This window comes from Procambarus clarkii, chromosome 64 (genome assembly GCF_040958095.1).
Source record: "Procambarus clarkii isolate CNS0578487 chromosome 64, FALCON_Pclarkii_2.0, whole genome shotgun sequence".
NCBI classification, from domain to species: Eukaryota; Metazoa; Arthropoda; class Malacostraca; order Decapoda; family Cambaridae; genus Procambarus; species Procambarus clarkii.
Genome location: NC_091213.1, coordinates 29,058,971 through 29,131,059, shown reverse-complemented (window position 1 = coordinate 29,131,059; position 72,089 = coordinate 29,058,971). Strand labels below are relative to the sequence as shown.

Here is a 72,089-nt window from a genome sequence, read left to right as displayed (position 1 = left end):
GATAACGTCATATGGACATATAAATATATATATATATATATATATATATATATATATATATATATATATATATATTGTGACGATAATCTCCTTCAAGAGATTGAGCCTGCTCTTCCCTCCACAATTACGTTGTTAAAATTATATAAAACTACTATGGAAGAAATGTCCAACAACGACAACAACACCAGCAAGGTTTGCCAGAGAGCAAAAAGTATGCAGCCACGGACACCTGCTCAGACTCAAACCGCCAAACTACCTGTCTTACTACCGGCTCCGCTGATTGGTCGCCGGTCTGGCTGCAACTGCACTCGCCCCCCCCCCCACATTCTACTTGATGTCTGGGGTCGCCACGACCTCAGACCTCAGAATATTCGGTGCTCTCGTTGTCACCACTACTCCCGGCTAGACGCAAGCGTGTACTGAGAGAAGTGGTGGCTTAAAGCCAATATTCCAACACCTCCCATTTACTTTTGTATTGCACTTCTTGTTATTTTGTCTTAACGTAACTTTTCATTGTGTCATTTAATTATTCTTATTATTTTGATTGATTGATTTTATTATAAGAATTTGTTTGTCCCTTTTATTCATGTTTTGATTTATTTAACGTAATTAAAATTTCATTGTTAAAATTTACTTGTGTTTTGTGTGTCTTCTCCTTACCTTACCACAGACGAAGTTCCAGTTTTTCTATTTTTTTTTATAACTATGTGACGAGGCCATACCCCTAGCCTTAAACAGCCGAACACCAACGCGTTACCGTCACAAGTTATATGGGGGCCTGTCCTAGGAGCTTCATTCGGGTACTGGTGCCAAGTGGTAATTTATGGTAAGCGTATTTAACTTTGTTAACGTAGCTTTACTATTTTTCATATTCAATTTCATTTTTTATAAGGTGCGGTGTATTGTGCATTACGAGAGTAACATATAGTGAAGGTGAGACAACTTTTGATTACGTGGTGACTGTAGGCCGCAGTCATACTCTTAATTGGTCATCTCTCCCTCCGTGTTATTACTCGTGTTTACCATCTATGTCCCTTGAATATTTATCATTTTGACAGATCATCATATTGGTACCCTGGTACTGTGGTCTGCCCTGGGTCAAGAGTACCCAATCTTCTGCAATCTGACTGAAGGAGGACAAAGAGGGCCATAGTTCCTCTAGCTCGAACTTTAGTTGCTGAATTGGGACCTCAGCAGCAGTTCTCGTCACCAGTTGACACCTCGCACCCCTACACGTCAGTCAGAGATGATGATACATACAACGGTAGGGAATTAGCTTACTTTTCAGAGCACAAAAGTTCGCAAATTCTGTAAGTATCATATTAAATTCAGTAGGAAAAACTTGCTTTATGTCCTATAGAGACTTGGCAAGGTATGCCTACATCCTTGGACTACCAATTTTACTTTTGAAGCAATTTACTGTTTCATTTGTTTTCGAAACTCTGTTTCATTTGTTAGTAGGATTTTCTTGCCCTTATCCTCTTACATGAGTACCGGGTACAAGATTTCCTGCGCCTTTGATTTAATTTAATCATTTAACATCTTTTACTTAACTTTAATTGTTAAAGATCTCACAGGATAGGTACCAGTTGCCACGTTGTCCTGTTTCTGACATTCACTATTGAATATTCGTGTACCTTTATTTGCTAATTTCACAATGTTTCGTCTCCAAGCTTTCCGTGCAAATCCAGCAAGTGAAATAGGGACTTTAAGTCGTGCCAAGAGGACTGAATTACAAACTCTTGCACATGAGTATCAACTAGAAGTTCCCTACGTAGCCAACAAAAATGACCTATACAACCTGTTGCTGGATTACTATTTAGAGCAAGGTAAGATCGACTCTGAAACTCATGAAACTTACTATATTGCAGATAAACCTGACTTGGCAACGCTGAAACTCAAACTAGAGCTGGCCAAGAATTGAACGCGAACAGCAAAGGGAAGCCCTCGAACAACAAGAACGAGCTGCTGCCATACGAAGGGAAGAACAAGAACGTGAGATTGCCTTACTCCAAGAGCGGGAACGCGTACGGCTTGAAACCAAACAACGCGAGTTGGAGATTCAACGCGAACATGACAAGCAACAAGCGACTCTGGCTCTTGAATGTCGTCAACGAGAATATTCAGTGCTTCCACAGTTAACACTTCTCCCGGCTAGACGCAAGCGTGTACTGAGAGAGGTGGTAGCTTAAAGCCAATATTCCAGCACCTACATTTACTTTTGTATTGCACTTCTTGTTATTTTGTCTTAACGTAACTTTTCATTGTGTCATTTAATTATTCTTATTATTTTGATTGATTGATTTTATTATACGAATTTGTTTGTCCATTTTTTCATGTTTTGATTTATTTAACGTAATTAAAATTTCATTGTTAAAATTTACTTGTGTTTTGTGTGTCTTCTCCTTACCTTACCACAGACGAAGTTCCAGTTTTTTCTATTTTTTTTTATAACTATGTGACGAGGCCATACCCCTAGCCTTAAACAGCCGAACACCAACGCGTTACCGTCACAAGTTATATGGGGGCCTGTCCGGGAGACTTCATCCTTGCCTATTTCCCTATCCCAGGTTCACCATTACAAAACAGGTTTTCAGGACCCTACCGCGTCAAAGAGTGCAGGAATAATAACAACTACGTAATAGAGACTCCAGATAGGCGGCGGAAGACCCAGCTGTGCCACGTCAACCTCCTGAAGCAATATAATGGTACTCCTCCCACTGTCCTGACTAACTATTCCACCTTCACAGAACACTACATCCACAGTGAGACCATCCCAGCTTCTCCTCCCGAAAGCACTGACAAGGAGTCAGCGCTTTCTAATTCCAAAATCCTTAATGATCTTCCCAAATGCTTTCAGGATAATAATCGTGCTCCTTTGCCCTTTTCTAATTCCACTCTCACCTCGTCAGATAAGCCCTTCATCCTCCATGTCGACGCCAATGGTACCGACGTTGGTGGTGTCGTGATGCAGCAACGAGGCGAGAAGAATACACCTGTCAGCGACTACTGCTACAAGGAACTACGGAACAATTGGCAAGGAGCTACTCTTCCTCATCCTGAAGCTTCAGCACTTCACTCCACACCTGAAAAGTGCTCGGTCCACCATCAATATGGACCACACCACCCTACACCTCCTACAGCACGCCCACTTCTCATCTCAACGTCTTCTACTATGGGCTTGCTACCTGCAGAAATTCAACCTGGAGACACGCTATACCAAGAGTCTGACAACATCTTAGCCCATGATCTCTCCAGAGTTTATGAAGTAGAAGCAACTCCATCTAATACTCCACCACATAACGACGTACTTCTTCCAGAACCGCAGGCTTCGGGGGAGAGTTGTGACGATAATCTCCTTCAAGAGATTGAGCCTGCTCTTCCCTCCACAATTACGTCGTTAAAATTATATAAAACTACTATGGAAGAAATGTCCAACAACGACAACAACACCAGCAAGGTTTGCCAGAGAGCAAAACGTATGCAGCCACGGACACCTGCTCAGACTCAAACCGCCAAACTACCTGTCTTACTACCGGCTCCGCTGATTGGTCGCCGGTCTGGCTGCAACTGCACTCGCCCCCCCCATACTACTTGATGTCTGGGGTCGCCACGACCTCAGACCTCAGAATATTCAGTGCTTCCACAGTTAACACTTCTCCCGGCTAGACGTAAGCGTGTACTGAGAGAGGTGGTAGCTTAAAGCCAATATTCCAGCACCTCACATTTCTTTTGTATTGCACTTCTTGTTATTTTCTCTTAACGTAACTTTTCATTGTGTCATTTAATTATTCTTATTATTTTGATTGATTGATTTTATTATAAGAATTTGTTTGTCCCTTTTATTCATGTTTTGATTTATTTAACGTAATTAAAATTTCATTGTTAAAATTTACTTGTGTTTTGTGTGTCTTCTCCTTACCTTACCACAGACGAAGTTCCAGTTTTTCTATTTTTTTTTATAACTATGTGACGAGGCCATACCCCTAGCCTTAAACAGCCGAACACCAACGCGTTACCGTCACAATATATATATATATATATATATATATATATATATATATATATATATATATATATATATATATATATATATATATATATATATATATATATATGTCGTACCTAGTAGCCAGAACGCACTTCTCAGCCTACTATGCAAGGCCCGATTTGCCTAATAAGCCAAGTTTTCATGAAATAATGTTTTTTCGACTACCTAACCTACCTAACCTAACCTGACCTAACTTTTTCTGCTAACTAACCTAACCTAACCTATAGAGATAGGTTAGGTTAGGTTAGGTAAGGTTGGTTAGGTTCGGTCATATATCTACGTTAATTTTGACTCCAATAAAAAAAATTTACCTCATACATAATGAAATGGGTAGCTTTATCATTTCATAAGAAAAAAATTAGAGAAAATATATTAATTTAGTAAAACTTGGCTTATTAGGCAAATCGGGGCTTTCATAGTAGGCTGAGAAGTGCATTCTGGCTACTAGGTACGACATATATATATATATATATATATATATATATATATATATATATATAGGGGGGTACCACCACTGGTGTAATTATAGGGACCCACAGCCTCAGAGAAGGGAACACAGAGCACTCAGGGAAAAACTTGACATTTAACTCTGAATACGAAAGAGTGTTCACTTCTCCTACCACCCCCTTTTTTTTTTTATTACGATGTACACTTTATTATGCAAGGTTATACAGTTACATATCTGATTTTATACAAAAAATGAACATTAAGAGGACACAAGAAAAAGTTCGCTTCCTAGAGGCTGTAGATTTCCTCGAACTCCTCCGACGCCGGGCAGGAACCGAGGATGCAGCGGGCATTTCCCCTCTGGATCGCGACACTGAGGCGCTGAAAGAGAAAACTTGCTGCTCTAGGGTCTCTTGTGGTGTCAATGAGCTTGGAACCAAGATCCTTAAGAAACCTTCTTGCACTCTCACCCCATGGGCCTAGGGTCTCAGACCCTATTGGAACGAAATTGTACCTTTGATCTAATTGCCTGTACTTGACTGACTTTTGTTTTTCTCTGTGTGTCGCTGCGGCTCCTGCCGTGCCGGCAGAGAGGGTGATGTATGTCGTTGCCAGGGTGGATACGCAAGTATAGTCCCATGCTAACTGCCTGCCACCCTTCCACGGACGCAGTGTGATTCCGTCTGGTCGGCCGGCAAAGCTAACAGAGTCACGGTTCAGTAGGTTGCGGGGCTCTCTCTCCGCTGGACACTGAGCAGAGGCAAGGCTTCTTTTAATGATGTCGTTGACTTCGTCGTGTCTAGTGTGCCAACCACCCGATTTTCCACAGTGCAGGCCATGCAATCCATATTCGTCAGCATCTGCCTCGCCGCAAATACACCTGTGAACAGTGTGGATAGGGGCAGCAAGGCGGAGAGCGACTGCAATACGGAGCTCCTGCGGATCAAGACGTGTGCCTGTCGCAGACATAGGGACTGCCAGAAGGAAGTCCCCTGCATGGGGAGCCTGCACAGCTGTGAGGCGTGCACGATCACTGGGGGTTGTTGCTGCCTCCAGCAAAGCTGTGGCTTCTTTGTCTACAATGGGGCTGTCCCAACTGGATTGTTTCTTGGCTTTCGGCATGGCTGGTCTGAGTGCTGGGTCTGTCATGGCACCCCATTTCGTGTCACATTCCGTGTAGTGGGGGTCCTGTATCCCCGCTACATCACTCAGGGTGTCAGGTAGAATTTCCTTAACCAGGTCATCTGATGCTGAGGAGGAAGACAGGAAGGCTGGGACTGCAATTTGGGTGGCGGTGCGGACACCCAAGCCACCGAGCCTGACAGGAAGAGTGGCTTGTTTCCACTGGCATTCGTTGAGAGAGAGGTTAACAACTTTTTCCAGCATGGTCTTCAGTAGGAGGTCATACTCGTCAAGCTTTGGGTTGTTGTAAGATGGGGCGCACCTCAGAAAGTAGGTTAGCCTCGGAAGGGATAGGCATTTGGTGAGGAGATAAAAAGCATCGTGGGCATCGATGTCACCTATTCTGTCTTCCATCCTCCTAAGGTCTGCGATTTTCTTGTCGAGGATCTCCTCAATGGCGTTAGACCCGAGGGGAGCTCCAAGGAGGGTGCTGTTCTCGGCCCTAATGACATGGGCTCCAGGCAAGGCAGACCTTATTCTAGCTACGATGTCTGGGTTGGAGGAGACTACTTCACACTTGGAAGGGTTCAGGACGAGACCCAGGCTTACTTCTTGCTCCCTTATTTTCCTGATATCTGACAAGAGGTGGTCTACGGTGCCAGCTATAGTGCCATCATCCAAAAACCAGATGTTGAACTCGCTGGACAAGCTTTCGGTGATTTCTTTTAAGACTAAGCAGAAAAGAAGGGGAGCAAGAGGATCACCTTGCTGAACACCTTCACATGATCTGATTTCATGTTCACCAAAGAGCAGTTTTGACTCGCCACTGTAGCACGATAGTATGAACGGGTAGAGGGGCCGGAAATGGCGATGTACGGCACAAAGTACTGCATCTCTTCTTACCATGTTGAAGGCATTCTTAAAGTCCAGTTTGAGCAGGGCCTTTTCATCAGAAATGTTTGTGATGTATGCTCGTACTGCATGGGCAGCCGCTTCACAGCCTTGGGGGATTCCAAATCCTAGCTGGATTGGTTTCAGCAATTCAGCCGCTTGCTGGCTGACAACCCTCGTAGCAGCCTTGGCAATCAGGCGTCGGAGAGTGTTGCCAACAGCGATTGGCCTGATTCCTTCGTCCTTCTTTTTGAGAGCACAGAGGGAGGCACCAAAAAAGAGAGGCCTGATGACCTCAGGTATCTCACCAGCCAGACACATGTTGACGAACCTTGTGAGTTCCATAAGAAGATCTTGTGCAGCATCACCAACCGCAGGATTTAACATTTGCTTGATATGTTGAGGTTTATATATATATATATATATATATATATATATATATATATATATATATATATATATATATATATATATATATATATATATGCAATTGACGATCACAAAACACTGATCATTTTATGCGGAAAATCCACAGAGAAATATGAAATGAGGTATATATATATATATATATATATATATATATATATATATATATATATATATATATATATATATATATATATATATATATATATTAGGGGTACCACCTCTGGTGTAATTGCAGGGACCCACATCCTCGAAGAAGAAAACAAAGAGCATTCAGAAAAGATCTTGTGGTTTCTCACAGAATACCTTATTCTCTTCTCCTACCACCCCTATTATTTTTAGTATGTTTTGTTTTATTTCATTGCAATGCTACAGTTTACAGAGAACACACACACACACACACACACAAATATATAACAATTAAACAATCAGCGTTCGAAGACCTCGTCCAGCTCCTCGAAGGCTGGGTGCGTACCCAGGATACAACACGCATTTCCCCTCTGAACTGCGACACTGAGGCGCTGGAACAGGAAACTGGCTGCTCGTGGGTCTCTAGTTTTCCCAATGAGTTCCTCACCCAGCTCCTTCAGGAATTAAGTGCACATTTACCCCAGGCGCCCAGAGTCTCAGAGCCTATCGGCACGAACCTGTAACAACGTTCTAGGTCTCTGTATTTGTGGAATTTCTGGGTCTCTCTGAAGGTGGCCGCCCCGCCTCCCTCCGCTGAACTGTAACGTAAATAGGTATCAGCTAATGTGGATCCACAGGTGTAATCCCATACGACCTGTTTACCTTCCCTTCATGCCTGCAGGGTGACTCCATCTGGGCGTTTTTGGCTGTTGTCAGGTCTGCACAACTGGGGTTCCCATTGTGCTGGACACCCAGCTGTAGTCAAACTTCTCTTGATGATGTCATTGACTGCTTCGTGTATATATATATATATATATATATATATATATATATATATATATATATATATATATATATATATATATATATATATATATATATATATATATATATATATATATACACACACACACACGTGATGCAGTAGTGCAGCAATACTGGGCCAGGGTGGTGTGGCTCTCACTCACATAATATTAAAAAGTACTGCTTTGGCTCTTGCAGTGTACTCAACTAGGTGTGCTTGCGGGGGTACAGCTCTGGCTCTTTGGTACCGCCTTTCAACTGTCAATCAACTGGTGTATAGGTTCCTGAACCTATTGGGCTCTATCAAATCTGCATTTGAAACTGTGTATGAAGTCAGCCTGCACCACATCACTGCTGAATGAATTACATTTGTTAACTACTTGGACATTGAAAAAGCTCTTTCTCATTTATCTGTAGCTCATCTGGGTACTAAATTTCCACCTGTGTCCCCTTGTTCATGTTCCCCCCATGTTATAGAGTTTTTTTTGTCCACCCTGTCAATTCCTCTGAGAATTTTGTAGGTGGTTATCATGTCTCCCCCTTACTCTTCTGTTTTGCAGGGATGTGAGGTTCAGCTCCCTTAGCCTTTCTTCGTAGCTCATACCTCTCAGTTCCGGGACGAGCCTGGTGGCATACCGCTGAATCTTCTCTAACTTTGTCTTGAGTTTAACTAGGTATGGACTCCAGGCTGGAGCTGCATATTCCAGGATTGGTCTAATATAAGTGGTATACAGGGTCCTGAACGATTCCTTACACAAGTTTCTAAAGGCAGCTCATATGTTGGCAACTCTAGCATTTGCTGCTGATGATATCCTTTTGATGTGGGCCTTTGGGGACAGGTTTGGTGGGATATCAACCCCCAGATCTTTCTCTCTGTTTGACCTTTGCAGTATTTCACCTCCCAGATGGTACCTTGTGTTCAGCCTTCTGCTCACTTAGCCTAATTCCATTGCTGTTCACTTACCTGAGTTGAACTTAAGTAGCCATTTTCTAGACCATTCCACCAGTTTGTCCATGTCTCTGTCTTTGTTCATCCGTCTTTATTCTTCTCGTAATTTTTGCATCATCAGCAAACATTGAGAGGAAATAGTCTATACCCTCAGGAAGATCGTTTACATATATTAGAAACACGATGGCGCCAGGTATAGAACCCCGTGGGACATCTCCCACTCTGATGTCTCCCCCCTCACAGTTACTCGCTGTTTCATGTTGCTTAGATACTTCCTAATCCACTAGATCACCTTACCTTTTACCTCCTGCATGTTACTCCAACTTTTGTACCAGCCTTTAGTGACGTGCTGTGTCAAAGGCTTTCTGACAATCCAAGAAAATGCAGTCTGCCCACTTTCTCTTTCATGCCGAATTTGTGTAGCTTGGTCATAGCAACAATATTAAACCTGTGATGCATGACTTACCATCTCTGAGCCGATGCTGGTGGTGTGTTACAAAGCTATTTCACTCCAGATGCTCTAAGAGCCTTTTCCTCACGATCTTCTCCATCACCTTGCATGGTACACAAGATAGGGAAACTGGTCTGTAGTTCAGCGCCTCTTGCCTGTCACCCTTTTTGTATATTGGGACTACGTTAGCTGTCTCCCAGCTTTCTGCTATGTACATGTTATACACCATTGAGTGTGGCACACTTAGTGCCTCTGCACCTTTCTTTAGTATCCATGGTGAGATTATGTTAGGCTCAACAGCCTTTGTTACATTCAGCTCCAACAGATTCCTTTTGACCTCTTTACTGGTGAGGTCAAATTCCTCCAAGGTTGCTTGGTTTGCCTCCTCCTCATTTAGTGCAGGGACTTCTCCTTGTTCTATTGTGAAAACCTCCTGGAATCTCTTGTTGAGTTCTTCACACACCTCCTTGTCATTCTCTGTGTATCTGTTCTCCCCTTTATCTCAATTTCATCACTTGTTCCTTCACTGCTCTTTTCCTCTTGTTGTGACTGTTGAGCAGTTTTGGTTGGGTCTTGGCTTTACTCATGATGACATTTTCATTCTGTCTCTCTGCTTCCCTCCTCACTCTGATGTACTCATTTCTGGCCCTCTGGCATCTCTCCCTGCTCTCTGGTATTCTGTCATTTCTGTAGATTCCCAAGGTTCTTGTACTCATTTACTTGGCTACCTTACATTCCTGATTGAACCATGGATTCTTCTGTTGCTTTCCATTGTTCTCGTTTTGGGCCGGGATAAACCTGTCTGCAGCTTCCTGGCACTTCTGGGTGACAAAATCTATCATATCTTGTACAGTCTTTTCTCTGAGTTCTGTTTCCTATTGTATTCCAATTTGGAAGTTCATCATCTTATCATATTTTCCTCTTCTATAATTTAGTCTTTTTCCTTCCAATCCCATCCTTGGATAGGTTATTCCTACCACCTCCAGATACTCAAATGTCAATACACTGTGGTCACTCAAAATTCAAGCCCTCACTCATGAGGGCTTGAATTTTCAGTTCCATTATTTCTGACTCATTCAAGGTGAATATCAGGTCGAGTTTAGCAGGGAACCCTCTCATTCATGTGGGTTCCCTGATGTGCAGGCTCGGAAATTTCCTTTTTGCCACTTCCAAGCGTTTAGCTCTCCATGTATCTTCACCTCCATGTGGGTCCCCATTCTCCCAGTCTATCTTTCCATGGTTGAACTCGCACATGATTAAGAGTCTGGATCCATTCCTGCAGCCAACGGAAGCTGCTATCTCTGTTAGATTATTGGTTGCGATGTTGTTTCTGTTGAACTCCTGTCTGGGTCTTCTGTCACATAGTGGGGTGTTGTAAATGACTGTCATTGTTATTCGAGGTTCAGCCATTGTCATAGTTCCAATTATGTAGTCTCTTAATCCATCGCAGCCCAAAATTTCCATCTCTTCAAAGCTCCAGTCCTTCCTTATCAGCAGGGCAACTCCTCCTCCTCCTCTCCCTTCCCTATCTTTCCTTACTATATAGTAGTCCTTTGGAAACACAGCATCTGTTATAACTCCTGATAATTTTGTTTCTGTGAGTCCAATTACAACTGGGTTTTCTTGAGGTGCCCTTCCTGCCAGTCCACTTACTTTGTTGGTAATCCCATTGATGTCTGAGTACATTACCGTGGTAACTTTCCTATATCTATTTTCTCCCACTCTCCCCACTAGTGTTGGAAGCCGTTTAATGGGCTTTGCTACTTGGGTAGGCTCATCCTCCTGTGGGGTAGTTACCAGGGGATTCGGAGGGAGGTGGAGGTGGGGGGAAGGTGTGAGGGCTTAGAAATTGCCCAGGGCTGCTTGAGACAGGAAGAATTCCTAGAGTGGAGGGACAGGGAGATCTTGGAATTGGAGGCAGGGAGTGCTCGGGGTGAGGGCTTGGCCATCTGTGGTGTAGTTAATAGAGGTTTGGAGGGGTCTGAGGTGAGGTATGGAGGACTTCGGTCTTGCCTGGGTCTGCTTGAGGTGGAAGAAGACCAGGGGAATGGGAAGGCATGGGGTACTCGGGATAGGGAGGGAGGGAGGGTGGATTTGGGTGTTATGGAGGGCATTGTGTAAGGGCAAGGAAGAATTTGTGCTTGGGGTGGAGGGGGCTCCTATGGGGTGGTAGGGTAAGGTGATGTTGTCCTCAATGGGGTTCCCGAGTTGCTGTATTGGGTTCCCCCACTCCCCTCTGGGATTGCTGAGTTGGAGGTTGAGGTTCCCTGGCTCCCTTCCTTCAACCTGCGCCTTTTCCTTGCATCTGCTGACTGTATTATCTCTTCTCTGGTCATATCCGTCTGAAAGAATATGTTTCCCTTACATATTTCTCAAGGCACATAAGGAGTCAGCAGACTATTGAGTCGCTTAGCCAGTCTGAATGTGGGTGTGGGTATCTGGCTGATGATTGACAGAAGTGGGTTTCCAGGCTTGTGGGTCTTGACATTCCCGTAGGCATAACCAGGTTTGTATTCCCTGATAACCTTTGGCAGGTGGAGTTCGGATTTCTTGGCGTTCACAGTTTCAATCAATCTGTTTACTTTCGTTTTGAATTCGGCTGTTGTGTCCTTCGTTACCCTATAGAATTTAGTAAGGCAATACACATCAAAAAGTCAAAACCAGCAATCAACCGCCAATTAACACATAACTTCATTCTACCCATTTCAAGACCTCGAACCAGCACAGAAGCAAGAAGATAGAATGTATGCCCATGGTTATATGCCCATTGTATATACCCATTGTTTCGTGTTTTGTCTTTTGTTTCTTGTCACCTCACCCAAAAACATTTGTATCCCATCACCTCACTAAAACGAACATAAGCCCAATCTAAGTAAGTAAAAACAATTGTATTGTAAATGTAAGAAGTGTTCTTGTGAAACGCTTCTAGGCATCAGACCATAAATGAAAAGTGAAAATTATGTTTGGAGAGTTAATTTTTCAACTACCCCCGATAGTGAAGAAAAATTTTGGAAATATTGAGAAGACTCGTATTAAAATCATTAATCTTACTCTTTCGGTCATATTCAACAACATATGTTTACAAGAAACACTGCTATCAATATGGATACAAGAGCTGCCAGTTTTTTGTTTCAGCGCCTCAATGTGGCAATCCAGAGCTGAAACGCCACCTGCATCATCGGTTCCCGTCCTGAAGCGGAGAAGCTTCAAGAGATCCATAAGCATTAAGCACCCATTGTATCAACCAATGTATATCTTGTAACTTTAAAACATATAATAAACAAAAAAAATCAAAGGAATGGGGGTGGTAGGAGAAAAGCACACAGAATCTGTATTGGAGGGGACCTAAACATTCCCTCTGATACGTTATGTGTGGTTTCCTCCGAGGCTAAGGGTCCCCGAGGCTAAGGGTCCCCGAGGCTAAGGGTCCCCGAGGCTAAGGGTCCCCGAGGCTAAGGGTCCCCGAGGCAAAGGGTCCCCCTTCTTCCAGACAGAGTTGGTACTCCCTTCCATATATATATATGTATATATATATATATATATATATATATATATATATATATATATATATATATATATATATATATATATATATATATATATATATATATACTAGAAGTACCCAGCCACGCGTTGCTGTGGCTCAGCAACGCATGTGCGTAGCTGAGCCACAGCAACCTTCCCTCTCCCCCAGTCTTGTTGTTGTTGTTTAAGATTCGCTACCCGGAACAAAAAGTTCCAGGTAGCACAGGCTATTGCGAGCCCGTAGCTCTATATATTTTCCCAGTCCTCCCCACCATTCCCACATCATCCGTCTCCTCGGCCTCCCAACCATTCCACACTCCACCGTCCCCTCTTCCTCCCCACCATGCCCCACTCCCCTGTCCCTATGTCCTTCCCACCATTCTCCATTCACCCCTCCCTTCGTCCCCACCATCCCAAACTCTCCCGTCCCTTCGTCTATCCCCACCATTACCCCCTCCCTTGTCCCCTCGTCCGCCCCCACCATTTCTCATTTCCGTCCCCTCATCATCCCCTCATCATCCCCACTCCCTCGTCCGATGCCTTCCCAAATGGTCTGATATTCTAACCAGAAAATTGGGGACATCAAGTGAACCGATTTTCCCATCTCTGATATATAAGAAAAACAGTTAAAACATAAAATGAAAATATGAAACATTAAAAAAAATCTAGACTCACGAAATGAACGGTATGGTAAACAATACAGCTCAATTCAAACACAATTCACATAAAATAATTAAATCAAAATGAAAATAAATCAAAATCTATGAAAATTCAATTTATCAATGCAATCAGAAATGCTGAAATGGAATTGTAACATATTTAGTAAAGCATGTGTGTGTTGCTCTTACATGCAACAGATGGCGCTGTTTTTCAAGAAAAGCATAGTTTTACCTGTCACAGGTGTGGCATCTATACTTATACTTACGAAATGAATGGCATGGTAAACAACACAGCTCAATTCAAACACAATGTCACACATAATAATTAAATAAAAAATAAAATATATCGAAATCTATGAAAATAAAATATATCAATACAACTGGAAACATTGAAATGGAATTCGTGACATATTTAGTATACTGTGCATGTTGCTATTAAATGCAACAGATGGCGCTGTTTTTCAAACACACACATGTTTTTATCTGTCACAGGGGTGGCATCGATATAGTAGGTATATGAAAAGACGTGCCTATTCGAATGCAACGTTGTATCAAAATTTCAACGCAATCGGTGAAGAACTTTTTGAGATTTCAGCATGTGTTGTCCTTACGTCCAACAGATGGCGTTGGTTTAAAAAAAAGCATGTTTTTTCCTGTCACGGGTGAGGCTTGTATATAGTAGATATACAAAAAGATGCGCCTATTCGAATGCAACGTTGTGTCAAAATTTCAAAACAATCCATAAAGAGGTTTCAAAGATTTCATTCATATGGAAAAACACATGAAAAACACAGTTTTTCAGGAAAAAGCATGTTTTTTATCCGTCACAGACGTGACCTCTATATAGTATGTATATGAAAACCTGGCCGGATGCGAATGGAACGTTGTGTGAACATTTCAAAGCAATCGGTGAAGAACTTAATTAAGAAGAAAGAAGAACAAACGAACATTTACATTTTTATTGATATATATATATATATATATATATATATATATATATATATATATATATATATATATATATATATATATATATATATATATATATATATATATAAATATATATATATATATATATATATATATATATATATATATATATATATATATATATATATATATATATATATATATATTAATATATAGGGAAGGGAGTACCACCTCTGGCTGGAAGAAGGGGGACCCATAGCCTCGGAGGAAACCACACATAACGCTTTGGAGGGACTGTAGGTCCCCTCCAATACAGTTTCTGTGTGCTTTTCTCCTACCACCCCCTTCCCTTTTTTTTTTTCCTTTATTGTGTATTTAAAGGTTACAAAACATACAAGACAAATGCCTAAAGGTTATGGATCTCTTGAAGCTCCTCCGCTTCTGGACAGGAACCGAGGACGCAGCAAGCATTTCCCCTCTGGATCGCCACACTGAGGCGCTGAAACAAAAAACTGGAAGCCCTTGGGTCTCTGGTGACGTCAATGAGCTTGGAACCCAATTCCTTGAGAAATACCAAGGCACTCTTGCCCCAGGGGCCATGCGTCTCAGACGCTATGGGAACAAAGAGGTATTGATCTTCCAGTCGCCTGTACTTGAGTGATTTTGCTGTTTCCCTGTGGTTGGCTGCCCCACCTGCTTGATCAGCTCCGAAGTGTACATAGGTGTCAGCCAGGGTGGATACACATGTGTAGTCCCACACCAACTGTCTACCCTCCTTCCATGAGTATATGGTGATGCCATCAGGGCGAAGTGCGGGGAAATCCGGGTTTTGGACCCCTAGGATGCGAGGTTCTCTCTCCGCTGGGCACCTAGCTGAGACGAGGCTTCTCTTGATGATGTCATTGACCTCGTTGTGTCTTGCAAGCCAGCCCTTTGTGCTTCCGCAATGCAACCCATGCAGTCCGTATTGGTCTGCTTCCACCCTGTTGCAAATACACTTGTATTCAGTGTGAATTGGGGCACCAAGGCGGAGGGCCACTGCTACACGAAGGGATTCTGGATCTAGGCGCGTGCCCATTGCTGACATGGGTACTGCCAGGAGGACGTCTCCTGCATGGGGGGCATGCACTGCTCTGAGGCGGGCTTTCTCCTTGTCTGATGTTGCGGCGCTGAGCATGGCATCAGCTACTTTTTTCCACTAGAAGGTGGGCCCAGCCGGACTGTTTGTGTTGTTTTGTTGGCTCTATTTTGGTTGCTGGGGCTGCAAGAATATCCCACTGATTTGAACATTCAGTGAAAGCAGGATCGTGTATTCCTGCTGAATCTCTCAGGGTTGCAGGTAAGATATCTCTGACGAGGTCGTGCGATGCGTGGGAGGAGGAAAGGAAGGCTGGTAAAGCAATTTGGGAGGCTGTGCGGACACCAAGGCCACCGAGTCTTACAGGAAGGGTTGCTTGCTCCCACTGAGAGTCGTCCAATGGCAGGTTCAGGACTTTCACCAGCATGGACCTCAGAAGGGTGTCATACACATTTAACTTAGGGCTGTTGTAGGATGAAGAACATCTCAGAAAGTTGGTCAACTTAGGGAGAGACAGGCATCTTGTGAGGAGAAAGAGAGCATCATGGGCATCAATCTTGTCAATCCTGTCCAGCATTCTCTTTAGATCAGTGATTTTTGCAGCCAAGACCTCCTCGATTGCTCGTGGGCCAATGGGGGAACCCAGGAGAGTGCAGTCCGGTGGCTCGACAACGAGAATGTCTGGAAGAACATTTTGTATTTGCCCAGTGATGTCTGGGTTGCGGGAGATTATTTCACATTTGGATGCATTGAGAATGAAGCCTAAGGCTGCTCCCTACTCCTGCATTTTCCTTATATCCTCCAAAATGGTTTCCGGGGTTCCAGCGAGAGTGCCATCATCCAGGTATCAGATGTTTAGCTCGCTTGTCTGACTATCAGTGACATCTCTGATACCTAGGCAGAAAAGGAGGGGTGCTAAGGGGTCACCTTGTTGGACACCTTCACAAGAGTTTATTTCATGCTCCCCAAAAAGAAGATTAGAGTCCCCACTGTAACACGATCGGATGAACGGGTGTATATATATATATATATATATATATATATATATATATATATATATATATATATATATATATATATATATATATATATATATATATATATATATATATAAAGATATATATATATAGCCAGAACGCACTTCTCAGCCTAATATGCAAGGCCCGATTTGCCTAATAAGCCAAGTTTTCATGAATTAATTGTTTTTCGATTACCTAACCTACCTAACCTAACCTAACCTAACTTTTTCGGCTACCTAACCTAACCTAACCTATAAATATAGGTTAGGTTAGGTTAGGTAGGGTTGGTTGGGTTCGGTCATATATCTACGTTAATTTTAACCCCAATAAAAAAAAATTGACCTCATACATAATGAAATGGGTTGCTTTATTATTTCATAAGAAAATAATAAGAGAAAATATATTAATTCAGGAAAACTTGGCAAATCGGGCCTTGCATAGTAGGCTGAGAAGTGCGTTCTGGCTACAAGGTACGATATATATATATATATATATATATATATGTCGTACCTAGTAGCCAGAACTCACTTCTCAGCCTACTATTCAAGGCCCGATTTGCCTAATAAGCCAAGTTTTCCTGAATTAGTATATTTACTATAATTTTTTTCTTATGAAATGATAAAGCAACCCTTTTCTCTATGTATGAGGTCAATTTTTTTTTATTGGAGTTAAAATTAACGTAGATATATGACCGAACCTAACCAACCATACCTAACCTAACCTAACCTATATTTATAGGTAAGGTTAGGTTAGGTAGCCAAAAAAAGCTAGGTTAGGTTAGGTTAGGTAGGTTAGGTAGACGAAAAAACATTAATTCATGAAAACTTGGCTTATTAGGCAAATCGGGCCCTGAATAGTAGGCTGAGAAGTGCGTTCTGGCTATTAGGTACGACATATATATATATATATATATATATATATATATATATATATATATATATGCAGAATAACCACATATGAAAAATAGAAAATGCTTAACGCGTTTTCGGCTAATTCGCCTTCATCAGAGCAAAGTAGAATCCATTTTGATTCTACTTTGCTCTGATGAAGGCGAATTAGCCGAAAACGCGTTAAGCATTTTCTATTTTTCATATGTGGTTATTCTGCATACTTGGATCAGTGTTTTTGTGATCATTGTTGCATATATATATATATATATATATATATATATATATATATATATATATATATATATATATATATATATATATGTCGTACCAAGTAGCCAGAACGAACTTTTCGGCCTACTATGCAAGGCCCGATTTGCCTAATAAGCCAAGTTTTCCTGAATTTATATATTTTCTCAATTTTTTTCTTATATATATATATATATATATATATATATATATATATATATATATATATATATATATATATATATATATATATATATATATATATATATATGTGTGTGTGTGTGTGTGTCTGTGTGTGTGTGTGAACTCACCTAGTTGTGTTTGCCGGGGTTGAGCTCTGGCTCTTTGGTCCCGCCTCTCAACCGTCAATCAACAGGTGTACAGATTCCTGAGCCTATTGGGCTCTATCATATCTACACTTGAAACTGTGTATGGAGTCAGCCTCCACCACATCACTTCCTAATGCATTCCATTTGTCAACCACTCTGACACTAAAAAAGTTCTTTCTAATATCTCTGTGGCTCATTTAGGCACTCAGTTTCCACCTGTGTCCCCTTGTGCGTGTGCCCCTTGTGTTAAATAGCCTGTCTTTATCTACCCTATCAATTCCCTTGAGAATCTTGAATGTAGTGATCATGTCCCCCCTAACTCTTCTGTCTTCCAGCGAAGTGAGGTTCAATTCCCGCAGTCTCTCCTCGTAGCTCATACCTCTCAGCTCGGGTACTAGTCTGGTGGCAAATCTTTGAACCTTTTCCAGTTTAGTCGTATCCTTGACTAGATATTGACACCATGCTGGGGCTGCATACTCCAGAATTGGCCTGACATATGTGGTATACAAAGTTCTGAATGATTCTTTACACAAATTTCTGAATGCTGTTCGTATGTTGGCCAGCCTGGCATATGCCTCTGATGGTATCCTCTTGATATGTGCTGCAGGAGACAGGTCTGGCGTGATATCAACTCCCAAGTTTTTTTCTTTCTCTGACTCCTGAAGGATTTCCTCTCCCAGATGATACCTTGTATTTGGCCTCCTGCTCCCTACACCTATCTTCATTACATTACATTTGGTTGGGTTGAACTCTAACAACCACTTGTTCGACCATCCCTTCAGCTTGTCTAGGTCTTCTTGAAGCCTCAAACAGTTCTCTTCTGTCTTAATCATTCTCATAATTTTGGCATCATCCGCAAACATTGAGAGAAATGAATCTATACCCTCCGGGAGATCATTTACATATATCAGAAACAAGATAGGACCGAGTACAGAGCCCTGTGGGACTCCACTGGTGACTTCACGCCAATCAGAGGTCTCACCCATCGCCGTATCTCTCTGCTTCCTATTGCTTAGGTACTCTCTTATCCACTGGAGCACCTTACAAGCTACACTTGCCTGTCTCTCCAGCGTATGTACCAGCCTCCTATGCGGTACTGTGTCAAAGGCTTTCTGACAATTCAAGAAAATGCAGTCCGCCCACCCCTCTCTTTCTTGCTTAATCTGTGTCCCCTGGTCATAGAATTCTATTAAGCCAGTCAGGAAAGATTTACCCTCCCTGAACCCATGTTGTCGATTTGTCACAAAGTCCCTTCTCTCCAGATGTGCTACCAGGTTTTTTCTCGCGATCTTCTCCATCACCTTGCATAGTATACAAGTCAAGGATACTGGCCTGTAGTTCAATGCCTCTTGCCTGTCGCCCTTTTTGTATATTGGGACCACATTCGCCATCTTCCATATTTCTGGTAGGTCTCCCGTCTCCAGTGACCTACTATACACTGTGGAGAGTGGCAAGCAAAGTGCCTCTGCACACTCTTTCAGTACCCATGGTGAGATCCCGTCTGGACCAACAGCCTTTCTAACATCCAGATCCAGCAGGTGTCTCTTGACCTCGTCTCTCGTAATTTCAAACTCTTCCAAGGCCAACTGGTTTACGTCCCTTTCTCCTAGCACAGTGACCTCACCTTCTGTTGTGAAGACCTCTTGGAACCTCTTGTTGAGTTCATCACACACCTCTTTGTCATTCTCTGTATACCTGTCCTCGCCTGTTCTAAGTTTCACTACCTGTTCTTTCACTGTTGTTTTCCTTCTGATGTGACTGTGGAGTAGCTTTGGTTCGGTCTTGGCTTTGTTTGCTATATCATTTTCATAACTTTTCTCTGCTTCTCTTCTCACCCTGACATACTCATTCCGGGTTCTCTGGTATCTCTCTCTGCTTTCTGGTGTTCTGTTATTCCGGAAGTTCCTCCACGCCCTTTTGTTCAGTTTCTTTGCTTCCATACATGCCCTATTATACCATGGATTCTTCTTTTGTTTCTCGGATTTTTCCTTTTGGGCCGGGATGTATCTGCTTACTGCCTCCTGACACTTTTGGGGTGACATAGTCCATCATATCTTGTACAGACTTAGCTCTGAGGTCTGTGTCACAAGGTATTTCCCTTAGGAAGCTTCTAATCTCCTCATAATTTCCCTTTCAGTATGCCAGCCTTTTGTTTCCTAATCCTTTTTCGGGGGGGATAATTCCTAGCACTACCAGGTACTCAAAGTTCAATACACTGTGATCACTCATTCCCAAGGGTGCTTCCATCTTGAATTCCCTTATATCCCACTCATTTAGGGTAAATATCAGATCAATCATTGCTGGTTCATCCTCTCCTCTCATTCTTGTTGGATCCCTGATATGCTGGCTTAGAAAGTTTCTTTTTGCTACGTCCAGCAGCTTAGCTCTCCATGTTTCTGGTCCTCCATGCGGGTCTCTGTTCTCCCAATCTATCTTCCCATGGTTGAAGTCTCCCATGATTAGTAGTCCAGATCTATTCCTGCTAGCAACAGAAGCTGCTTTCTCTAGTATGTTAATGGTGGCCATATTGTTTCTATCATATTCTTGTCTGGGTCTTCTGTAATTTGGTGGTGGATTATATATGACTACGACTATAATTTTTTTTGCCCTCCAGTTTTTATTGTTCCTATTATGTAGTCACTGAAACCTTCACATCCCTGAACAACCAACTCCTCAAAATCCCAGCCTTTTCTTACCAGCAGAGCTACACCACCACCACCTCTTCCTTCTCTCTCTTTCCTCATAACATAATAGTCCTGTGGGAACACTGCATTTGTTATTGTTTTTGTCAGCTTTGTTTCTGTGAGAGCTATTATGTCTGGGTTTTCCTCTAGTACCCATTCTCCAAGTTCATTTGCCTTATTTGTAATACCATCTATGTTAGAGTACATTGCCTTGAGGCTCACTTTCTTCTGTCCCTTCTCAAATCTCATCCTTGGTGAATGTTCTGCTGGTGGAGGAAACAGTGCCATGGGTGTGAGGATTTGTGAGGTGGATGCCAGGGTTGCAGAGGATACTGGGATGAGGGGTGGGGGGGGTCAAGTGAAGGGGGAAGAACAGGAAGGGTATGGGGTGAACGGGGCGGGAGGACAGGAAGGAAAGGGGGGTTTTCTATGCAGAGGAGGGTGGTGGGGTTGCCCTCCCCGCTCGTGTTACTGGGTAGCTGGTTGTGGGTTCCCCCCTCGCCTCTGGGGGTGATGTGTTGGAATCTGTGGTTTCCTGTTTTTCCCCTCTCGCCCTGCGTTTCTTCCTTGCTTCTGCCGCCATGGCCCTCTCCTCCCTCGTCATGTCCCTCTGGAGGAATACTTTTTTGAATTCTCCCACATGTTGCAGGTGGCTTTTTTTTGTTAGAATCGTGTCCTTCTGTGTTCTCGTTTGAAAACACTATCTTTAACACACGGTCTCGGTCTTTTTTGTACCAGCCTAACCTGAAAACCTTCTCAATGCTATGCTCAGCCCCTTCCATGTCTAGTGCCTTCAGTATGTCATTCACTGCCACTTTGTCCTTATCATTCCACTCTTTCCTATTAGAGCCTTCCTGCTCTTTAATACGTACAGCTACCACTGCTCTTTTCCTTTCCAGCAGCTGGGTAGTGGAGCGTGCCGCTTCCTGTGAGGTGGCTGCTTTCATGGCTACCTCCATCACTGCAGACATTACTTCAGAGTTGTTGTTTTTTAGCATTTCTGTAAATGTTGCTTTTAGTGTGGCATTCTCTTCCAAAGTACTATTACCACCACATCCCTTGGTGGTTATCTGAGTCTCAGCATCGATACTGTTCTCTTTGAGGGCTCTAATCTCCTCCTTTGCTGCTGTCAGCTCTTTTTTTAGGTTGCTTATTTCATTCTTCATTTCCTGCATCATTTCCTGCATCTCATTCTTGATGTTCTCTAGAAACTGGGCGAACATTTCCTTCATTTCGTCGCCTGAACTTTTCCCTGTTCCCCTGTGGCTTCTGGCTGTCATGCTTGACCCTGTTCCTAGTTGTGCCGTGATAGAGAGGGAGAGAGAGAGAGAGACAGAGAGAGAGAGATAAAGAGAGAGATAGAGAGAGGGAGGGAGGGAGAGAGATAAAGAGAGAGAGGGAGGGAGAGAGATAAAGAGAGAGAGAGAGAGATAAAGAGAGATAGAGGGAGGGAGGGAGAGAGATAAAGAGAGAGGGAGGGAGATAGAGAGAGGGAGGGAGGGAGGGAGGGAGGGAGATAAGAGAGAGAGAGAGAGAGAGAGAGAGAGAGAGAGAGAGAGAGAGAGAGAGAGAGAGAGAGAGAGAGAGAGAGAGAGAGAGAGAGAGAGAGAGAGAGAGAGAGAGGGAGAGAGAGAGAGAGGGAGAGAGAGAGAGATAAAGAGAGAGGGAGAGAGAGAGAGATAAGGAGAGAGGGAGAGAGAGAGAGAGAGAGAGGGGGAGAGAGAGAGATAAAGAGAGAGGGAGAGAGAGAGAGATAAAGAGAGAGGGAGAGAGATAAAGAGAGAGAGAGAGAGAGAGAGAGAGAGAGGGAGAGAGAGAGAGAGGGAGAGAGAGAGAGATAAAGAGAGAGGGAGAGAGAGATAAGGAGAGAGGGAGAGAGAGAGAGAGATAAAGAGAGAGGGAGAGAGATAAAGAGAGAGAGAGAGAGAGAGAGAGAGAGAGAGAGAGAGAGAGAGAGAGAGAGAGAGAGAGAGAGAGAGAGAGAGAGAGAGAGAGAGAGAGAGAGAGAGAGAGAGAGAGAGAGAGAGAGAGGGAGAGAGAGGGAGAGAGAGAGAGAGATAAAGAGAGAGGGAGAGAGAGAGAGATAAGGAGAGAGGGAGAGAGAGAGAGAGAGATAAAGAGAGAGGGGGAGAGAGAGAGAGATAAAGAGAGAGGGAGAGAGAGAGAGATAAAGAGAGAGGGAGAGAGATAAAGAGAGAGAGAGAGAGATAAAGAGAGAGGGAGAGAGAGAGAGATAAAGAGATAGAGAGGAGAAAGTGGGAGAGAGAGAGTGAGAGAGTATATGTAAGGGGGATGCGGGGGACTGTGGGGTGGGGGGGTGGTGGTGGCGACCAGGTCAGGTCAGGTCAGATGGGGGGTAAGAGAGGAGGTAGGGTATAGTAGGGGCTTGGCTCTTTCCACAAAAGGTGTTAATCCTTTCTTCCCTGACTGGACGTTTGTGTGTGCCTATGTGTGTGCGTTTTTGCGTGTGCGTGCATGCATACGTACGTGTGTGTGTGTACTCACCTAATTGCACTCACCTAATTGTGCTTGCGGGGGTTGAGCTCTGGCTCTTTGGTCCCGCCTCCCAACCGTCAATCAACTGGTGTACAGATTCCTGAGCCTACTGGGCTCTATCATATCTACATTTGAAACTATGTATGGAGTCAGCCTCCACCACATCACTTCCTAGTGCATTCCATTTACTAACTACTCTGACACTGAAAAAGTTCTTTTTAACGTCTCTGTGGCTCATTTGGGTACTCAGCTTCCACCTGTGTCCCCTTGTTCGCGTCCCACCAGTGTTGAATAGTTCATCCTTGTTTACCCGGTCGATTCCCCTGAGGATTTTGTAGGTTGTGATCATGTCCCCCCTTACTCTTTTGTCTTCCAGTGCCGTAAGGTGCATTTCCCGCAGCCTTTCCTCATAACTCATGACTCTTAGTTCTGGGACTAGTCTAGTAGCATACCTTTGGACTTTTTCCAGCTTCGTCTTGTGCTTGACAAGGTACGCCGGGCTCCATGCTGGGGCCGCATACTCCAGGATTGGTCTTACATATGTGGTGTACAAGATTCTGAATGATTCCTTACACAGGTTCCTGAACGCCGTTCTGATGTTAGCTAGCCTCGCATATGCCGCAGACGTTATTCTCTTTATGTGGGCTTCAGGAGACAGGTTTGGTGTGATATCAACTCCTAGATCTTTCTCTCTGTCTGTTTCACTAAGTACTTCATCTCCTATTCTGTATCCTGTGCCTGGCCTCCTGTTTTCACTGCCTAGTTTCATTACTTTGCATTTACTCGGGTTGAACTTCAACAGCCATTTGTTGGACCATTCACTCAGTCTATCCAGGTCATCTTGTAGCCTCCTACTATCATCCTCTGTTTCAATCCTCCTCATAATTTTTGCATCGTCGGCAAACATTGAGAGGAACGAATCTATACCCTCTGGGAGATCATTTACATATACCAGAAACAGTATAGGTCCAAGGACTGACCCCTGTGGGACTCCACTTGTGACGTCTCGCCAATCTGAGACCTCACCCCTCACACAGACTCGTTGTCTCCTGTTGCTTAGGTACTCCTCTATCCACCGGAGTACCTTCCCTTTCACTCCAGCCTGCATCTCCAACTTTCGCACTAGCCTCTTGTGTGGCACTGTATCAAAGGCTTTCTGACAATCCAAAAATATGCAGTCTGCCCACCCTTCTCTTCTTGCCTTATTTTTGTTGCCTGGTCGTAGAATTCAAGTAACCCTGTGAGGCAGGACCTGCCATCCCTAAACCCATGTTGATGCTGTGTTACAAAGTTCTTTCGCTCCAGATGCTCCACTAGTTTTTTTCGCACAATCTTCTCCATCAGCTTGCATGGTATGCAGGTTAGGGACACTGGCCTGTAGTTCAGTGCCTCCTGTCTATCCCCTTTCTTGTATATCGGGACTACTTTAGCTGCTTTCCAAATATCTGGCAGTTCCCCTGTTGCCAGTGATTTGTTATACACTATGGAGAGTGGTAGGCACAGTTCTCTTGCTCCTTCCTTTAGAACCCAAGGGGAGATTCCATCTGGGCCTATAGCCTTCGTCACTTCCAACTCTAGTAAACACTTCCTTACTTCACCACTGGTAATCTCAAACTCTTCCAGTGGTTCCTGGTTAGCTATTCCCTCACTTACCTCTGGAATTTCTCCTTGCTCTAAGGTGAAGACCTCCTGGAATTTCTTATTCAATTCCTCACACACTTCCTTGTCATTTGTAGTGAATCCTTCCGCCCCTATCCTTAATCTTATAACCTGTTCCTTTACTGTTGTTTTTCTCCTAATGTGACTATGCAACAATTTAGGCTGAGTCTTTGCCTTGCTTGCGATGTCATTTTCGTATTGTCTTTCTGCCTCTCTTCTCATCCTAACATATTCATTCCTGGCATTCTGGTATCTTTCTCTGCTCTCCAGTGTCCTGTTATTCCTGTAGTTTCTCCATGCCCATTTACTTTGCTGCTTAGCTAGCCTACATCTCTGATTAAACCATGGATTTCTCATTTTCATTTCTCTGTTTTCCTTTTGGACTGGGACAAACTTGTTTGCTGCGTCCTTGCACTTCTGCGTGATGTAATCCATCATATTTTGGGCCGTCTTTCCCCTGAGCTCTGTTTCCCATGCTATATCTGTTAGGAATTTTCTTATCCCCTCATAGTTTCCCTTTCGATATGCTAACCTTTTGGTTTCGGTATCCCTACTCGAGTTCAATAACCCTTCTTCAATCAAGTACTCAAACACCAGTACACTGTGGTCGCTCATTCCTACTGGGTCCTCAAAACCGGTTTCTCTTATGTCGGAGTCGTTCAGAGTAAAGACTAGGTCGAGTCTCGCTGGTTCGTCATTGCCTCTCATCCTTGTGGGTTCTCCGACATGCTGGGTTAAAAAGTTGCTTGTCACCACCTCCAATAGTTTGGCTCTCCACGCGTGTGTGTGTGTGTGTGTGTGTGTGTGTGTGTGTGTGTGTGTGTGTGTGTGTGTAAATACATACATACATACATACATACATACATACATACATACATACATACATACACACATACATACATACATACATACATACATACATACATACATACATACATACATACATACATACCTACATACATACATACATATGCATGTATATTTATACTTAGAGCTGGACCAAATATCCCGGTATAAATACATTGAGAGTTTGCTATTGTCCTGTACTATTTTGGAACACAATTATTCTTGGTGGTTGGTCAGTAAGGTATTGTGGTGGGCTTAAACCTGCGGGTAATACAACTTAAGCCTTGCCCAAACCATTCCCATTATCATTGCAGATATATAATATATGCCCCGAGAGTTGCACCGCATGTGTCGGCGTGAACATACTGAGAGCTGACTTCCCCCCTGACAATGTTCAGTGAACAACGTGGTTGGTCAGCGAGCAATTGTTGTGGGCTTAATGACCCTCACTTGTATGATGGGTTCTGAGCCCAGTGTCCTAACATCCCAGCGGTCTGCCTCGATCCTGATAGATGGACGGTCGTTGTGTGGTTCGTCGTTGTGTAGTTGGTCGTTGTGTAGTTGGTCGTTGTGTAGTTGGTCGTTGTGTGGTTGGTCGTTGTGTGGTTAGTCGCTGTGTGGTTGGTCAGTGTTTGGTTGGTCGTTGTGAAGTTGGTCGTTGTGTGACTGGTCGTTGTATGGTTCATCGTTGTGGGGTTGGTGGTTGGTCGTTGTGTGACTGGTCGTTGTGGGGTTGGTGGTTGTGTGGTTGGTCATTGTGTGACTGGTCGTTGTGTGGTTGGTCGTTGTGGGGTTGGTGGTTGTGTGGTTGGTCGTTGTGTGGTTGGTCGTTGTGTAGTTGGTCGTCGTGTGGTTGGTCGTTGTGGGGCTATTCGTTGTGTGGTTGGTGGTTGAGTGGTTGGTCGTTGTGTGGTTGGTGGTTGTGTGGTTTGTGGTTGTGTGGTTGGTCGTTGTGTGGTTGATCGATGTGTGGTTGGTCGTTGTGTGGTTGATCGTTGTGTGGTTGGTCGTTGTGTGGTTGATCGTTGTGGGGTTGGTGGTTGTGTGGTTGGTCGTTGTGGGGTTGGTCGTTGTGGGGTTCGTCGTTGTGTGGTTGATCGTTGTGTGGTTGATCGTTATGTGGTTGGTCGTTGTGTGGTTGATCGTTGTGTGGTTGGTCATTGTGGGGTTGATCGTTGTGTGGTTGATCGTTGTGTGGTTGGTCGTTGTGGGGTTGGTCGTTGTGTGGTTGGTCGTTGTGGGGTTGGTCGTTGTGGGGTTGGTCGTTGTGTGGTTGATCGTTGTGTGGTTGATCGTTGTGTGGTTGGTCGTTGTGGGGTTGGTCGTTGTGTGGTTGGTCGTTGTGTGGTTGGTCGTTGTGGGGTTGGTCGTTGTGGGGTTGGTCGTTGGTTCGCTGGTCGTAGCTTAATTGGTTGGTCGTTGTGGGGTTGGTCGTTGTGGGGCTGGTCATTGTGGGGCTGGTCGTTGTGTGGTTGGTCGTTGTGTGACTGGTCATTGTGTGGTTGGTCGTCGTGTGGTTGGTTGTAGTGTGTTTGGTCGTTGTGGGGTTGGTAGTCGTGTTGTTGGTCGGTGTGTGGTTGGTCGTTGTGTGATTGGTCGTTGTGTGGTTGGTCGTTGTGTGGTTAGTCGTTGTGTGGATGGTCGTTGTGGGGTTGGTGCTTGTGTGGTTGGTGGTTGTGTGGTTGGTCGTTGTGTAGTTGGTCGTCGTGTGGTTGGTCGTTGTGTGGTTGGTGGTTGTGTGGTTGGTCGTTGTGTGGTTGGTGGTTGTGTGGTTGGTCGTTGTGTGGTTGGTCGTTGTGTGGTTGGTCGCTGTGTGGTTGGTCGTTGTGTGGTTGGTCGTTGTGTAGTTGGTGGTTGTGTGGTTGGTCGTTGTGTGGTTGGTCGTTGTGTGGTTGATCGTTGTGTGGTTGATCGTTGTGTGGTTGGTCGTTGTGTGGATGGTCGTTGTGTAGTTGGTCGTCGTGTGGTTGGTGGTTGTGTGGTTGGTGGTTGTGTGGTTGGTCGTTGTGTGGTTGGTGGTTGTGTGGTTGGTCATTGTGTGGTTGGTCGTTGTGGGGTTGGTCGTTGTGTGGTTGGTCGTTGTGTGGTTGGTCGTTGTGTGGTTGGTCGTTGTGTGGTTGATCGTTGTGTGGTTGATCGTTGTGTGGTTGGTCGTTGTGTGGTTGGTCGTTGTGTGGTTGGTCGTTGTGTGGTTGGTCGTTGTGTGGTTGGTCGTTGTGTGGTTGGTCGTTGTGTGGTAGGTGGCTGTGTGGGTGGTCGTTGTGTGGTTGGTCGCTGTGTGGTTGGTCGTTGTGTGGTTGGTCGTTGTGTGGTTGGTGGTTGTGTGGTTGGTCGTTGTGGGGTTGGTGGTTGTGTGGTTGGTCTTTGTGTGGTTGGTCGTTGTGGGGTTGGTCGTTGTGTGGTTGGTCGTTGTGTGGTTGGTCGTTGTGTGGTTGGTCGTTGTGTGGTTGGTGGTTGTGTGGTTGGTCTTTGTGTAGTTGGTTGTTGTGTGGTTGGTCGTTGTGTGGTTGGTCGTTGTGTGAATGGTCGTCGTGTGGTTGATCGTTGTGTGGTTGGTCGTTGTGTGGTTGGTCGTTGTGTGGTTGGTCGTTGTGTGGTTGGTCGCTTTGTGGTTGGTCATTGTGTGGTTGGTCGTTGTGTGGTTGGTCGCTGTGTGGTAGGTCGTTGTGTGCTTGGTCGCTGTGTGGTTGGTCGTAGTGTGGTTGGTCGTTGTGTGGTTGGTCGCTGTGTGGTTGGTCGTAGTGTGGTTGGTCGTTGTGGGGTTGGTCGTTGTGGGGTTGGTCGTTGCGTGGTAGTGGTTGTGTGGTTGGTCGTTGTGGGGTTAGTCGTAGTGTGGTTGGTCGTTGTGGGGTTGGTGGTTGTGGGGTTGGTTGTTGTGGGGTTGGTCGTTGTGTGGTTAGTCGTAGTGTGGTTGGTCGTTGTGGGGTTGGTCGTTGTGTGGTTGGTCGTTGTGTGGTTGGTCGTTGTGGGGTTGGTCGTTGTGGGGTTGGTGGTTGTCGGGTTGGTGGTTGTGTAACTGGTCGTTGTGAGGTTGGTCGTTGTGGGGTTGGTCGTTGTGAGGTTGGTGGTTGTGTGGTTGGTCGTTGTGTGGTTGGTCGTTGTGTGGTTGGTCGTTGTGGGGTTGGTCATTGTGTGGTTGGTGGTTGTGTGGTTGGTCATTGTGTGGTTGGTCGTTGTGGGGTTGGTCGTTGTGTGGTTGGTCGTTGTGTGGTTGGTCGTTGTGTGGTTGGTCGTTGTGTGGTTGGTCGTCGTATGGTTGGTCGTTGTGTGGTTGGTCGTTGTGTGGTTGGTCGTTGTGTGGTTGGTCGGTGTGTGGTTGGTCGTTGTGGGGCTATTCGATGTGTGGTTGGTTGTTGTTTGGTTGGTCGTTGTGTGGTTGGTCGCTGTGTGGTTAGTGGTTGTGTGGTTGGTCAGTGTGTGGTTGGTCGTTTTGGGGCTATTCGCTGTGTGGTTGGTCGTTGTGGGGCTGGTCGTTGTGTGGTTGGTCGTTGTGTGGTTGGTCGTTGTGTGGTTGGTCGTTGTGTGGTTGGTCATTGTGTGGTTGGTCGTTGTGGGGTTGGTTGTTGTGTGGTTGGTGGTTGTGTGGTTGGTCGTTGTGTGGTTGGTGGTTGTGTGGTTGGTCGTTGTGGGGCTATTCGCTGTGTGGTTGGTTGTTGTGTGGTTGGTCGTTGTGTGGTTGGTCGTTGTGTGGTTGGTCGTTGTGTGGTTGGTCGTTGTGGGGTTGGTGGTTGTGTGGTTGGTCGTTGTGGGGTTGGTTGTTGTGGGGTTGGTGGTTGTGTGGTTGGTCGTTGTGGGGTTGGTGGTTGTGTGGTTGGTCGTTGTATGGTTGGTGGTTGTGGGGCTGGTCGTTGTGGGGCTATTCGCTGTGTGGTTGGTTGTTGTGTGGTTGGTCGTTGTGTGGTTGGTCGTTGTGTGGTTGGTCGTTGTGTGGTTGGTGGTTGTGGGGTTGGTGGTTGTGTGGTTGGTCGTTGTGGGGTTGGTTGTTGTGTGGTTGCTCGTTGTGTGGTTGGTGGTTGTGTGGTTGGTCGTTGTGGGGCTGGTCGTTGTGTGGTTGGTGGTTGTGTGGTTGGTCGTTATGGGGTTGGTCGTTGTGAGGATGGTCGTTGTGGGGTTGGTCATTGTGTGGTTGGTCGTTGTGGGGTTGGTCGTTGTGTGGTTGGTCGTTGTGAGGTTGGTCGTTGTGGGGTTGGTGGTTGTGTGGTTGGTCGTTGTGGGGCTGGTCGTTGTGTGGTTGGTGGTTGTGTGGTTGGTCGTTGTGGGGTTGGTAATTGTGTGGTTGGTCGTTGTAGGGTTGGTCGTTGTGTGGTTGATCGTTGTGTGGTTGATCGTTGTGTGGTTGGTCGTTGTGTGGTTGGTCGTTGTGTAGTTGGTCGTCGTATGGTTGGTCGTTGTGTGGTTGGTGGTTGTGTGGTTGGTGGTTGTGTGGTTGGTGGTTGTGTGGTTGGTCGTTGTGTGGTTGGTCGTTGTGGGGTTGGTCGTTGTGTGGATGGTCGTTGTGTGGTTGGTAGTTGTGTGGTTGGTCGTTGTGTGGTTGATCGTTGTGTGGTTGATCGTTGTGTGGTTGGTCGTTGTGTGGTTGGTCGTTGTGTGGTTGGTCGTTGTGTGGTTGGTCGTTGTGTGGTTGGTGGCTGTGTGGGTGGTCGTTGTGTGGTTGGTGGTTGTGTGGTTGGTCGTTGTGTGGTTGGTCGTTGTGTGGTTGGTCGCTGTGTGGTTGGTCGTTGTGTGGTTGGTCGTTGTGTGGTTGGTGGTTGTGTGGATGGTCGTTGTGGGGTTGGTGGTTGTGTGGTTGGTCTTTGTGTGGTTGGTCGTTGTGGGGTTGGTCGTTGTGTGGTTGGTCGTTGTGTGGTTGGTCGTTATGTGGTTGGTCGTTGTGTGGTTGGTGGTTGTGTGGTTGGTCTTTGTGTGGTTGGTCGTTGTGTGGTTGGTCTTTGTGTGGTTGGTCGTCGTGTGGTTGATCGTTGTGTGGTTGGTCGTTGTGTGGTTGGTCGCTTTGTGGTTGATCGTTGTGTGGTTGGTCGTTGTGTGGTTGGTCGCTTTGTGGTTGGTCATTGTGTGGTTGGTCGTTGTGTGGTTGGTCGCTGGGTGGTTGGTCGTTGTGTGGTTGGTCGCTGTGTGGTTGGTCGTAGTGTGGTTGGTCGTTGTGTGGTTGGTCGCTGTGTAGTTGGTCGTAGTGTGGTTGGTCGTTGTGTGGTTGGTGGTTGTGGGGTTGGTCGTTGTGTGGTTATTGGTTGTGTGGTTGGTCGTTGTGGGGTTAGTCGTAGTGTGGTTGGTCGTTGTGGGGTTGGTGGTTGTGGGGTTGGTTGTTGTGGGGTTGGTCGTTGTGTGGTTAGTCGTAGTGTGGTTGGTCGTTGTGGGGTTGGTCGTTGTGTGGTTGGTCGTTGTGTGGTTGGTCGTTGTGGGGTTGGTCGTTGTGGGGTTGGTGGTTGTCGGGTTGGTGGTTGTGTGGCTGGTCGTTGTGAGGTTGGTCGTTGTGGGGGTTGGTCGTTGTGAGGTTGGTGGTTGTGTGGTTGGTCGTTGTGTGGTTGGTCGTTGTGTGGTTGGTCGTTGTGGGGTTGGTCATTGTGTGGTTGGTGGTTGTGTGGTTGGTCATTGTGTGGTTGGTCGTTGTGGGGTTGGTCGTTGTGTGGTTGGTCGTTGTGTGGTTGGTCGTTGTGTGGTTGGTCGTTGTGTGGTTGATCGTCGTGTGGTTGGTCGTCGTGTGGTTGGTCGTTGTGTGGTTGGTCGTTGTGTGGTTGGTCGTTGTGTGGTTGGTCGGTGTGTGGTTGGTCGTTGTGGGGCTATTCGCTGTGTAGTTGGTTGTTGTGTGGTTGGTCGTTGTGTGGTTGGTCGTTGTGTGGTTAGTGGCTGTGTGGTTGGTCGGTGTGTGGTTGGTCGTTTTGGGGCTATTCGCTGTGTGGTTGGTCGTTGTGGGGCTGGTCGTTGTGTGGTTGGTCGTTGTGTGGTTGGTCGTTGTGTGGTTGGTCGTTGTGTGGATGGTCGTTGTGTGGTTGGTCGTTGTGGGGTTGGTGGTTGTGTGGTTGGTCGTTGTGGGGTTGGTTGTTGTGGGGTTGGTGGTTGTGTGGATGGTCGTTGTGTGGTTGGTGGTTGTGTGGTTGGTCGTTGTGGGGCTATTCGCTGTGTGGTTGGTTGTTGTGTGGTTGGTCGTTGTGTGGTTGGTCGTTGTGTGGTTGGTCGTTGTGTGGTTGGTCGTTGTGTGGTTGGTCGTTGTGGGGTTGGTGGTTGTGTGGTTGGTCGTTGTGGGGTTGGTTGTTGTGGGGTTGGTGGTTGTGTGGATGGTCGTTGTGGGGTTGGTGGTTGTGTGGTTGGTCGTTGTGTGGTTGGTCGTTGTGTGGTTGGTCGGTGTGTGGTTTGTCGTTGTGTGGTTGGTCGTTGTGTGGTTGGTCGTTGTGTGGTTGGTCGTTGTGGGGTTGGTGGTTGTGTGGTTGGTCGTTGTGGGGTTGGTTGTTGTGGGGTTGGTGGTTGTGTGGTTGGTCGTTGTGGGGTTGGTGGTTGTGTGGTTGGTCGTTGTGTGGTTGGTCGGTGTGTGGTTGGTCGTTGTGGGGCTATTCGATGTGTGGTTGGTTGTTGTTTGGTTGGTCGTTGTGTGGTTGGTCGCTGTGTGGTTAGTGGTTGTGTGGTTGGTCGGTGTGTGGTTGGTCGTTTTGGGGCTATTCGCTGTGTGGTTGGTCGTTGTGGGGCTGGTCGTTGTGTGGTTGGTCGTTGTGTGGTTGGTCTTTGTGTAGTTGGTCGTTGTGTGGTTGGTCATTGTGTGGTTGGTCGTTGTGGGGTTGGTTGTTGTGTGGTTGGTGGTTGTGTGGTTGGTCGTTGTGTGGTTGGTCGGTGTGTGGTTGGTCGTTATGGGGCTATTCGATGTGTGGTTGGTTGTTGTTTGGTTGGTCGTTGTGTGGTTGGTCGCTGTGTGGTTAGTGGTTGTGTGGTTGGTCGGTGTGTGGTTGGTCGTTTTGGGGCTATTCGCTGTGTGGTTGGTCGTTGTGGGGCTGGTCGTTGTGTGGTTGGTCGTTGTGTGGTTGGTCTTTGTGTGGTTGGTCGTTGTGTGGTTGGTCATTGTGTGGTTGGTCGTTGTGGGGTTGGTTGTTGTGTGGTTGGTGGTTGTGTGGTTGGTCGTTGTGTGGTTGGTGGTTGTGTGGTTGGTCGTTGTGGGGCTATTCGCTGTGTGGTTGGTTGTTGTGTGGTTGGTCGTTGTGTGGTTGGTCGTTGTGTGGTTGGTCGTTGTGTGGTTGGTCGTTGTGGGGTTGGTGGTTGTGTGGTTGGTCGTTGTGGGGTTGGTTGTTGTGGGGTTGGTGGTTGTGTGGTTGGTCGTTGTGGGGTTGGTGGTTGTGTGGTTGGTCGTTGTATGGTTGGTGGTTGTGGGGCTGGTCGTTGTGGGGCTATTCGCTGTGTGGTTGGTTGTTGTGTGGTTGGTCGTTGTGTGGTTGGTCGTTGTGTGGTTGGTCGTTGTGTGGTTGGTGGTTGTGGGGTTGGTGGTTGTGTGGTTGGTCGTTGTGGGGTTGGTTGTTGTGTGGTTGCTCGTTGTGTGGTTGGTGGTTGTGTGGTTGGTCGTTGTGGGGCTGGTCGTTGTGTGGTTGGTGGTTGTGTGGTTGGTCGTTATGGGGTTGGTCGTTGTGAGGATGGTCGTTGTGGGGTTGGTCATTGTGTGGTTGGTCGTTGTGGGGTTGGTCGTTGTGTGGTTGGTCGTTGTGGGGTTGGTCGTTGTGAGGTTGGTCGTTGTGGGGTTGGTGGTTGTGTGGTTGGTCGTTGTGGGGCTGGTCGTTGTGTGGTTGGTGGTTGTGTGGTTGGTCGTTGTGGGGTTGGTAATTGTGTGGTTAGTCGTTGTAGGGTTGGTCGTTGTGTGGTTGATCGTTGTGTGGTTGATCGTTGTGTGGTTGGTCGTTGTGTGGTTGGTCGTTGTGTAGTTGGTCGTCGTGTGGTTGGTCGTTGTGTGGTTGGTGGTTGTGTGGTTGGTCGTTGTGTGGTTGGTGGTTGTGTGGTTGGTCGTTGTGTGGTTGGTCGTTGTGGGGTTGGTCGTTGTGTGGTTGGTCGTTGTGTGGTTGGTAGTTGTGTGGTTGGTCGTTGTGTGGTTGATCGTTGTGTGGTTGATCGTTGTGTGGTTGGTCGTTGTGTGGTTGGTCGTTGTGTGGTTGGTCGTTGTGTGGTTGGTCGTTGTGTGGTTGGTGGCTGTGTGGGTGGTCGTTGTGTGGTTGGTGGTTGTGTGGTTGGTCGTTGTGTGGTTGGTCGTTGTGTGGTTGGTCGCTGTGTGGTTGGTCGTTGTGTAGTTGGTCGTTGTGTGGTTGGTGGTTGTGTGGTTGGTCGTTGTGGGGTTGGTGGTTGTGTGGTTGGTCTTTGTGTGGTTGGTCGTTGTGGGGTTGGTCGTTGTGTGGTTGGTCGTTGTGTGGTTGGTCGTTATGTGGTTGGTCGTTGTGTGGTTGGTGGTTGTGTGGTTGGTCTTTGTGTGGTTGGTCGTTGTGTGGTTGGTCGTTGTGTGGTTGGTCGTCGTGTGGTTGATCGTTGTGTGGTTGGTCGTTGTGTGGTTGGTCGCTTTGTGGTTGATCGTTGTGTGGTTGGTCGTTGTGTGGTTGGTCGCTTTGTGGTTGGTCATTGTGTGGTTGGTCGTTGTGTGGTTGGTCGCTGTGTGGTTGGTAGTTGTGTGGTTGGTCGCTGTGTGGTTGGTCGTAGTGTGGTTGGTCGTTGTGTGGTTGGTCGCTGTGTAGTTGGTCGTAGTGTGGTTGGTCGTTGTGGGGTTGGTGGTTGTGGGGTTGGTCGTTGTGTGGTTATTGGTTGTGAGGTTGGTCGTTGTGGGGTTAGTCGTAGTGTGGTTGGTCGTTGTGGGGTTGGTGGTTGTGGGGTTGGTTGTTGTGGGGTTGGTCGTTGTGTGGTTAGTCGTAGTGTGGTTGGTCGTTGTGGGGTTGGTCGTTGTGTGGTTGGTCGTTGTGTGGTTGGTCGTTGTGGGGTTGGTCGTTGTGGGGTTGGTGGTTGTCGGGTTGGTGGTTGTGTGGCTGGTCGTTGTGAGGTTGGTCGTTGTGGGGTTGGTCGTTGTGAGGTTGGTGGTTGTGTGGTTGGTCGTTGTGTGGTTGGTCGTTGTGTGGTTGGTCGTTGTGGGGTTGGTCATTGTGTGGTTGGTGGTTGTGTGGTTGGTCATTGTGTGGTTGGTCGTTGTGGGGTTGGTCGTTGTGTGGTTGGTCGTTGTGTGGTTGGTCGTTGTGTGGTTGGTCGTTGTGTGGTTGATCGTCGTGTGGTTGGTCGTCGTGTGGTTGGTCGTTGTGTGATTGGTCGTTGTGTGGTTGGTCGTTGTGTGGTTGGTCGGTGTGTGGTTGGTCGTTGTGGGGCTATTCGCTGTGTAGTTGGTTGTTGTGTGGTTGGTCGTTGTGTGGTTGGTCGTTGTGTGGTTAGTGGCTGTGTGGTTGGTCGGTGTGTGGTTGGTCGTTTTGGGGCTATTCGCTGTGTGGTTGGTCGTTGTGGGGCTGGTCGTTGTGTGGTTGGTCGTTGTGTGGTTGGTCGTTGTGTGGTTGGTCGTTGTGTGGTTGGTCATTGTGTGGTTGGTCGTTGTGGGGTTGGTTGTTGTGTGGTTGGTGGTTGTGTGGTTGGTCGTTGTGTGGTTGGTGGTTGTGTGGTTGGTCGTTGTGGGGCTATTCGCTGTGTGGTTGGTTGTTGTGTGGTTGGTCGTTGTGTGGTTGGTCGTTGTGTGGTTGGTCGTTGTGTGGTTGGTCGTTGTGGGGTTGGTGGTTGTGTTGTTGGTCGTTGTGGGGTTGGTTGTTGTGGGGTTGGTGGTTGTGTGGATGGTCGTTGTGGGGTTGGTGGTTGTGTGGTTGGTCGTTGTATGGTTGGTGGTTGTGGGGCTGGTCGTTGTGGGGCTATTCGCTGTGTGGTTGGTTGTTGTGTGGTTGGTCGTTGTGTGGTTGGTCGTTGTGTGGTTGGTCGTTGTGTGGTTCGTCGTTCTGGGGTTGGTAGTTGTGTGGTTGGTCGTTGTGGGGTTGGTTGTTGTGTGGTTGCTCGTTGTGTGGTTGGTGGTTGTGTGGTTGGTCGTTGTGGGGCTGGTCGTTGTGTGGTTGGTGGTTGTGTGGTTGGTCGTTGTGGGGTTGGTCGTTGTGGGGTTGGTCGTTGTGAGGTTGGTCGTTGTGGGGTTGGTCATTGTGTGGTTGGTCGTTGTGGGGTTGGTCGTTGTGTGGTTGGTCGTTGTGGGGTTGGTCGTTGTGAGGTTGGTCGTTGTGGGGTTGGTGGTTGTGTCGTTGGTCGTTGTGGGGCTTGTCGTTGTGTGGTTGGTCGTTGTGGGGTTGGTAATTGTGTGGTTGGTCGTTGTGGGGTTGGTCGTTGTGAGGTTGGTCGTTGTGTGGTTGGTGGTTGTGTGGTTGGTGTTTGTGGGGTTGGTCGTTGTGTGGTTGGTGGTTGTGTGGTTGGTGGTTGTGTGGTTGGTGGTTGTGTGGTTGGTCGTTGTGGGGTTGGTCGTTGTGAGGTAGGTCGTTGTGGGGTTGGTCATTGTGTGGTTGGTGTTTGTGGGGTTGGTCGTTGTGTGGTTGGTGGTTGTTCGGTTGGTGTTTGTGGGGTTGGTCGTTGTGTGGTTGGTGGTTGTGTGGTTGGTGGTTGTGTGGTTGGTCGTTGTGGGGTTGGTGGTTGTGTGGTTGGTCGTTGTGGGGTTGGTCGTTGTGAGGTTGGTCGTTGTGGGGTTGGTCATTGTGTGGTTGGTCGTTGTGGGGTTGGTCGTTGTGTGGTTGGTCGTTGTGGGGTTGGTCATTGTGTGGTTGGTCGTTGTGTGGTTGGTGGTTGTGTGGTTGGTGCTTGTGTGGTTGGTGGTTGTGGGATTGGTCGTTGTGGGGTTGGTGGTTGGTGGTTGTGTGGTTAGTGGTTGTGTGGTTGGTCGTTGTGGGGTTGGTCGTTGTGGGGTTGGTCATTGTGTGGTTGGTCGTTGTGGGGTTGGTCGTTGTGTCTTTGGTGGTTGTGTGGTTGGTCATTGTGTGGTTAGTCGTTGTGGGGTTGGTCATTGTGGGGTTGGTCGTTGTGTGGTTGGTGGTTGTGTGGTTGGTCGTTGTGTGGTTGGTCGTTGTGTGTTTGGTCGTTGTGTGGTTGGTGGTTGTGTGGTTGGTGGTTGTGTGGTTGGTCGTTGTGTGGTTGGTCGTTGTAGGGTTGGTCGTTGTGTGGTTGGTGGTTGTGTGGTTGGTCGTTGTGTGGTTGGTCGTTGTGTGTTTGGTCGTTGTGTGGTTCGTGGTTGTGTGGTTGGTGGTTGTGTGATTGGTCGTTGTGTGGTTGGTGGTTGTGGGGTTGGTCGTTGTGTGGTTGGTGGTTGTGTGGTTGGTCGTTGTGTGGTTAGTCGTTGTGTGGTTGGTCGTTGTGTGGTTGGTCGTTGTGGGGTTGGTCGTTTTGGGGCTGGTCGTTGTGTGGTTGGTTGTTGTTGGTGCCTAATGGTCGTGCGGGAGGCATTTGTTATTTTTCTAGTAGTGAGGTAATATCTAACTACAACCTTTGGATAAGAGAAGTTAGAGGGTTGGCCTCTTATGTTGCCTTGGATAAAGAGCTTGTAGTTATCTCCTGGGTCAACAAAGTTTGTGGTTATCTTCCGGCTTAACAAAGCTTGTTGTTATCTTCCGGCTCAACAAAGCTTGTTGTTATCTTCCGGCTCAACAAAGCTTGTGGTTATCTTCCGGCTCAACAAAGCTTGTGGTTATCTCCCGGCTCAACAAAGCTTGTGGTTATCTTCCGGCTCAACAAAGCTTGTGGTTATCTTCCGGCTCAACAAAGCTTGTGGTAATCTTCCGGCTCAACAAAGCTTGTGGTAATCTTCCGGCTCAACAGAGCGAATGTTGCATCATTTTGAGCCAGCGGAATACCGGAAAGCGGTCCAGTACTGTAGATGTGGAGAGGTGACCCGTGAGGACACCTAAAGTAAATCAAGCAAGGTGATGTAATCTGTGGTGGCCTGTAACTGACTTATTCTTTAGTTGTAGAGTTAGCTGAATGTTGGGTGAGGGAGAGTGTACACACGGACACCCAAGTGACTGTACTGGCTGTAGTGTTCTCCTCAGCTTCGTGACGATCTTGTGAAGAATATCTTACCGGAATATCTAGGCAACTTGGTAGGGTACACGACCCCCAAAAATTACACTGCACTACTAAGCGAGTTTCTTTCGCAGTCCCAGCACTCTAGGACAATGAAAACGAACTTCTGATCTGTGAGTTGTTGGGTCATTGGATAAATAGCTTCGGCTTCCAGTGACTCTTAATAGTCTAGAAGCCACTAGATCAGAGTACTGGACCTGTCAAAGAGTTTTATTGCTCCTGCCAGTGTAGATTTGAACCTTTCACGGGAGGAGTCATTTCTGATATAATTGGCTTGCGTGTTTGTGCAAGGTAATGTGTTACAAATGTGGCTTGTGTTCTCTCATACAAGTGAATTGTGTCAGTGAAATGTGAAATTTTACCCAGTCTCATCTAAAGCTCGGAAGCAATCCAGCAGGGACAGACCAGCTGCAGTGTCACCCGGTGAGCGGGTCGATCCGGCACCCAGGTCAAGGTGCCTTGGACGATCTGGTATAATTTCACCAACAAAAAATCCAAGAAAAATTATGAGACTTAGAGATATTAAATGGGAACGTATTAAGCATCCAAACATATGTCAACATCTCCCTTCTCTATTTCTGTCTATCTCTGTGTGTGTACAGACGATATTCTCTCCTATAGGCATAAGACGAGTGTGTTTATCTGTCTGTCCAATGTTGCCAGACGCTTGGGGCTAGCCTCACCCAAATTAACAGAGGGAATGGTCTAGGGTCCGGGATGCGGGATGAACACAGACTGGTCGGTGCCGCCAGAATTCAAAAGGAAACAGCGTGTCAGAGTCGCATTTAAACCCCTAATGACGATTTGAGGCACAACTCGCTGGCAACACAGTTAAAAAACAAATTCTTCTATCCATAATTTGCATGTAGTCGCATGAAGGAGACGATCCTCCCACAGCTTGAAAGGTTTCTAAAGCCACACCATTATCTCAGAGTAAATGGGAACTCTATTATTAAGCACTTAACACCGCTAAGCTTCTCTTACTGACGACCACAAACATCAATAATGGACAATTATTATTTGAATAAGAGAGCGAGAGAGAGAGAGAGAGAGAGAGAGAGAGAGAGAGAGAGAGAGAGAGAGAGAGAGAGAGAGAGAGAGAGAGAGAGAGAGAGAGAGAGAGAGAGAGAGAGAGAGAGAGAGAGACAGACAGACAGACAGAGACAGAGAGAGAGACAGCAAGAGAGACAGAGAGAGAGGCAGACAGACAGAGGTACACAGAGACAGGCTGACAGAGAGAAACAGAGATCGAGACACAGATGGAGGCAGAGGTGGAGAAATAGACCAGCTCATCCTCCTTATTTGGTAGTACTTAAAGTACCCATAAGAACTATAGACTATTGCTATGACCTGAGAGGGTTGGGGCTCTTGGGACTTAAACCTCGAAAAGAGAATTCTGGTTATTGCATCTGACTGTTACTTGCGCATAGGCGGACAACGTCCCCAACCACTCCCTGATGGAACAAATAACCAACCTCGGCTGCCACACTCACGCTACCGTCGTTCGACCACCAGTGGACACTGGAGTGCTTGTACTTTACATAGGAGATCACCCTGTACGCCTCTTGATCTTAGAGAGGGGTTCAGCATCACATATTTAGGGGTGCGGCTCCAACACCGGCATCGTTGTCTTGTGTACACATCCTACTCGAGCCGCCATGACTCCCCACACTCTCCTTGTTTGGAATGATCTCCTAAATCCCCCTTTTGTGAATTAGTATCTTCTGCCATCCTGTCCACAGCCATGACCCTCTCTCTCCCTGGCTCTCTGAGAAACCTCACCAGGACAAGAGCAAAAGCCAGCTAACATATACATTTAATATACAGAGAAAACATGCACAATACATGACATATATGGGGCTGAAATCCTGCCACAACAATACTGTATCCTCAGCCCTATATGTATATGAAACTCAGCTCGGGGCTGAAACACCAGAAATCTCTACATAAGTATTCCCCAACAAAAGAAGAAATCAATCTCTCACCTTACACTGTTTCTTACATGCCAATATGCATTCAAGCACTCCCCTTATACATTCCTATGCGTCCATCATAAACCTCAGTTCTGCTCCTAGAGGCTCATTACCAATATATATATATATATATCTAGGTCCTCCAAAATATTAGGGAAAGCACTTCTGCAGTTCTCCCAAACTGCTGTACAACGAAGTCCTAATCCAACATCAGTGATGCTGCACCACTGATTACACAGAGTTACATGTGTAACTCCTCTACACTGCTTGAAGTCAACTCCTCGCTATGGAGTTCTGCTTTACCACAGAGTTCAGCACACACACCTTCTCTCCAGCCTCGAAGTTCCTCCATTAACTTCATCTCTTACCTTTAAGTTTCTCCACGAACTCCTTCCCAAACAAACCTGCAATTCCATTAACATGCCAATAAAAATATTTCCCAAACAGTACACAAAGAATAAACTATGTCCCCGCATTAAATTTCGCCCTCTGACGCGGCACGGCGTCGTCTGACTGTGGTTGGATATTCTCTCAAACTGGACGGGTCCAAGCGCGGGACATGTTTTAACGCGCCGCCGGGAACTTCCTCCCAGGCCACGCTGCTGGGGCCTTTGCCCCCTCAGTTGCCTCTTGATCACCATCGAAAGAAGATGTACCACTCCACTCTCCAGCATGTCCTATGAACTCCAACTCCTTATTTTAGCTCACTATTTTAATGAAATACGTATTCTACATACACATATGTCCATAATGATCGCTGAGCACATGATCAAGCACTAATAGCTACTCTAATAATGGATTAATGAGCTCATTGCAGGTTTAGAAGCTCGGAGTGCTCAGCTCTGGCGCTCCCCAAAACAGCGTCCTCTCTAAGATGTCCAACAAAGTTTTTTAATGTCTGCCTCACAGCTCTTCTGCTCCTGACTTGAGTACATTATGTCGTCCAACAGGCTTCACACATAAACACCTGCTTGATTCCCTCCTCTTGATGAGGCACACAGTTAGGGTTCCTCCTAATGCCAAATGCTCAATAAAACACTCTTCTCTCACAACTCCTGTGACTCAAGTAAGGTCAATGACTTCCTGCTAGCCTCACGTCATGTCACCAAAGTATTGACATCTCATGTCATTTATTACCAACGCCCATCGTCTGCTCATATCCTGAGATTACTCACTGACATTTACTTTATCAATTTAATATATATATATATATATATATATATATATATATATATATATATATATATATATATATATATATATATATATATAATGCACAGACTACCCTATTCCAGTAGCTGAAGTTTATAACTTTTTAGACACTCAACCCACCAGGAGACTCGAACACTGGCCAACAAGGTGGCAGTTGCATGCTGTATCCACTACGCTATACTTCAAAGCCATAAGAGAGGTAGGAATTCTGGGGTATTTAACCAACCAGAATTCCAATCCTCTCCCAGGCGATGAGATAGTGTGGGACCTCGGATGCTCTTTCATCGGTTCCTGTTATATGGGAAAACTCAGTGCCAAATGCTTAATGTTAAGCATTTGCATTTGGCACTGAGTTTTCCCATATAACAGGAACCGATGAAAGAGCATCCGAGGTCCCACACTATCTCATCGCCTGGGAGAGGATTGGAATTCTGGTTGGTTAAATACCCCAGAATTCCTACCTCTCTTATGGCTTTGAAGTATAGCGTAGTGGATACAGCATGCAACTGCCACCTTGTTGGCCAGTGTTCGAGTCTCCTGGTGGGTTGAGTGTCTAAAAAGTTATATATATATATATATATATATATATATATATATATATATATATATATATATATATATATATATATAGATATATATATATATATATATATATATATATATATATATATATATATATATATATATATATATATATATATGTCGTACCTAGTAGCCAGAACACACTTCTCAGCCTACTATGCAAGGCCCGATTTGCCTAATAAGCCAAGTTTTCATGAATTAATTGTTTTTCGACTACCTAACCTACCTAACCTAACCTAACCTAACTTTTTCGGCTACCTAACCCAACCTAACCTATAAAGATAGGATAGGTTAGGTTAGGTAGGGTTGGTTAGGTTCGGTCATATATCTACGTTAATTTTAACTCCAATAAAAAGAAATTAACGTCATACATAATGAAATGGATAGCTCTATCATTTCATAAGAAAAAAAAAAGAGAAAATATATTAATTCAGGAAAACTTGGCTTATTAGGCAAATCGGGCCTTTCATAGTAGGCCGAGAAGTGCATTCTGGCTACTAGGTACGACATATATATATATATATATATATATATATATATATATATATATATATATATATATATAACTGAAAACTCACACCCCAGAAGTGACTCGAACCCATACTCCCAGAAGCAACGCATCTGGTATGTACAAGACGCCTTAATCCACTTGACCATCACGACCGGACATAATGAGGTGATAGCCGAGGCTATATGAACCACCCCACCGCCGGCACTCGGATAGTTATCTTGGGCATAGCATTTTACCAAATCACCTCATTCTTTGGGGCACACGTGAGGAACACAAATTTGAACAAGCCTGAATGGTCCCCAGGACATATGCAACTGAAAACTCACACCCCAGAAGTGACTCGAACCCATACTCCCAGAAGCAACGCATCTGGTATGTACAAGACGCCTTAATCCACTTGACCATCACGACCGGACATAATGAGGTGATAGCCGAGGCTATATGAACCACCCCACCGCCGGCACTCGGATAGTTATCTTGGGCATAGCATTTTACCAAATCACCTCATTCTTTGGGGCACACGTGAGGAACACAAATGCGAACAAGCCTGAATGGTCCCCAGGACATATGCAACTGAAAACTCACACCCCAGAAGTGACTCGAACCCATACTCCCAGAAGCAACGCATCTGGTATGTACAAGACGCCTTAATCCACTTGACCATCACGACCGGACATAATGAGGTGATAGCCGAGGCTATATGAACCACCCCACCGCCGGCACTCGGATAGTTATCTTGGGCATAGCATTTTACCAAATCACCTCATTCTTTGGGGCACACGTGAGGAACACAAATGCGAACAAGCCTGAATGGTCCCCAGGACATATGCAACTGAAAACTCACACCCCAGAAGTGACTCGAACCCATACTCCCAGAAGCAACGCATCTGGTATGTACAAGACGCCAGGTGGGGTGGTTCATATAGCCTCGGCTATCACCTCATTATGTCCGGTCGTGATGGTCAAGTGGATTAAGGCGTCTTGTACATACCAGATGCGTTGCTTCTGGGAGTATGGGTTCGAGTCACTTCTGGGGTGTGAGTTTTCAGTTGCATATGTCCTGGGGACCATTCAGGCTTGTTCGCATTTGTGTTCCTCACGTGTGCCCCAAAGAATGAGGTGATTTGGTAAAATGCTATGCCCAAGATAACTATCCGAGTGCCGGCGGTGGGGTGGTTCATATAGCCTCGGCTATCACCTCATTATGTCCGGTCGTGATGGTCAAGTGGATTAAGGCGTCTTGTACATACCAGATGCGTTGCTTCTGGGAGTATGGGTTCGAGTCACTTTTGGGGTGTGAGTTTTCAGTTGCATATGTCCTGGGGACCATTCAGGCTTGTTCGCATTTGTGTTCCTCACGTGTGCCCCAAAGAATGAGGTGATTTGGTAAAATGCTATGCCCAAGATAACTATCCGAGTGCCGGCGGTGGGGTGGTTCATATAGCCTCGGCTATCACCTCATTATGTCCGGTCGTGATGGTCAAGTGGATTAAGGCGTCTTGTACATACCAGATGCGTTGCTTCTGGGAGTATGGGTTCGAGTCACTTCTGGGGTGTGAGTTTTCAGTTGCATATGTCCTGGGGACCATTCAGGCTTGTTCGCATTTGTGTTCCTCACGTGTGCCCCAAAGAATGAGGTGATTTGGTAAAATGCTATGCCCAAGATAACTATCCGAGTGCCGGCGGTGGGGTGGTTCATATAGCCTCGGCTATCACCTCATTATGTCCGGTCGTGATGGTCAAGTGGATTAAGGCGTCTTGTACATACCAGATGCGTTGCTTCTGGGAGTATGGGTTCGAGTCACTTCTGGGGTGTGAGTTTTCAGTTGCATATGTCCTGGGGACCATTCAGGCTTGTTCGCATTTGTGTTCCTCACGTGTGCCCCAAAGAATGAGGTGATTTGGTAAAATGCTATGCCCAAGATAACTATCCGAGTGCCGGCGGTGGGGTGGTTCATATAGCCTCGGCTATCACCTCATTATGTCCGGTCGTGATGGTCAAGTGGATTAAGGCGTCTTGTACATACCAGATGCGTTGCTTCTGGGAGTATGGGTTCGAGTCACTTCTGGGGTGTGAGTTTTCAGTTGCATATGTCCTGGGGACCATTCAGGCTTGTTCGCATATATATATATATATATATATATATATATTATTAAATATGACCGAAAAAGTAAGATTAATAATTCTAACACGAATTTTCTCAATCTTTCGTACATTACGCTTCACTGTTGGAGGTAAATCAAAAATCACTTCTCCAAAATTCATTTTTATTTCTAGTCTGACGCGACACGGGCGCGTTTCGTAAAACTTATTACATTTTCAAAGACTTCACAAATACACAACTGATTAGAACTTGCGTTTCCCTGATTTTATATCTACATTTGAGTGAGGTGGGAAGGGTGATGTGGCATTACATTTGAGTGAGGTGGGAAGGATGATGTGGCATTAACACAAGACAGAACACTAGGGGATATTAATAGGGTATTAAAAGTATCAACACAAGACAGAACAGAAACAATGGGTATTGAATAGAAGTGTTTGTAGAAAGCCTATTGGTCCATATTTCTTGATGCTTCTATATTGGAGCGGAGTCTTGAGGTGGGTAGAATATAGTTGTGCAATAATTGGCTGTTGATTGCTGGTGTTGACTTCTTGATGTGTAGTGCCTCGCAAACGTCAAGCCGCCTGCTATCGCTGTATCTATCGATGATTTCTGTGTTGTTTACTAGGATTTCTCTGGCGATGGTTTGGTTATGGGAAGAGATTATATGTTCCTTAATGGAGCCCTGTTGCTTATGCATCGTTAAACGCCTAGAAAGAGATGTTGTTGTCTTGCCTATATACTGGGTTTTTTGGAGCTTACAGTCCCCAAGTGGGCATTTGAAGGCATAGACGACATTAGTCTCTTTTAAAGCGTTCTGTTTTGTGTCTGGAAAGTTTCTCATGAGTAGGCTGGCCGTTTTTCTGGTTTTATAGTAAATCGTCAGTTGTATCCTCTGATTTTTGTCTGTAGGGATAACGTTTCTATTAACAATATCTTTCAGGACCCTTTCCTCCGTTTTATGAGCTGTGGAAAAAATGTTCCTGTAAAATAGTCTAATAGGGGGTATAGGTGTTGTGTTAGTTGTCTCTTCAGAGGTTGCATGGCTTTTCACTTTCCTTCTTATGATGTCTTCGATGAAACCATTGGAGAAGCCGTTATTGACTAGGACCTGCCTTACCCTACAGAGTTCTTCGTCGACTTGCTTCCATTCAGAGCTGTGGCTGAGAGCACGGTCGACGTATGCGTTAACAACACTCCTCTTGTACCTGTCAGGGCAGTCGCTGTTGGCATTTAGGCACATTCCTATGTTTGTTTCCTTTGTGTAGACTGCAGTGTGGAAACCTCCGCCCTTTTCCATGACTGTTACATCTAGAAAAGGTAGCTTCCCATCCTTTTCCGTCTCGTAAGTGAAACGCAGCACGGAACTCTGCTCAAATGCCTCCTTCAGCTCCTGCAGATGTCTGACATCAGGTACCTGTGTAAAAATGTCGTCAACATACCTGCAGTATATGGCCGGTTTCAAGTTCATGTCGACTAAGACTTTCTGCTCGATGGTACCCATGTAGAAGTTTGCAAACAGGACACCTAGGGGAGAACCCATGGCGACCCCATCTACTTGCTTATACATGTGCCCATCCGGGCTCAAGAAGGGTGCCTCTTTAGTACAAGCTTGGAGTAGTTTCCTCAGAATACTTTCTGGCATGTCAAGAGGAGTACAGGCTGGATCACGATACACTCTGTCGGCTATCATTCCGATTGTCTCGTCCACAGGTACGTTGGTAAACAGCGATTCTACGTCCAACGAGGCTCTTATCCCTGTGGCCCGTGCGCTCCGCAGTAAGTCCACAAATTCCTTTGGAGACTTCAGGCTGAAGGCGCAAGGAACATAAGGAGTCAGCAGGCCGTTGAGTCGCTTCGCCAGTCTGTACGTGGGTGTGGGTATCTGGCTAATGATTGGCCGAAGTGGGTTTCCAGGCTTGTGCGTCTTGACATTTCCATACGCATATCCAGGTTTATATTCCCCAATGATCTTTGGCAGGTGGAGTCCGGATTTCTTGGCGTTCACAGTTTCGATCAGTTTGTTGACCTTTGCTTTTAATTCGGCTGTAGTGTCCTTCGTTACCCTTTGGAACTTAGTTTGGTCAGAGAGTATGATGTTCATTTTCGCCAGATATTCGTCTTTTTTAAGAATGACATATATTGGCGACTTGTCACCTCTCCTGACAACTATCTCCTTGTTCTCACGAAGGCTTTTAGCTGCCGCTTTAAGCTCGGGGGACAGTATGGTGCTTCTGTAGTTGCCTCGATTCTTTCCTCCTTCTGCAATAAGTTCTGCTTGTAAGGTATCTTTGGTAGTGACCTTCTTTTGTGTCTCGAGGTCGAATATGTCGTCCAACAGAATTTCCAACTCTACTTTCCGGGCCATTCGTGTTAGAATTATTAATCTTACTTTTTCGGTCATATTTAATAATATATGTCTACAGGAAAGACTGCTACCAAAATATACTAATGTTAAAGTGCACGACCCAGCAGCAAGGAATCAAGCCTTCACGATAAAATATCGCCAGGATCTGATTCGTGATCAGATATACAAGGCAGAGAATGAAATCAAAGACAACAAAACGCAACTACTTCATGCTACAAACGAGTGGAGAAATAGCAACATCGACCATAGTATCCGTACCCGCATTGAACAACACCTCGACATCCTCACAGACCAACATCACCTCAGCACTGAAACAAGGATTATCAAGAAACTAACAACATTATATGGAGGACCTATGGCAATTCCACGACCAAGAGATGGCTTCCTGAACCTTGCAGGAATTAACCTCACTGAGGACCAAGTCACTCTCCTAAATCTGGGCATAAACTGTCATGTTATGTCCAGACCGAGTGAAATGGCCCGGAAAGTAGAGTTGGAAATTCTGTTGGACGACATATTCGACCTCGAGACACAAAAGAAGGTCACTACCAAAGATACCTTACAAGCAGAACTTATTGCAGAAGGAGGAAAGAATCGAGGCAACTACAGAAGCACCATACTGTCCCCCGAGCTTAAAGCGGCAGCTAAAAGCCTTCGTGAGAACAAGGAGATAGTTGTCAGGAGAGGTGACAAGTCGCCAATATATGTCATTCTTAAAAAAGACGAATATCTGGCGAAAATGAACATCATACTCTCTGACCAAACTAAGTTCCAAAGGGTAACGAAGGACACTACAGCCGAATTAAAAGCAAAGGTCAACAAACTGATCGAAACTGTGAACGCCAAGAAATCCGGACTCCACCTGCCAAAGATCATTGGGGAATATAAACCTGGATATGCGTATGGAAATGTCAAGACGCACAAGCCTGGAAACCCACTTCGGCCAATCATTAGCCAGATACCCACACCCACGTACAGACTGGCGAAGCGACTCAACGGCCTGCTGACTCCTTATGTTCCTTGCGCCTTCAGCCTGAAGTCTCCAAAGGAATTTGTGGACTTACTGCGGAGCGCACGGGCCACAGGGATAAGAGCCTCGTTGGACGTAGAATCGCTGTTTACCAACGTACCTGTGGACGAGACAATCGGAATGATAGCCGACAGAGTGTATCGTGATCCAGCCTGTACTCCTCTTGACATGCCAGAAAGTATTCTGAGGAAACTACTCCAAGCTTGTACTAAAGAGGCACCCTTCTTGAGCCCGGATGGGCACATGTATAAGCAAGTAGATGGGGTCGCCATGGGTTCTCCCCTAGGTGTCCTGTTTGCAAACTTCTACATGGGTACCATCGAGCAGAAAGTCTTAGTCGACATGAACTTGAAACCGGCCATATACTGCAGGTATGTTGACGACATTTTTGCACAGGTACCTGATGTCAGACATCTGCAGGAGCTGAAGGAGGCATTTGAGCAGAGTTCCGTGCTGCGTTTCACTTACGAGACGGAAAAGGATGGGAAGCTACCTTTTCTAGATGTAACAGTCATGGAAAAGGGCGGAGGTTTCCACACTGCAGTCTACACAAAGGAAACAAACATAGGAATGTGCCTAAATGCCAACAGCGACTGCCCTGACAGGTACAAGAGGAGTGTTGTTAACGCATACGTCGACCGTGCTCTCAGCCACAGCTCAGAATGGAAGCAAGTCGACGAAGAACTCTGTAGGGTAAGGCAGGTCCTAGTCAATAACGGCTTCTCCAATGGTTTCATCGAAGACATCATATGAAGGAAAGTGAAAAGCCATGCAACCTCCGAAGAGACAACTAACACAACACCTATACCCCCTATTAGACTATTTTACAGGAACTTCTTTTCCACAGCTCATAAAACAGAGGAAAGGGTCCTGAAAGATATTGTTAATAGAAACGTTATCCCTACAGACAAAAATCAGAGGATACAACTGACGATTTACTATAAAACCAGAAAAACGGCCAGCCTACTCATGAGAAACTCTCCAGACACGAAACAGAACGCTTTAAAAGAGACTAACGTCGTCTATGCCTTCAAATGCCCACTTGGGGACTGTAAGCTCCAAAAAACCCAGTATATAGGCAAGACAACAACATCTCTTTCTAGGCGTTTAACGATGCATAAACAACAGGGCTCCATTAAGGAACATATAATCTCTTCCCATAACCAAACCATCGCCAGAGAAATCCTAGTAAACAACACAGAAATCATCGATAGATACAGCGATAGCAGGCGGCTTGACGTTTGCGAGGCACTACACATCAAGAAGTCAACACCAGCAATCAACAGCCAATTATTGCACAACTATATTCTACCCACCTCAAGACTCCGCTCCAATATAGAAGCATCAAGAAATATGGACCAATAGGCTTTCTACAAACACTTCTATTCAATACCCATTGTTTCTGTTCTGTCTTGTGTTGATACTTTTAATACCCTATTAATATCCCCTAGTGTTCTGTCTTGTGTTAATGCCACATCATCCTTCCCACCTCACTCAAATGTAATGCCACATCACCCTTCCCACCTCACTCAAATGTAGATATAAAATCAGGGAAACGCAAGTTCTAATCAGTTGTGTATTTGTGAAGTCTTTGAAAATGTAATAAGTTTTACGAAACGCGCCCGTGTCGCGTCAGACTAGAAATAAAAATGAATTTTGGAGAAGTGATTTTTGATTTACCTCCAACAGTGAAGCGTAATGTACGAAAGATTGAGAAAATTCGTGTTAGAATTATTAATCTTACTTTTTCGGTCATATTTAATAATATATGTCTACAGGAAAGACTGCTACCAAAATATACTAATATATATATATATATATATATTATATATATATTATATATATATATATGTCGTACCTAGTAGCCAGAACTCACTTTTCAGCCTACAATGCAAGGCCCGATTTGCCTAATAAGCCAAATTTTCATGAATTAATATATTTTCTCTAACTTTTTTCTTATGAAATGATAAAGCAACCCATTTCATTATGTAAGAGGTCAATTTTTTTTTATTGGAGTTAAAATTAACGTAGATATATGACCGAACCTAACCAACCCTACCTAACCTAACCTAACCTATCTCTATAGGTTAGGTTAGGTTAGGTAGCCAAAAAAGTTAGGTTAGGTTAGGTTAGGTAGGTTAGGTAGTCGAAAAGCAGTTAATTCATGAAAACTTGGCTTATTAGGCAAATCGGGCCTTGCATAGTAGGCTCAGAAGTGAGTTCTGGCTACTAGGTACGACATATATATATATATATATATATATATATATATATATATATATATATATATATATATATATATATATATATGTCGTACCTAATAGCCAGAACACACTTCTCAGCCTACTATTCAAGGCCCGATTTGCCTAATAAGCCAAGTTTTCATGAATTAATGTTTTTTCGTCTACCTAACCTACCTAACCTAACCTAACCTAGCTTTTTTTGGCTACCTAACCTAACCTTACCTATAAATATAGGTTAGGTTAGGTTAGGTAGGGTTGGTTAGGTTCGGTCATATATCTACGTTAATTTTAACTCCAATAAAAAAAAATTGACCTCATACATAGAGAAAAGGGTTGCTTTATCATTTCATAAGAAAAAAATTATAGTAAATATATTAATTCAGGAAAACTTGGCTTATTAGGCAAATCGGGCCTTGAATAGTAGGCTGAGAAGTGAGTTCTGGCTACTAGGTACGACATATATATATATATATATATATATATATATATATATATATATATATATGTATATATATATATATATATATATATGTCGTACCTAGTAGCCAGAACGCACTTCTCAGCCTACTATGCAGGGCCCGATTTGCCTAATAAGCCAAGTTTTCCTGAATTAATATATTTTCACAATTTTTTTTCTTATGAAATGATAAAGCTACCCATTTCATTATGTTTGAGGTCAATTTTGTTTTATTGTAGTTAAAATTAACGTAGATATATGACCGAACCTAACCAACCCTACCTAACCTAACCTATCTTTATAGGTTAGGTTGGGTTAGGTAGCTGAAAAAGGTAGGTTAGGTTAGGTTAGGTAGGTTTGGTAGTGGATAAAACATTATTTCATGAAAACTTGGCTTATTAGGCAAATCAGGCCTTGCATAATAGGCTGAAAAGTGCGTTCTGGCTACTAGGTACGACGGTATATACATATATATATATATATATATATATATATATATATATATATATATATATATATATATATATATATATATATATAAATATATATATATATATATATATATATATATATATACATATATATATATATATACGGTATATACATATATATATATATATATATATATATATATATATATATATATATATATATATATTATTTTATTTTTTTTATAAACCTAGAAGGGGTACCACCTCTGGTGCAAGTGTAGGGACCCATAGCCTCGGAGAAGAAAATAAAGAGTACTCAGAGAAGACCTTGTGGATCCTCACTGAACACTTTGATATTTTCTTCTCCTACCACCCCTATTCTTTTGGTATGTGTGTATATTTATCTAACTTTATTTGAAAATGTCATTACACAAAAAAAGTTACAATATTGATTACATGCAGGGTACAAGGCTGCTTGTCACAAGTTGAACAGCTCCTCCAGCTCCTCAGATGGCGGGCAGGAACCATGGATGCAGTGAGCATTTCCTCTTTGGATTGCCACACTAAGGCGCTGAAAAAGAAAACTGGCAGCTCTAGGGTCTCTAGTTGTTTCGATTAGCTTATACCCCAACTCCTTCAAAAAGCTAGCAGCACTTTTACCCCAGGCACCAAGTGTCTCTGAGGCAATGGGGACAAAATTGTAGTGGTGCTCAAGGTCTCTGTATTTACGTGACTTGGCCGCTTCCCGGTGATTGGCAGCTCCTCCTGCTTGTGTAGCACTGAAGTCAACATAGGTATTCGCTAAAGTTGAAACGCAAGTGTAGTCCCACACCAACTGTCTACCATACTTCCAGGGGTTCACCGTGATTCCGTCTGGGCGACCGACAGGCTCATCAGAGTTGCGGGACATTAGGTAACGGGGCTCTCTCTCTGCTGGACAACCGGCTGTGGTAAGGCTTCTCTTAATAATGTCATTGACCTCGCCGTGTCTTGCATGCCATCCTCCTGTCCTTTGGCAGACTATTGCTGACTATTGACGACTGTCACAATAGGTACTGTCTAAACAGGAGGATGGGTTGAAGAGACAGACAATAGATAGTTGGATGGGTAGATTGATGGACAGGTTGATGGATAGATAGGCTGAAAATATGAGTAGATGGATGAGAACACGAGTAGATAGATGGATAGAAGAAAAAAATAGATCGATATTCAGATGAGTAAATGGATGATTGGATGGATAAATGGAAGGATAGATGAATGTATAGAATTATAGATAGATGGAAGAATAAAGAGAAATACCAATGGGCGGAAATTCTGACTGATGGATAGATTGATGGATGGACGGAAAGATATAGAGGGATAGATGTATGAATAGATAGATTGATTGTTATCCTGCATATAATAGAACCCGAATCCTCGAGAGGGAGATCGTTGTCGAGAACCAGCGAGGAAGAACCGTGCCTCCAGATGAAGATGAGACACACATCACGCTGAGAACTCCAGAGAGCCTTGACGGAGGTGGTGGGGAGCGCGGGGCCGAGGTCCTGACCAGCGACCATGTACCAATACATATTTCTTGACATAAACACGTCCCCTGTTGATTAAATCTGGCTACAACTACGCAGAGTTACAACCACCAATCTGTGAACTGTGGCCTTGGGCCCTGACAGCGTCTATAAACCAGTTGAGAGTAATGTTGCAGTGAGAGTGACTTGTGGCTGGTGCAATAACTGGTCCCCTTGTCTCTCTGTCCTCCTCCTCTTCTACTCACCCACTCTCCCTCTGTCTCTGTCTCACTTTCTCTCTCTCTCTCTCTCTCTCTCTCTCTCTCTCTCTCTCTCTCTCTCTCTCTCTCTCTCTCTCTCTCTCTCTCTCTCTCTCATAGACCAATAACTCTGAGCCTGCATCTTTGGTAATGTCTCGATCCACCAAATATATCCATATGTCTGACAACCATTGTGTTACCACCACCAGTGTGCTGTAGGAGAGAAGGTTAGCACTCCCCTGTATAAGGACGGACAACACATCCCGGAGGGGAGCCGGTGGCCGAGCGGACAGCACGCTGGACACATGATCCTGTGGTCCCGGGTTCGATCCCGGGCACCAGCGAGAAACGATGGGCAAAGTTTCTTTCACCCTGAATGCCCCTGTTACCTAGCAGTAAATAGGTACCTGGGAGTTAGTCAGCTGTCACGTGCTGCTTCCTGGTGTGCGTGTTTGTGTGTGTGTGTGTGTGGTGTGAGAAAAAATAGTAGTAGTAGAAACAATTGATTGACAGTTGAGAGACGGGAAAGAGCAGTTGAGAAAGTTGAGAAAGAGCAGAGCTGAACCCCCGCAAGCACAACTAGGTGAGATGCGTTACTGAGGCTCAGCACCGCATGTGCGTTGCTGAGCCACAGCAACATTTCCCCTGTCTCCCAGTCTTCCCCACCATTCCCCCCCTCCCGTCCAATCGTCCTCCCAACCATTCCTGATTCCCCCGTCCCACTCGTCCTCTCCGTCATTCACCCCTCCCCCTTCCCTTTTTCCTCCACATCATCTCCCACTCCCCCATCCCCTCGTCTTCCAAACAATTCCCTCCTCCCTATGCCCCTTTTTCCTCCCCACCATTCCCTACTCCCATGTCCCTTTGTCCTCCCCCACCATTCTCAATCCCCCCGTCACCTCGACCTCATCATCCCCAACTCTCCCGTCCACTGGTCCTCCCCTCCATTACCCCCGTCCCCTTTCCCCACGTCCTCCCCACCATCCCCCACTCCCATCGCCTCGTCCTCCTCACAATTCCCCACTCCCTCCTCCGATGCATTCCCAAATGATCTGATGTTCCCATCAGAAAATTGGGAACATCAAATGATCTGATGTTCCCATCAATGAAAAAATGAGAACAGTTAAAAAACGAAATTAAAAAAATTTAATAAATAAATAACTAAACTATATTCATGAAATGAACGGTATGGTAAACAATGCAGCTCAATTCCAAGGCAAATCACACGAAGTATTTAAATCAAAACGTAAATAAATCAAAATCTTTGAAAATTAAATTTATCTATGCAAATGGAAACATTGAAATGGAATCGCAACATATTTAGTATAGGGTGTGTTGCTCTTACGTGCAACAGATGGCGCTGTTTTTCAAAAAAATATGGTTTAACTGTCACATGTTCTATACTTATACTCACGAAATGAACGGTAAGGTAAACAAGACCGTTCAATTCCAACGCAGTCACACAAAATAGTTCAATCAAAATTAAAAAAAAATCGGAATCTATGAACATTTAATATATCAATGCAATCGGAAACATTGAAATGGAATAGTAACATATTTAATATAGCGAGAGTTGCTCTTACCTGCATCAAATGGTGTGTTTTTTTTAAATCATGTTTTATCTATCACAGGTTTGGCATCTATATAGTAGGTATAAAAAATCACGTGCATATTCGAATGGAATGTTGTGTCAAAATTTCAAAGCAATCAGTAAAAAAAAATTTGGAGATTGCAGCATGTGTTGCTCTTTCGTCCAACATTGGTTTAAAAAAAATACATGTTTTTTCCTGTCACAGGTGAGGCATGTATATAGTAGGTGTATAAAAACACGCACCTATTCGAATGCAACATTGTGTCAAAATTTCAAAGCAATCAGTAAAGAGGTTTCGAAAAATTTCTCTGACATGGAAAACATGAAAAAATACAGTTTTTCATGAAAAGCATGTTTTTCTCGTCACAGACGTGACATCTATATAGTATGTATATAAAATCCCGTTCGGATGCAAATGGAACATTGTGCGAAAAATTTATAGCAATCGGTGAAGAACTTTCGGAGATTAGCGATTTTGAACAAACGTTTACATTTTTATTTATATAGATGACATAATTAAATATTCGTTAGGAAATACTAATGTTAATTTATGAAACAATTTACCAGATAACATGAGAGACGTGGTATTGCTGGAGTGTTATAAGCGAGGATTACATATATACAGGAACACGTTCAGTGGGCTGTATATAGCTTACCTCGGGTGGCCTAATTGGTTTAGGCAGTTTAATTTATTCTTGTGAGCTAAGGCTATTTGCTGGACTAGGATGTGTTAACATGAGGGACTCCCATGAATGGCTAGCAAGAGTAAAAGCTTCCTTACACTAGAAGACATTACTGGTGGTGCAGGTACCAGCTTGGGTCACCCCACTCATCCTTCACTCTCCCTTAACACCAATATTTACAGGTTTCCTCTTTACATGACGATGGTGTGAATGGCGCTCCCGGGCCGGGTCTCAATGTGCGGCATTCACCTCTTTCAGCGTCACACTCGTCACGTTGAAAGCTGCCTGGCAGTCGTGGCCAGTGGTCGTCTCACTGCCTGGCAGTCGTGGCTAGTGGTCGTGACACTGCCTGGTAGTCGTGACCAGTGGTCGTGTCACTGCCTGGTAGTCGTGGCCAGTGGTCGTCTCACTGCCTGGTAGTCGTGGCCAGTGGTCGTCTCACTGCCTGGTAGTCGTGGCCAGTGGTCGTGTCACTGTCTGGTAGTCGTGGCCAGTGGTCGTGTCACTGCCTGGTAGTCGTGGCCAGTGGTCGTGTCACTGCCTGGTAGTCGTGGCCAGTGGTCGTGTCACTGTCTGGTAGTCGTGGCCAGTGGTCGTGTCACTGCCTGGAAGTCGTGGCCAGTGGTCGTGTCACTGCCTGGTAGTCGTGGCCAGTGGTCGTGTCACTGTCTGGTAGTCGTGGCCAGTGGTCGTCTCACTGTCTGGTAGTCGTGGCCAGTGGTCGTGTCACTGCCTGGTAGTCGTGTCCAGTGGTCGTTTCACTGTCTGGTAGTCGTGGCCAGTGGTCGTGTCACTGCCTGGTAGTCGTGGCCAGTGGTCGTGACACTGCCTGGTAGTCGTGGCCAGTGGTCGTGACACTGACTGGTAGTCGTGGCCAGTGGTCGTGTCACTGCCTGGTAGTCGTGGCCAGTGGTCGTGTCACTGCCTGGTAGTCGTGGCCAGTGGTCGTGTCACTGTCTGGTAGTCGTGGCCAGTGGTCGTCTCACTGTCTGGTAGTCGTGGCCAGTGGTCGTGTCACTGCCTGGTAGTCGTGTCCAGTGGTCGTGTCATTGCCTGGTAGTCGTGGCCAGTGGTCGTGTCACTGCCTGGTAGTCGTGGCCAGTGGTCGTCTCACTGTCTGGTAGTCGTGGCCAGTGGTCGTCTCACTGCCTGGTAGTCGTGGCCTCACAACCTAACATTACTTGCAATTTCGTCATCAGAGTGAAGGCCATTGCCAGCATCCAATAACGAAACGTGGAATGACGGAGCACTGTTTCATATGGTTGATACCTGTGACCGAGAGGCTTGACGGGACACTTCGGGAGCTCATATCTACCATTGAGAGCACACGAGTGACTGACCTGTCTCGCTATACCTGAGTGGAAGTTCTGCTCCTGATATCGATGACTGTCTACATTGTTTGACAGGTCACCGGTCTCCTTATGCCCGTAACTGTCCAAGTGATGCGAAGACAGGAGTTCCCAGCATGCTCAATTTGGAGCTATCAATTTTAGAACCAGTAAATATACATTTTACAGTTTTATTTCCCCCGGCAATAAACAGTTCCTAGAGCTATCACGACTGTCCTATAACGCCAAAATACGCACATTATTCAGTCATTTACTCAACCTTCGACTCTACCATGACAATGTGCTGTCTCAACACGACCGCAATTTACACACATGGATCTCAAATCTAAAAAGACATTGAACCCTGTGTCACCAGTGATGTGGGGATCCCACATTACTGCTTCAAGCAAAAATAGCGACTACAATACCGTTTAGCAATATCCACAGCAGAATTACCTGTTTAGTACCATTTTCTAACAATAATATCTACAATACCAACTGGGGACTGCACAATCGGCAGTGACATAATGAGGTTCAAGTCATCACATACTGTTCACATGGATCCAAAGTCAAAGTCATTCCTTTCCTGCCGCTTTTCCACTAACACTGTTCAGAAGGATATGACATATCTCTATGATGTGTGCCGGCACACTATGGAATATTCCAAAAATAATTTGTAGATGAATTAGCAAAACCAATTCACTTTACATCATCCAATTCCCTATACTACAAAAGTGGCCCTAAAATCCACCATGACCCAGATCTTTGCAGTGAAATGAAAACAAGTTCTTCAACATACTAATTCATCTCTCGTATCAGGAACGGTTGAGGGCCACAGGGCTAAAAACACTAGACCAGACATGACAAGTCGGATCTCATCGAAACCTTTAAAATACTAACAATTTGGAGGATGTTGATCCGAGCAATTTCTTCAAAAGGTCAGATGTAACACGAACGAGGAGACGCGGTTTCAAGCTTAACAAGCCACAATGAAGGTAAGAACTGAGAACAGGAGATCCTTTCTCACCCATAGGGTTATAAGCCCATGGAACCCTATAAGCCCTATAAGCCCATGGAACAGCGGGGTAATCCTAGCAGAAAGTTATTTGTTTTTATTCTTTGTGAATATTTAACTTGTTTTTTATTTACTTGATATTTTTTAGTTTAATTATTTATTATTCTAAATGAATTATGATTCTAAGTAGTGGACAGTATGTAAATTTAGCCTACCAAGCTTTACCTACATATAGTTGGGCGTAAATGTTCACAGTTGGTGGAGATAAAAAAAAAAACATTAATATTTACTTTCAATTTCATATAAATTATACCATATATGGTGACTTATAACTATCTATAGTAAGGTTAGTACAAAGTTATACATGGCCTTAGCTGTATGGTTCATATGGCCTGATTAGACTTTATGTGGTCCCAACATCTGTTAGTGTGTGGCTACATGTGGCCCAGGTGCCGGGCCATGCCATGGCGCCTAAAATGGCGTCTTTGGGGCAGCAAGGGTATGCGAGAAGCCACAGGTTATAGGTGGCCAGCTCCACTAATATCTCCAGGTCACAAACTTACCTGCCAAAGAATTGAGCTATAAAATTGCTCATTAACATATATGGTTCAGGTGTGACATGAAATATCAGTGTATAGCGAGACAGGTGAGCCACTCGTGTGCTCACAGTGGTAGATATGAGCTCCCGAAGTGTCCCGTCAAGCCTCTCGGTCACAGGTATCAACCATATGAAACAGCGCTCCGTCATTAGACGTTTCGTTATTGGATGCTGGCAATGGCCTTCACTCTGATGACGAAATTGCAAGTAATGTTAGGTTGTGAGGCCACGACTACCAGGCAGTGAGACGACCACTGGCCACGACAACCAGGCAGTGAGACGACCACTGGCCACGACTACCAGGCAGTGAGACGACCACTGGCCACGACTACCAGGCAGTGACACGACCACTGGCCACGACTACCAGGCAGTGACACGACCACTGGCCACGACTACCAGGCAGTGACACGACCACTGGCCACGACTACCAGGCAGTGACACGACCACTGGCCACGACTACCAGGCAGTGACACGACCACTGGCCACGACTACCAGGCAGTGACACGACCACTGGCCACGACTACCAGGCAGTGTCACGACCACTGGCCACGACTACCAGGCAGTGTCACGACCACTGGCCACGACTACCAGGCAGTGAGACGACCACTGGCCACGACTACCAGGCAGTGACACGACCACTGGCCACGACTACCAGGCAGTGACACGACCACTGGCCACGACTACCAGGCAGTGACACGACCACTGACCACGACTACCAGGCAGTGACACGACCACTGGCCACGACTACCAGGCAGTGACACGACCACTGGCCACGACTACCAGGCAGTGACACGACCACTGACCACGACTACCAGGCAGTGACAAAAGTAGTACAAAAGTTCTGTCTGAGCATGTGAATGGTCAGAACTTCAGTAAGATTCAGCGAGAAGGTAAGAAATTTGCAGTGCATAATGTAACTAAAGCATTGTCATCTATAGGAACTGTAAATATAACGAAAAATTTAGATTTAATGGAATTCAATTAAACATGTTTAAGTTAACTGTTCCCAAGTGTTCACAGATTAATGTCTTTTACTTGAAATATCTTCCACTGCAGAAAATTGTCATTTTTGCAAAATCTCAGTCATTCTGATCTTTAAACTTGCATATACGCTTAATGCCAATATTAGTCAACTTGTGTACTCATGTGACATAAACTGTTAATGTTGACCTTATACTGACACCAACTTCTTCATCCAATACTCTGTGGAAGATCTTTAAACAGGAATAAAGATGTCAATAAGTTAATGATTGGGAGAGTTGATGAGATGGTAAGTGAATCATCCGCGTCATTTAACGAATTGCTAATCTTATTCCTTTGCCTATCACATAATTTAATACCTAAATTTAGACTTACTTCAGTATGCGTTTCCTTTAATTTTCTTCATACTTGTATATTGACGATAGCTGTATACAACATTTTCTTGGTGATGGGTCAATGGTTAATGCTGAAGAAACAAGTTCAAGGGAGATTGACCCTAACACAGTGAAAATATAAATTTTAAGAACGTTGAAGGTCATCACTGTTATTATAAGAGAAAGTTATACGTGGGCAAGCGACCTTAGCTTGGCAACTATTTGTAAGGTACATAACTGCTGTCTTCTTTCTTGGGCTCTCTATATTAGAAATTATACAAAACGGGATTTTTTGCTGAGAATCAGTTAATTGTTTGAACCTCAATTTTACTAAATGTAAATAGAATCTAAAGCGGACATAACTTCAATTAACTGGATACAAAGAATGATGACAAAGTTCAGCACAAGAATTAGAAAAAAAACACATGAGGGATTAGGAAAACATTTTTTCTTCGGTGAAGTGAAAGTGGTGACATGAATGAAGTACTGAAATAGATGAAAGAAAATAATAATAAGATGTTAAATATATCAGCACTAAACAGAACATGATACAGTAGAGACAAAACTGAATATGTATATTCAAAGACCAGCTGTACCCGGCCACGCGTTGCTCTGGTTCAGCAACGCATGTGCGTTGCTGAACTACAACAACATTCCCCTGACTCCCAGTTTTCCCAGCCATTCCTCCCCTCCCGTCCCATCGTCCTCAAACCATTCTTGACTTCCCCGTCCTCTCGTCCTCCCCACTATTCCCCCCTCCCCCATCTCTTTTTCTTCCCCATCATCCCCCTCTCCACCATCCCCTCGTCCTCCTAACCATTCCCCTCTCCACTGTCTCTTTGTCCTCCCCACCATCTCCCACTCCCCCGTCCCCTCGTCTTCCAAACAATTCCCTCCTCCCCTTTCTTCTTTATCAAAATAAAGTCTTTGTGAACTAAGGCTAAGTCGAAGACCTGGTTACCAACCTCGCAAGTCTCAAAGAAAAGGAAGACGAATAATAATAAGAAAGAGTTTAGCCAGTATGACAATGTTACAAAGTCTCAGAGGATGAATTTCCTCTAAAGGAAGTAATAATAGACCCTCACCTCCGTGATCAGCTCTACCACGGAGCCCTACTGGAGAAGGAATAAGCGCGTGGGAGGAGACCCCGGACGTAAAGGGGGTTTTTAAGAGCACCGTTATACAGTGAAGGGTGTGACGGAGACCCTCCAACTACCCATATTGGTACACTATATTATATACCAGAGTGAGCTTAGAGAAAACATATCTCCCTGTTAGCTCGGTCCGGCCATAATGACTCTGTCATCTTACCATCGTTCGTCACACTCACCCTCCCCTGCCGGTCAGTGATCTTACTCAGGACTCATTAATGTTACTCATGACTCACCACATGCAACGGGATTATCCTGGTGGCCAAGTAATACATACAAATCCACATATCTAGGGAAGACAGGTGATATAACGGACACAATGACAGAGGCAAACAAGACACAAGTGAACCAGGCAGGTGAGTAACGAACAGAATGACAGACTGACGGGAGGACAATAGACAGATGATTGTGGTTACCTTTCCTTGCAATGATTTCGGGGCTCAACGTCCGCGCGGCCCGGTCCTCGATCAGGCCTCCTACACATGGTGTCAGGTGTCACCGTAGCGACTGTATGTGTTGTCCGTCCTTATACAGGGGAGTGCTAACCTTCTCTCCTACAGCACACTGGTGGTGGTAACACAATGGTTGTCAGACATATGGAAATATGGGTATCGAGGCATACACAAAGATGCAGGCTCATAGTTATTGGTCTGCGTATCAGGGGAGAGAGAGAGAGAGAGAGAGAGAGAGAGAGAGAGAGAGAGAGAGAGAGAGAGAGAGAGAGAGAGAGAGAGAGAGAGAGAGAGAGAGGGAGAGAGAGAGAGAGAGAGAGAGAGAGAGAGAGAGAGAGAGAGAGAGAGAGAGAGAGAGAGAGAGAGAGAGAGAGAGAGAGAGAGAGAGAGAGAGAGAGAGAGAGAGAGAGAGAGAGAGAGAGAGACAGAGAGAGAGAGAGAGACAGAGAGAGAGAGAGGGAGAGAGAGAGAGAGAGAGAGAGAGAGAGACATAGAGAGAGAGACAGAGAGAGAGAGAGAGAGAGAGAGAGAGAGAGAGAGAGAGAGAGAGAGAGAGAGAGAGAGAGAGAGAGAGAGAGAGAGAGAGAGAGAGAGAGAGAGGGAGAGAGAGAGAGAGAGACAGAGAGAGAGAGACAGAGAGAGAGAGAGAGAGAGAGAGAGAGAGAGAGAGAGAGAGAGAGAGAGAGAGAGAGAGAGAGAGAGGGAGAGAGAGAGAGAGAGAGAGAGAGAGAGAGAGAGAGAGAGAGAGAGAGAGAGAGAGAGAGAGAGAGAGAGAGAGAGAGAGAGAGAGAGAGAGGGAGAGAGAGAGAGAGAGAGAGACAGAGAGAGAGAGAGAGAGAGAGAGAGAGAGAGAGAGAGAGAGAGAGAGAGAGAGAGAGAGAGAGAGAGAGAGAGAGAGACAGAGAGAGAGAGAGAGAGAGAGAGAGAGAGAGAGAGAGAGAGAGAGAGAGAGAGAGAGAGAGAGAGAGACAGAGAGAGAGAGAGAGAGAGAGAGAGAGAGAGAGAGAGAGAGAGAGAGAGAGAGAGAGAGAGAGAGAGAGAGAGAGAGAGAGAGAGAGAGAGACAGAGAGAGACAGAGAGAGACAGAGAGAGAGAGAGAGAGAGAGAGAGAGAGAGAGAGAGAGAGAGAGAGAGAGAGAGAGAGAGAGAGAGAGAGAGAGAGAGAGAGAGAGAGAGAGACAGAGAGAGAGAGAGAGAGAGAGAGAGAGAGAGAGAGAGAGAGAGAGAGAGAGAGAGAGAGAGAGAGAGAGAGAGAGAGAGAGAGAGAGAGAGAGAGAGAAAGTAAGACAGAGACAGAGGGAGAGTGGGTGAGTAGAAGAGGAGGAGGACAGAGAGACAAGGGGACCAGTTATTGCACCAGCCACAAGTCACTCTCACTGCAACATTACTCTCAACTGGTTTATAGACGCTGTCAGGGCCCAAGGCCACAGTTCACAGATTGGTGGTTGTAACTCTGCGTAGTTGTAGCCAGATTTAATCAACAGGGGACGTGTTTATGTCAAGAAATATGTATTGGTACATGGTCGCTGGTCAGGACCTCGGCCCCGCGCTCCCCACCACCTCCGTCAAGGCTCTCTGGAGTTCTCAGCGTGATGTGTGTCTCATCTTCACCTGGAGGCACGGTTCTTCCTCACTGGTTCTCCACCACGATCGCCCTCTCCAGGATTCGGGTTCTATTATATGCAGGATAACAATCCATCTATCTATTCATACACCTATCCCTCCATAGATCTTTCCGTCCATCAATCAATCTATCTATCAGTCTGAACATCTGTCCATCAGTCTGTACATTTATCCATCAGTCTGTACATTTATCCATCAGTCTGTACATTTATCCATCAGTCTGTACATTTATCCATCAGTCTGTACATTTATCCATCAGTCTGTACATTTATCCATCAGTCTGTACATTTATCCATCAGTCTGTACATTTATCCATCAGTCTGTACATTTATCCATCAGTCTGTACATTTATCCATCAATCTGTACATTTATCCATCAGTCTGTACATTTATCCATCAGTCTGTACATTTATCCATCAGTCTGTACATTTATCCATCAATCTGTACATTTATCCATCAGTCTGTACATTTATCCATCAGTCTGTACATTTATCCATCAATCTGTACATTTATCCATCAGTCTGTACATTTATCCATCAGTCTGTACATTTATCCATCAGTCTGTACATTTATTCATCAATCTGTACATTTATCCATCAGTCTGTACATTTATCCATCAGTCTGTACATTTATCCATCAGTCTGTACATTTATCCATCAGTCTGTACATTTATCCATCAGTCTGTACATTTATCCATCAGTCTGTACATTTATCCATTGATTTGTCTCTCTTTTCATCCATCTATCTTTAGATCTATCCATCAATCTATCCTTCCATCTGTCCGTCCAATCATCCATCTACTCATCTAAATATCTATCTAGTTTTTCTTCTATCCATCTATCTACTCATGTTCTCATCCATCAACTCCATCTATCAATCTATCCATCCATCTATCAATCTATCCATCCGTCTATCAATCCAACTATTCATCTGTCAGTCCAGCCATCTACCCATCCAACTATCTACTTTCTGTCAGTCTCTTCATCCCATCCTCCTGTTTAGACAGTACCTATTGTGACAGTCATCAATAGTCACCAATTCGTACGTACTTAGCATTTAGATAGTAGTATACTGGCTAGTAAGAAATTATTTTAAAATAAATAAAACTAAAAACAAACTTTAATATTCCTAGACCTATTATAGCACACATATGTACTATATTAGGCCTGAGATATCGTGTATTAGGTCTAGGAAGGTCAGTCCATCCATCCAGTAATGGTTAGATTAGTTTCACAAAGCTGCACAAGTAAAAATTTGTTTTCCGGTTTGTCCAAGTCATTAGTTTAGATTTCTACTTTCTAATTTCGTTGTTCGTCGGTATATATTCTATAGTCCTCATCGTTTCTTAAACTACGACCAAAACAGGAGGATGGGCTGGTCTCTTTCTGTGTGTCTGTCTCCACCTCTGCCTCCCTCTGTGTCTCGAGCTCTATTTCTCTCTGTAAGTCTGCCTCTGTCTCTGTCTCTCTCTCTCTCTCTCTCTCTCTCTCTCTCTCTCTCTCTCTCTCTCTCTCTCGTATACAAAATATAATTGTCCACTATTGGTGTGTGTTGTCGTCAGTAAGACACACGCCAATAGTGTGTCGGTGTCAAGTGCTCAATAATAGAGTCCCTATTTACTCTGAGATAATGGTGTGGCTTTTGAAACCTTTCAAGCTGTTGGATGATCGTCTGCTTCACGCGACTACATGTGAATTATAGAAAGAAGGAAATGTGTACATTTCCCATAAGTGAATAATGCCGTATATTACTATAAGACAAAATTGTTTTCAAACTTTTCTTCTCAAAATATTTAACTGTGTAGCCAGCAAGCAGTGTAACAATTCGTCATAGGGGTCTAAATGCTACCCTGACACGCTGTTTCCTTTTGAATTCTGGCGGCCTCGACCAGCCTTTGTTCATCACGGACCCTAGACCATTCCCTCTGTTAACTTGGGTGAGGCTAGCCCCAAGTGTCTGGCCTTCAACATTGGACACACAGATAAACATTCTCTCTTATGCCTATAAGAGAGAATGTCGTTTGTACACACATAGAGACAGAAACAGAGATGGGTGGTGTTGACATATGTTTGGATGCGGCATACGTTCCTAATTATTATCCCTAATTCACATATTTTTTCTTGGATTTGTTATTGGTGAAATTATACCAGGTCGACCAAGGCACCTTGACCTGGGTGCCGGATCGACCCGCTCACCGGGTGACACTGCAGTTGGTCTGTCCCAGCTGGATTGCTTCCGAGCTTCAGATGAGGCTGGGTAAATTTTCTCATTTCAGCGACACAATTCACTTGTATGAGAGTACACGAGACACAATTGTAACACATTACCTTTCACAAACACGCAAGCTGATTATATCAGAATGAACTCCTCCCGTGTAAAGTTCAAACCTAGACTGACAGGAGCAATAAAACTCTTTGACAGGTCCAGTACTCTGATCTAGTGGCTTCTAGACTGTTAAGAGTCAATGGAAGCCGAAGCTATTTATCCAATGACCCAACAACTCCAAGTAGTCACAGATCAGAAGTTCGTTTTCATTGTCCTGGAGTGCTGGGACTGCGAGAGAAACTCAGTGGAACTGCAGTGTAATTTTTGGGGTCGTGTACCCTACCACGCAGATTAGGTGTTCCGGTAGAATATTCTTCACAATTTCGTCACGAAGCATATATATATATATGTCGTACCTAGTAGCCAGAACGCACTTCTCGGCCTACTATGCAAGGCCAAATTTGCCTAATACGCCGAGTGATTTTCTTTATTTTCAATAATTTTTTTCCAAGTAGTTTATTTGAATTATTATTATTATTTTATATTAAGACCATAATTTATTCACTTATTTGTGTTATTTTAGGTTTGGTTTAGATAGGTTAGGTTTAGATAGGTTAGGTTAGGTAGGGTTGGTTAGGTTCAGTCGTATATCTACATTAGTTTTAATTCAAATTTTAACAAATTAACTTATGCATATTGAAATGTACAGATTTATCATTTCATAAGAAAAAAATAATTGGAAAAAGTATATAAATTCAGGAAAACTTTGCTTATTAGGCAAATCGGGCCTTGCATATTAGGCCAAGTACGACGTTCTGGCTACTAGGTACAACATATATATATATATATATATATATATATATATATATATATATATATATATATATATATATATATATATATATAAATGTTCGTTTGTGCAAAATCGCTAATCACCGCAAGTTCTTCTTTCTCCGTTCCATTCTCATCCGAGCAGGTTTTTATATACATACTAAATAGATGTCACGTCTGTGACGGGTAAAAACCATGCTTTTTTGAAAAACTGTCTTTTTCATGTGTTTTTCAAATCTTTGAAATCTCCTTACCGATTGCTTTGAAATTTTGCAAATAACGTTGCATTCCAATAGGTGCGTGTTTTTATATACTAACAATATACATGCCTCACCTGTGACAAGAAAAAACATGCTTTTTTGAAAAACAGTGCCATCTGTTGCACTAAGAGCAACGGACGCTCTAATCTCTAAAAGTTCTTCACTGATTGCTCTGAAATCTTGACACAACGTTCCATTCGAATACGTGTATATTTTTATATACCTACTATATAGATTCCACACCTGTGATAGGTAAAAACATGTATTTTTTTTAAACAGAACAATCGGTTTCAATAGGAGCAACACATGCTATACAAAAAATTATATGATTTAATATCAATGTTTACAATTGCACTGACGAATTTTCATAAATTTCCATTTATTTTCATTTTGAATCAATTATTTTGTGTGACATTGCGTTGGAATTGAGTTGTGTCGTTTACCATACCGTTCATTTCGTCAGTATAAGTACAGATGCCACACCTGTGAGAGGTAAAAACGTGCTTATTTTTTTTTTTTTTTTTTTTTAAAAAGGTGCCACCTGTTGCACGTAAGAGCAACAGACGCTATATTAAATATGTTATGATTCCATTACAAAGTTTCCGATTTCAATGATAAATAGAATTTTCCTAGATTTCTATTTATTTTCAGTTTTATTTAATTATTTTGTGTGACATTGCGTTGGAATTGAGCTGTGTTGTTTAACGTACTGTTCATTTCATGAGTATAGCGTATTTGTTTATATTTTCATTTTTCATTTCGTTTCATTAACTATTTTTCTTATATTTCAGTGATGGGAACATCAGATCATTGGATTTTCCCAATTTTCTGATGGGAACATCAGATTATTTGGGAATGCAATGGACGAGGGAGTGGGGAATGTTGGGGAGGACGATGGGACAGGGGAGGGGGGAAAAGGTGGTGGAAGACAACGGAACAAGGAAGTTGGGGATGATGGGGGCGAGGGGAATGGAGAATGGTGGGGAGGACCAGGAGACAGGGAAGCGGGAGATAGTGGAGTGGACGAGGGGACGGTGGAGTGGGGAATGGTTAGGAGGACGAGGGGACGCTTGTGTGGGAGATGGTGGGGAGGACGAGTGGACGCTAGAGTGGGAGATGGTGGTGAGGACGAGGGACGGTGGAGTGGGGCATGGTTGGGAGGACGAGGGCACATAGGAAGGCGGATGGTGGAGAGGACTGGGGGACAGGCGAAGGATGCTGTGGCTAAGCCAAGCAAATGTGTTGCTGAGTCACAGCAAAGCGTTTCTGGGTACAGCTAGTATAATATATATATATATATATATATATATATATATATATATATATATATATATATATATATATATATATATATATATATATATTATATATATATATATATATATATATATATATATATATATTATTATATTTTGGTAGCAGTCTTTCTTGTAAACATATGTTGTTGAATATGACCGAAAAGGTAAGATTAATAATTCTAACACGAATCTTCTCAATATTTCTGCTGTTTTTCTTCACTGTCGGTGGTAATAAAAATATCAATTCTGCGAAATTCATTTTTTTAATTGTCTGACGCCTAAACGCGTTTCGTAATTCGTATTCCATTATCAAAGTCTTAATTTACACACAAATTCTTCGTAATTATACTCTATTGGATGAGGTGATATGATACAAAAGTTTTGGGAGAGGTGACAAACACAAGACAGAACACGAAACAATGGGTATAAATTGGATAAGTGAACATATGAATGGAAGTAACTGCAGAAGGTCTATTGGCCCATACTTCCTCTTGCTGCTTCCATATTGGTTCGGGGGTCATGAAGTAGGTAGAATATAGTTGATTGTTGATTGCTGGTGTTGACGTTTTGATGTGTAGTGCCTCGCTGATGTCTAGGCGCCTGCTATTGCCGTACCTATCGATGATTTCTTTGTTGTTTGTTAAGATTTCTCTGGTGATGGTCTGGTTGTGAGAAGAGATTATGTGTTCCTTGATGGCTCCCTGTTGCTTATGCATTGTTAGTCGCCTAGAAAGAGACGTTGTTGTCTTGCCTATATGCTGAGTTCTTTGGGGCTTACAGTCCCCAAGTGGGCATTTAAGGGCATAGACCACGTTGGTCTCTTTCAAAGCGTTCTGCTTGGTGTCTGGCAAGTTTTTCATGAGTAGATTGCCCGTTTTTTTGGTTTTATAATAAATTATCAATTGTATTTTCTGATTTTTGTCTGTAGGGATAACGTTCCTATCAACAATATCTTTCAGGACCCTTTCCTCCGTTTTATGAGCCGTCGAAAAGAAGTTCCTGTAAAATAGTTTAATTGGAGGTACAAGTGTTGTGTTGGTTTACTCTTCAGAAGTTGCATGGTGTTTTACCTTTCTTTTTATGATGTCTTCAACAAAACCGTTAGAGAAGCCGTTGTTGACTAGGACTTGCCTTACCCTACAGAGTTCTTCATCGGCTTCATAGAGCACGGTCGACGTAAGCATTGACAACACTCCTCTTGTACCTGTGTGGGCATTCACTATTGGCATTGAGGCACATTCCTATGTTTGTTTCTTTGGTGTAGACTGCAGTATGGAAGCCTCCGCTCCTTTCTGTGACTGTTACATCCAGAAAGGGCAGCTTCCCATTGTTCTCCATCTCGTACGTGAAACTCAACACAGAATTCTGCTCAAATGCGTCCTTCAGCTGCTGCAGACATCTGGCATCAGGTACCTGTATAAAAATGTCGTCAACATACCTGCAGTATATGGCCGGTTTCAAGCCCATGTCAACTAAGACCCCGAGCAAGATTCACTAGTCCATTAAAATTGGTTAATAATACCAACAAGCGTTTTATTTCTGGTTTACACTTGGGAGCTTGTTTGTAGAACGTTCCTTTTGCTTGACCAAAAGCGAAATCCAAGACCGATTTTGGGTATTTCAACTTCTACCCAGTTTCAAATATTTTCATTATTTCTTCATCAAAAAAATCCGGGCATCAAACTCTCAGGACTCTGAGAAACATACCAGAAAATACTGCCCGCTTAACCAGAATAGGATGATTTGAGTAAAAATGAACATACGAGCACACATTGGTAGGTTTCCCATACACATTGAATTTGAAACTCTTACCGATCCTATGAATCATGATGTCTAAAAAAGGTCGAACACCATTCTCTTCATTCTCAATTATGAATTTAATTGACAGAACCAATGAATTAAGCTGAATGAAGAGATCAGTTTGGTCTTGGTTAACCGGCCACAGGCACAAAATATCTTCAACGTTTCTATTCCACTCCAAATTTGATGGCAAAATCCTGGGTAAGATATTCGTTTCAAAACACTCAAATGTACAAATTGTTCAAAACCGGGGAGAGAGGATTACCCATCGCCATGCTAAATGTTTGTTTATAAAATGGCGATGGGTAATCCGGCCGACGGAGAAATGGTCTCATTGCCTACGAGGGACTAGTCATAGAGTATGCAGCCCATCATGAAGCCTCCACCTAAAGAATCACATTAGGAAACTAGAAAAGGAATAAGTATTTGCGACGAGGTTAGTCCCAGAGCTGCTGGATGGGATAAAAAGAACGACTGAAGAAACTGAACCTGACAACGTTAGAACAAAAGGACGGAGCGGAGAGATATGATAGCAGCATACAAAATACTTAGGGGGATTAACGGAGTATAAAAAGACAAAATTTTCCCACGGAATACCAACAGACCATGACTTAGGTTGAACCTGGAAACGCAGATGAGTTATAGAGATGTTAGAAAGTTTTCTTTTAGCATGAGAGTAGTGGGGAAATAATATTGATTATTGCTATGAACACCCTCCTGGTACTTCGGAGCTAATTAACTGTTTAATAATTGTAAACAAAGCTGCCAAAGATTGAGAAAAGATGTCCTGGTTAGTAAGTGCATGCGTAACCGCTTCGTGAATCTGGCCCCAGACCAGCCCTATACTCTTATTTCATCTATTGTATTGCATCTATACTCTTATTTCATCTATTGTTCCCTTTGTTTCTTGTCTCCTCCAGAGTCGTGAGGTTTACTTCCCTTAACCTGTCCTCATAACTCAGCCCTTATTGTTCTAGTTATAATCTTGTTGTAGGTTTTAACTTTAAATTTTATTTTTCCCAAGGTGGGGATTCCTGGCCGGTGCCCCATGTTCCACTGCTGGTCTAACAAAGGGTGACCTTGAAAGTAGAGGGCCTCGAAAGAGTCGTAAAACGGTACTGTCGTCTAGGCTTCTAAACGACGTTCTAATGCTATTCTAATATACAACATGTGTCTTATAAGCTGACGATGTTTCCCTTGTCTATGTGAGCCTCTGGAGAGAGTACTGGAATTATATCCATTCCGAAACCTTCTTTCTCTTTGACTCCTGTAGTTGACCTCCCATTATAGTTTACATAACTCCTGGGCTCTTTTGTCCCTTTCCCTATTGTATAACTCCCAAACACTCGGGTGCAGGCAAAGTGGTCCGTCCACCGGTCGCTCCAACTGCAGATACACAGAGAAATCCCACTAACTTGGGTGTAGTGCGGTGAAGTTGGACTGGCTTCAGTAGAGGCCTCCAGACTCCCTGAGGTTCTAGTACAATTCTGGTTGTATAACTAGTAACAAGTTGGGGTGGTACAGTGGTAAGCAGAGCGGCGGGGGAGTTCTTCGGTCATGGGTTCGAATCATCTCAGAGCTTCAGTTGATTATCTCATTGATATACAACATGTTAGTGGGATGTCTCTGTGTAATAGATGACGCCGTTATGTTATTGATTAGTTGTTGTGGTTATATATGGTAATGTAGTTGTTGATGTTATACTCACCTAATTGTACTCACCTAATTGTGCTTGCGGGGGTTGAGCTTTGGCTCTTTGGTCCCGCCTCTCAACTGTCAATCAACTGGTGTACAGATTCCTGAGCCTACTGGGCTTTATCATATCTACATTTGAAACTGTGTATGGAGTCAGCCTCCACCACATCACTTCCTAGTGCATTCCATTTATTAACTACTCTGACACTGAAAAAATTCTTTCTAACGTCTCTGTGGCTCATCTGGGTACTAAGTTTCCACCTGTGCCCCCTTGTTCGTGACCCACCCGTGCTGATGAGTTTGTCTTTGTCCACCCTGTCAATTCCCCTGAGAATTTTGTAGGTGGTTATCATGTCTCCCCTTACTCCTCTGTTTTCCAGGGATGTGAGGTTCAGTTCCTTTAACCTTTCCTCGTAGCTCAATCCTCTCAGTTCCGGGACGAGCCTGGTGGCATACCGCTGAATCTTCTCTAACTTTGTCTTGTGTTTAACTAGGTATGGATTCCAGGCAGGAGCTGCATACTCCAGGATTGGTCTTACATAAGTGGTATACAGGGTTCTGAAAGATTCCTTACACAAGTTTCTGAAGGCAGTTCTTATGTTGGCCAGTCTAGCATATGCCGCTGATGATATTCTTTTGATGTGGGCCTCTGGGGACAGGTTCGGTGTGATATCAACCCCCAGATCCTTCTCTCTATTTGACTCTTGCAGGATTTCCCCTACCAGATGATACCTTGTGTTCAGCCTCCTGCTCCTGTCGCCTAATTTCATCACCTTACACTTTCCCGAGTTGAACTTTTGCAGCCATTTTCTAGACCATTCCTCCAGTTTATCCAGGTCATCCTGTAGTCTCTGTCTATCTTCATCCGTCTTGATTCTTCTCATAATTTTTGCATCATCAGCAAACATCGAGAGGAATGAGTCTATTCCCTCTGGAAGATCATTCACATATATTAGAAACAGGATGGGCCCAAGTACTGAGCCCTGTGGGACTCCGCTGATACATTGTATTGTTGTTGTTGTTGATGCTGTAGATGGTACTGTTATTGTTGATGATGATGTGAATGGCATTGTTGGTGTTGATGTCAGTATAGATGATATCGTTGATGTTGATGTTATATGTATCAGTAAGAAAATCATTTAGAGCAATGAGGCGACTCGATCCATCGATCACGGTACAGACGCGCACCTTACCCCTGTTCCACAATAATGTATAAGTTACACATTTTTCACTGATTCCTGGACGGAAGTCGTGGAGCCACTCGAGGAAGCCTCCAGACTTCATGTGAATTCAGTGGAAACCCATGTTGTATAACTTACCCCATGTCGTGGTGCAGGGGCAAGGTCCGCGGCTGTGAATACCTTGATTGCAGGTTCGAGTCACCTCATTGTTCTAAATGATTTCCTCACTAATATTCATCACGTTTGTGTGATTTCTTTGAGTATAGATGTTATGAAATATATTGATGTTGTTGTGGATGTTGTACATGATGCTGATGTTATTGACGATGTTTTAGACGGTGTTGTTAACGTTGCAGATAACGGTATAGCTGTTGATGGTTGTGGTAGTGCTGATGTAGTATATAGTGAGGTCTCCGTTATTGGTGGCGGAGGTAGTGATGTTGTCACTGATGATATTGACGTTATTCTTGTGGTTCTCAACGATAATTGTGTTGAAGTGGCTGTCGTTGACAGTGTTGGTACTGAAGACGAGGCTGTCGTTGACAGTGTTGGTACTGAAGACGGGGCTGTCGTTGACAGTGTTGGTACTGAAGACGAGGCTGTCGTTGACAGTGTTGGTACTGAAGAAGGGGCTG

The 72,089-nt window shown here is 44.5% G+C and overlaps 2 pseudogenes; one reads left to right on the top strand and one right to left on the bottom strand.

Annotated features, from left to right (window-relative positions):
- The first annotated feature begins 52,539 nt into the window (after window positions 1–52,539).
- On the top strand, window positions 52,540–52,591 carry LOC138354845 (U6atac minor spliceosomal RNA; annotated as a pseudogene).
- A 7,970-nt stretch (window positions 52,592–60,561) lies between these two features.
- On the bottom strand, window positions 60,562–60,613 carry LOC123750736 (U6atac minor spliceosomal RNA; annotated as a pseudogene).
- Window positions 60,614–72,089: the final 11,476 nt, after the last annotated feature.